This window comes from Magnolia sinica, chromosome 11 (genome assembly GCF_029962835.1).
Source record: "Magnolia sinica isolate HGM2019 chromosome 11, MsV1, whole genome shotgun sequence".
Taxonomy (NCBI): Eukaryota; Viridiplantae; Streptophyta; class Magnoliopsida; order Magnoliales; family Magnoliaceae; genus Magnolia; species Magnolia sinica.
The window spans coordinates 75,421,533-75,493,621 of record NC_080583.1 but is presented as its reverse complement, the minus strand read 5'-3'; the positions used below and the strand labels follow the sequence as shown (position 1 = coordinate 75,493,621).

At 39.9% G+C, this 72,089-nt stretch overlaps 1 protein-coding gene across 4 annotated transcripts; it reads left to right on the top strand.

Annotated features, from left to right (window-relative positions):
* The first annotated feature begins 12,107 nt into the window (after nt 1-12,107).
* Nucleotides 12,108-71,063, top strand: LOC131219391 (RHOMBOID-like protein 12, mitochondrial). 4 transcript variants are annotated; one of them, XM_058214498.1, is made up of 9 exons: nt 12,108-12,546; nt 41,242-41,356; nt 41,996-42,115; nt 51,309-51,413; nt 55,975-55,998; nt 56,246-56,269; nt 69,001-69,105; nt 69,204-69,245; nt 70,651-71,063. In XM_058214498.1, the coding sequence occupies exons 1-9, from the start codon at nt 12,158-12,160 to the stop codon at nt 70,738-70,740; spliced, it is 1,014 nt and encodes a 337-aa protein (XP_058070481.1). In that variant the 5' UTR covers nt 12,108-12,157; the 3' UTR covers nt 70,741-71,063. The 4 variants fall into 4 exon arrangements, with proteins under 4 accessions (XP_058070481.1, XP_058070480.1, XP_058070483.1 ...); XM_058214497.1 differs by having other exon boundaries at nt 51,309-51,431; XM_058214500.1 differs by lacking the exon at nt 56,246-56,269.
* The last annotated feature ends 1,026 nt before the right edge of the window (nt 71,064-72,089 follow it).

Genomic DNA, 72,089 nt, shown 5'->3' with positions numbered 1-72,089 from the left:
TTTTGAAACAAACGGATTAACGCTTCATTATTACCTGCCACAGTATTAAGCTCTCCATAGAATACTCTTAAGTGATCTATAGGACACCTCATACCATCATATCTTTTGAATTTTGGTATCTCAAAGTCTTGAGGTACCTTTGCATCGGAAAAGGGACAAAGATCCCTAAACTTGGTGGGTGGGAGATCCACCCCTTGCTACTTCCGTAACTTCCTCCGCATCCCTTGCAATTGCTCACGGAGTTCTTCGATTTCGGAGGGATCAGATGAGGGGGGTTTTGCTCATTGGAATTGACTGGATCTCCTACTAGGAAGAGGATGTTGGAATTTGATGGGATTCCTAGTTGTGGGAAGTTGATTTTGATAGTAGTTCTCATTAACGAGATGCTGCTAGAAAGGATTCTCGATCGAGGAAAATTAGCCTTGAAGGTAACTCCCGTTACAGGGAGGATGCTGGAAAGTTAAGATGACTGGGGTATTAGGTGATGATACTTGTATAGTTTGAGCAGCCTCTCTTTCAATACATTGGGCAAGAAAGTCCTTCAAAGCCTTGAAATTTTGGGCCACATCGGCTATGGATTTTGTAACGCCCGACTTTTCAGGACTGAGTATATGACTCGTTTCCCAAAACCCAAGTGTTAATCTTAAAGGATGGTCAAATTCGAAATATATATATATATATATATATATATATATATATATATATATATATATATATATCATCGAGTAAGTAGATGAGCGTAGAATGGACAAGTAAGCATAAAGGAAAAATTGCATTATCATTTAAATGTACAAGAAGTCGCCCATAATGACTTATACAAACCAATGTCTAAGAATTAACAAATACATGGATTTCACAATTTATATAAGAGAGATAACAAAATGTATATAAAATCGAGTCACAAAATCACGCGGCGCCTCATGGCAATCTGACCATACACCCTTGGCATTTATACTCGACTCCTCACTAGCACGACGAATATCACTTAGGCCACTTGTTCTACCTATACGGTTATATATTTGATGGATGAGTGGCCAACTCGGTGTGAATTTTCCGCAAGATTACACACCGCCGCATTAGGTAAGCATAGTTATAAATCAAAGCATACAAAATAATACATGATGCAAGTCTTATTAGATGCATGTATACATGAAATATGCAATCATCGCCCTGGAGATGCTCATCCGTGTGGACAGCGGGCTCGTCACCCATGCAATCATCGAACCTGAGAAAAATCATCCAGTCGAAACAATACGCATATCACGTACGATAGCAATAGATGCTGGTTTGTGCCATATATGCTGATTAGCCAAACCATTATTAATCCATTTACAACTAGCAGGTTTAATAAGCTCAAAGGTAACTATGGGGAGCTTAGAGCCCAACGTAGGCCGACAGCTCCATACCACCATCCCCGGTTCATGAGACTACCACCTTAGGATGTTTAATGGAACCCCGTCGAATAGTAGCCAATCATATTACAATATATGGGGCTTACCATCGCATGGTTGCACGGTGTAAAACATCGAACCTATATAGAAAAAATACCCAAAACAAAGCCACATAAGGTGATATCAAAACAAGCCACATAGGGTGAATATCAAAACAAGCCACATAGGGCGACCATTAAAACCATGCGATAAAAAACTATCCTTGAAAACCACTTAGACACAGCAACCCTAGGTGGTAGGCCCACATCAATGATCCATCTAGACCACCACCCAATAACCACTAGATCGAAGGTCCATTGCAATCACCATCAATCGAGTTACATCCTAAGTATAGGTGTACATTTAGAAGTGGGGGTTTCCCACTAATGTACCAATTTAAGTTCCATAAGCAATCCACAAATAATCCACAGAATGAATAAATATGCAGGATAAACATTAAGCATGTAATATAGCAATTTAATTCCAACAATTAACACATGTGACCATGAAATGGATATATTAATTTGAATTAAAATAAAACTATAACTTAAGCTAATGAGAAAATGGAAAGCTCAAGGGGAAGAAATCATCACCTTATTTGTCGACTCGCCTTCTAATGTCACAAAGTGCTTGCGCCTTTAGAATTGAGACCTAACACAAATCATGAACTTGTACCCTTAGATCCAAGTTGTACATACTACCTAGGGTTTTGATCATTTATTTTTAGGGTTTTAATATATGATTAGGGCTTCGTCCTAGGGTTAGTTCTTGGTTTAGATTTTTGGATTTCAATTTCTAACAGATACAATAACAATATTAATAAGGTTACTAATTAAAAATAGTAATCCAATAATAGCTAATGATGTATAGTCGATCGTAAGATCATTAATATTAACAATATGCCTAATATTAGTTAACGAGACACTAATAATTATTGTAATGAAAATAGCCAATATCTTCTAATCATCAATGATAATATTTAAAGATGACAAACTAAAACACTAATATTTAATAATGATAATTATTTTATTTTTGTCTACCATAACTTGACATTAGTATAGATAATCTACTAATAACTATTCATATCTAATATTCATAGTAGAAATAATAGAATATGCCAACATTATCTAATATTCTTACAATGACTAATAATCTCTTAAATAATACAAGTAATAATAATAGAATATTTATTAATGATAATATAATAAAGATTAATGCTAATAATTATACTAATCCCATAAGGAAAATGATAAGTATTGTCCAATGCTAATAGTCATAGTTTGTATTAGTCACTTATATCCAAGGCCTTACATAATTGACATTGTGTGGGGTTTGTAAGGGCTCAATAATATGGGAAATTGGGCCTGCTCCAAGGCGATCAGGCCCACCAGATTTTTGGTCCAATAAGCAGCCCAAATTGGGCCCAGAGTTTGGCCTTGGCTAAGGCCCAAACTGGACTTAATCTTGGACCAGATTTGGCCCGGCTTAATGGCTCCAAAGGTGGCCCAGAAACTGGGCCTGGTTCCCATCCATAAACCAACATGAACTGGGCCTAACTGGCCTAGTTTGTTAAGCCTAAAGCAGGTGTCCCAGCTAGCCCTAGGCCCATACCATTCTCTGTGGGTGGCCCACCTGCTAGCAGGGTGCGGCCCACTTGGTTTGACAGTGTGCAACCCACCTGTTTGTGAGGTGCAGCCCACCTGGTTATGGGACGTGGCCCACCTGTAGTGTGCAAGGCCTGGGTTTATGCAAGCCTATAGCACTTGTAGACCGGGCCATCCGCTGGCCCAGCGACACTAAAAACTTGGCCCATCTGAGAGGTGTTTCATCTTAGATTTTGGCCTAGTTGAAGGCTTGTTTCACTTCACATTGAAGGCCCTGATGAGGCCGGTTTTCCAGCCCGATTCTAGGCCTAGCTGAGGGGCGTTTTCAGCTCCATGTATGGCCTGATGGAGGCCTGCATCTCAGCCCTACTCTTGGCCTGATCTCGGCCCTGTTAGCATGGTGTGGCCTACTGCGAAACAGTTACCTGACCAGCGCCTGGGCCCGGGTGAATGGACGGCTATCAGGAGGCCCACGTGGTGTGTGTGGTGTGGCCCATCATGTATGTGGTGTGGCCCACTGATGATTCCTCTCCTACTCTCTCTCTCTCTCTCTCTCTCTCTCTCTCTCTCTCTCTCTCTCCTTTCTTTCCTGAAACATTGGTGAGAATCCAGTTACTCAGTACGCGCAGATCGTACTGAGTAAACTCCGTTGGGCCCACCTCGAACGTATATGGTCTATCCACGCCGTCCATCCGTTTTTCCATCTTATTTTAGGGGTTGAGGCCAAAATTTAAGCATACTCAAACAGTTGGAATAATGATTTCCACCGTTGAAACCTTTATAAGGCCCACAGTGATATTTATTTTTCATCCAACCTTTTCATAAGATCAAAAACCATGGATGAAGGGAAAAAAATAAATACATGCTTGATCCGAAACTTCTGTGGCCCCCAAGAAATTTTCAATGGTAGATGTTCAATTCACACATTTCCTGTGGTGTGGTCTACTTTAGGTTTTGATGTAGTTAATTTTTAGACTCAAGCCCTAAAATTATCCGTTAAAATGTATTGACAGAGTGGATAAAATACATAAACCACGGTGGAGCCCACAGAGTTTACTCAGTACGCTTAGCGTACTGAGTTACTCAGTAGGCAATCCGCTTCCCGTCCTACTTTCTCTATCTCTCTCTCCTTTCTTTCCTGAAACATTGGTGAGAATCCCGAGGGAATAGGATCCCTTATATAGACGCAAGGTTGCCCTAGCCGTTTTAGGGAACAGCCGAGATAACGGTTGCTCTCATGCTCTCCCTCCCGATTTCTGCTTTGCATGGGGCAATCTGATAATGGGATGGTTTTCTTAATGCCATGGCCAACCGAATGAGAACTCCTAATCAATAGATGGGGCCCACATCACTACAGTGGGTTCTTCCGGAGGGGAAGATGATGTGGCCGCTAATGGCCAATCTCCATTCATGGCCTATCAGGGTGATCTGGACCATTTGGATGGGTCAGATGGGACCATTGATCAGTGTGGGGTCCACTTTCCTTGTCCCATTTTGCCCGAGTGTAGTAACTCGTGAGATATTCTGCCAAATCTTCTCTTCTCGCGTGGAGGGAGATTTTCTTGGGGAGGAAGGCTAGGGTCGTTGATGCCCTAGCGTGGATGGCTGAGATCATCTATGGAGCTCGGGTGGAGGGCTTGGATCGTGCCAGCACAGTTTTCCTGAAAAGGAAGGCTCCCGACCACCTTTTGCCATCAACAGGGTGTCTTCACTTCCTTGGTGCTGGACGAAGGGTGAGGATTCGTTCCTGGAATGATGGCTGGGATTGCGAGATGAGGCAATGGGCGTGGATTGCCAGGGTGGCAGGGAAAATGGCGAGGTTCCGTTCTCGGAACGAGCCGCACTCAACTCTGCTTGGGCTCACACTTGTGCGTATGCACATGTGCGTGAACTCGCACGAGGGACGTGGTTTTGGTCAGACCCACGTTGTGCACGCGATGGACGGCTTGGATCGTCTCAAGGTGGCCCACCTTGATCATAATGGATCATTTTCGGAGAGGCTGGAAGCACACCCCTATTCGCACGTCGGCTTGATTTAGCTAAGACTGCGCGCATGCTCGTGATTTTCAACGTGCCAAAATGCTGTATTTCGGTAGAATTTGAGGCCACACCTGATGGACGGTCTGGATTATCAGATCAGTGAATGGTGGGCCACAAACTAAATACATGGACGACGTCTATTTTGAAAGTCCCGTAGGCGGGAACATCGGAAGAAAGAGAGAGAAATCTCTCTTTTTTTGGAAAGTTTCGGGTCAAGCGAATTTGACCGGGCTGGCAGGTTTGGTGTACAACGGGTGCACACCCACTGCAATGCACATACATCAGATGTGAGGTCCACAATGGTGTTTATGGGAAATCCACTCCGTTCATTAGCCTTGGAGGTCCCATCCAGGGCCCCTTACTAGAAAATCAGGCAAATCTAAAGTTTAGGTGGGCCATACTTTAAAATCTCATGCCTTAATTGTTGGTCTTCGTTGACCTGATGATGGTATGTGGTCCAATCATGAAATCAGCACCATTCATATAACTAGTGGGCCACCTAGGGCCACTATCTATTTTAAATTGGTGTTATATTAATCAGATGGGTCACACAACATTTATTCTTGGGGTTTAAACTATGGTTTCCATCCATCCGACAGCTTGATCGAATCCAAACCTGACCATTAGTGATCTTTGGAGTTTGATATTGACAGTGGACGGTTTAATCTATCTATTAAGGTGATTTATAGGGATGGATCGCCCAGATATTGGTTGTAAGCCTAAGGAATGGTGAACCCAGTGACTTAAGTCTTGAAAGTGATTTTTCACTGCTTAATCAATCTAACAGGACGTCGTTTGATGGTTTAACCCAATTAGGTTCCTAGGATTAAGCTCCATGAGGTTCGATGCGGTTCTCTATGTAATGTGATGGTCCAACTTGAATTTCTTTGGTAGGATGGTCCATCTTGAAAGATGACAGCTAAATGGCTCAATCTGCGGGTGAAGATTACACACGACGATTAGGTCTAAGTTAGAGTGTGTAAATGTTCCCAAAATTTGGGTTTGCTTTCGTCTTAAATCAGGTCCTCACGGTAACGCCCGAGTACTGAAAGTATGGGGTGTTACATGAAGGGATTGGTTTCACAGCATTCAAAAGAGGGATGCCTTTTAGGCGCAATGATTTCTTCTACTTGGTTTGTTGTGGCATCTCTGGATTGATAAGCATGGGGTGAGCGGAAGCTTTGAATCGGTGCAAGTCAAAGATCGATGCTCATCTTTATATATATATATATATATATATATATATATATATATATATATAGGAAAATGCTCACATGCGAACTGGTTCGTACGTACTACATACGAACTTTTTTGAGAACCCATCATACGTGACATGGATCCAAAATCTGAACCGTTCTTGTGAAGCAGCACCTCGTGAAACCCCCCAGGATAAGTTTTAGTTTGATCTAAAAGTTTGATGGGCCATGAAAAATGAAAACAGTATCCTCCCTTAATTTGCATTTCTCTTTGCTATGGCCCACCGAATTTTAGATCGGGGTGAAAATTTATCACAAGGGGTTTCATGGGATTCCGCATCACATGGACCGTTGATTAGACACCCATGACACGTGTGCAAAGGTGTGCACGTGCGTAGGTGCACGGGGAGCATGACTTTATATATATATATATATATATATATATATATATATATAAGGAAAAGGTACTATACGCTCGACCGTATTAGTGCTCGGGAAGATTTTATAGGAAATCGGAGAAATATGGCGTAGATTAGATACAGTAAGATTTCACAGGATGAGTGAAGAAACAAAATCAAAGAAATCGATTATTAAAATCCGACTCCCTGTATTTCCTGGGAAAGCTTTAGCACGAAGGTAATGCTCTAAAAATCTAGGTAGGCCCTATTGTGGGATTTTTTAAGAAATTCATCCCTTTCATCCGTGTTTCCATATCGTGTAAGGGGTTGAGGCTAAAATTCAACTAAATCCAAGTCTCAAGTTGATCATAGCACAGAAAACATTGGGAATAATGATTTCAACCATTAAAATCTTGTTAGGCCTAGTGATCTTTATTTGTCATCCAACGTATTCATAAGATCATACAGAAATGGATGAAGACAAACGACAAATATAAGCTTGATCCAAAACTTTCGTGGCCCCCAAGAATTTTTCAACAGTAGACGTTCAATTCAATTGTTTCACGTGGTGTGGTCCATTTGAACATTCTATATGATTAATTTTTGTGCTCAGGCACTAAAATTATATGGTAAAATGGATGGATGGAGCGAATCAGATACATAAATCATGGTGGACCTCACAGAGTTTACTCAGTATGCTAGGCGTAGTGAGTTACTCGCCCGCAATTTGCTTCCCGGCAAACAAGCCGTTCTGGAAACGGATTGGCTACTCCCCTTCCACCAACTAATGGCGGGTGGTAGGTGCTCTATGGGCCCCACAATGATGCATGTGTTTCATCCATGCTGTCCATCTATTTTTTAGATCATTTTTGGTTATGAGACCAAAACTAAGGTATATCCCAATCTCAAGTGGACCACGTTGCAGGAAACAATGTTGAATGAACGTCGACCATTAAAAATGTTTTGGGAGCCAAAAAAGTTTTAGATCAAGATGATATTTGTTTTTTCCCTTCATCTATGTCTGTATGACCTAATGAACTTGGGATTTTTAAGCCTTAGGCACACCATGATGTATGTCAAACATCAACACCGTGCATTTGATGGGTCCCCTAGAAATTATAGGATATCCCAAAAATCAGTCGTATACGGAACTCGGGTGGGCCATACCATCTAAAATCATGTGAAGACACGTCAAAACATATAAAAGCACTTGGTGGGGCCCACGAGTTTTGGATGCGGTTGAAACTTGGTCCGAACCCTCATCCAAGTGGGACACACATAATGGATGGGCTGAATTTGCTAACCACATCTCGGTGGGCCCAAAAATGATTATGAATGTTTTAATAGTGCACGGCCCCTCTCCATACGTATGTGGTGTGGCCCACACAAGTCACGAATTGACTTGATTTTGAGACCTAGGCCCACAATGGAATGGTGCATCCGGTGATGGGGTAGTTGTGCGAAACGCAGCTTTGTGGGGCCCACACCGCTCGACCTCATGGGACGGACTCGTGAGGTCGAGCGCATAGTACCTTTTCCCATATATATATATATATATATATATATAGAAGTCAGGTTTCAAATGTTTCTGTGAATTATATCCCTTAAGATTGGATTACCACACTCTTTCAAGTCGAGTCTCAGCTAGCATTAACTAGCAAATCCCCAGTGGAGTTATCATTCTGTGAACACTTAGAAATTGGCGCCCACGCTGATTTATTATTTTATGATGGGGGTGACTAGGCTAATTTGGATTGATGATGCAATAGATTTGGATTCGCCACTAGCCACTTAATCTCAAAATTCCGCAGTCGGCTAAAACCTATAGAATATATAAAAGCTAGAGAATCCGGAGACTCCCTCGCTTTAAGTTGACTCCTGATCTGCGACCTGGGATTCCAAGTAAGGGACCTCGATTACAAAAAGGGAAGGTGTTAAGCACCCCCTTTGCCCGTATAGGTGTACGGTCTCTACTTTATGTGGTAAGCTAATCTTGGGGGATAAAATAATAAGATGCAAAGTATTAAAATGAGATTAGGCAGACTCAGATTTCTGATGAGGCAGAGTCTGAAATTTCGGCAAATCACAGAGCATACATCCAGAGAATGTCAAAAATGAGATTTACGAAGAGATATGATGATGCTAGAATGATATGTAAGAGGATTAAACTACCATGAGTTTCTTATGTGACAAGATTCAAAGTTCTGGCAAGTCATAGAGCATACATTCAATGGCAACTTAGAGAAACAAGGAGGTTGAGAAGGGAAGTAATATGTGATTGATAAAAGATGAATGCTAGTGATAATTGCATGATCTTTGGCTCGCACTTGAAATGACTTGGATGTTTAGGTGCATCATGGTTGGAAGGATTGACCTAAGTGTGGTTGAGAGGCTAAGAGATGGTTAGATGAGGCTAGAGGGGGGATGGAAAATATGAGAGCTTGAGAACTCAAGCACTCCCTCTCACTCTCACTCACTTTCTCTCTCTCTCTCTCTCTCTCTCTCTCTCTCTCTCTCTCCTTATCTTTGTTAGTTGGTAGTTGTTGGTGTGAAATGATGAGAGGAGGGGGGTATCTATAACCCCTTGGAATGGCTTTTGTGTAATTTGAGGGTTTGTGAAGGGCAAATGATGAGGTGGCGGCTTGTGATTAGTTAAGAAGAGGTTAATGCCACGTGGCGTTCTCTTATAAGTCCTTGGGTTTGGTAGGATGGTAAATAAGATAGGTATTAGGGGCAAATTGGTGAAAGAGTTGACTTTAGGGAGGGAGCAACAGATGTAGCTCAGAGGGGCACATCTGTTGAGGTGGAGCGGTAATCGGATTACTGCTTCTGACTGTTTTGGTCCAAAACTCAGCTCGCTGGCTCCACGCACATTTTTTTAGAGCAGGCGGTAATCAAATTACTGCTCGGATACGGTTGCTCCCGCAATTTGACTGGTGTGCCTTTTTTTGGGCCCTGAGAGCGGTCCAAAGCCCGTTTTTGATATTTGGATCGAAAATGGTTCAAAATCGATAATGACCTTAAAGTAGCTCAGAAAATGGATTAATTGTGGGTGAAAGTTTGGGTATGCTTTAGCTTGAGTGATAGCTTGAGTTAAGTTAGGGTTTGGGGTAATGGAATAGATTAGATTGGGCTAGGGTTTGGATCAGGTTTAGAAAATGGCTGCGGTTTTGGGTGGGGTGTGGGATTCAGGTTCAGTTCCTAAGAATCACCCATGCCTTATCAAGTTGCTAGCCTGGGTGGGGTGTCTACAGATAGTTGTTTACAAGTGATGTCTTATAGAAAACTTTCATCCATGTAGGGGACTGAGGATGCGCACGTGACAAATGGCGAACCCATGATGAACCATTGATACACATGACACTGTGTGAAGGGCCATAATTGCTTACGGGCCTAAGAAGTTATTTCCACACAAACAAACATGAGTAGCTATGGAATTCTTTTTCCACCAACTACTTATAAATTTTATAAATAAGAAGAAGAACGAAAAGCTTTGGGCTTTTGCCCACCCAACTCAATACAACTCTACAGTGCAACGCTACTTATCTTAGTTTAGTTTTTAGCTTAGCTTAGCTTTTAGTGTAATTTAGTTCTTCTATGCTGCTACATTGAACAAACTTTAGCTTAAGAGTAATATGATCTAATTCATTTATGCTGTTACATTACACCGACTTTACCTCGGTTTGTAGTGTAATTCCCTTCGTTTAAACCTAAGATGTTGGATCAAGGAAAACTTTAGGTCTAGAACCTCACCATCTTTAATTTATAAATGTTTATCTTTGATAGCATTTATATATTTAATTTCTTTTATATTGATCATTATTGTGCTCAATTATTAATCTAATGACTATTGTCTTTATTAGAAGTAGCTGAATAAATGGCTAAACTACTAAGTTTTAGATTTCTCAGTCTATCTAAATACCTGGGGTCAAAGGTGTTTAGCCTGGATCAAGCCATATTAGGCTTTGGCCCTTAAGACTGCACTATATGAATGGATATATAGAAATCCAAATCTCCCAAATCACTCATGTTATGATCTTATACATTTTAAGTTTTTCCATTTTGCCATCTAACTTATGTTCTTTATATACCATTCAAACTGAATAAATCTATGAAATTAGGTCAAAACTTTCACATATTACAAGTAACATAGGAGACATCTTTATTCTTCCCCAGCTAATTTTGAGTCAAACAGATGGAACTCAGATGAACATAAGACTTTCGGGTGGTTGTTAATTATTTTATGCGACAGTGGCCGTTTGATAGTGGGATCCATTTGAATTTTTGGCAACCCATTTCCATTGATTTTTTAGAGCATCCCATTTCCATGGCGGCACTGCCTCCCAAAGGGGGCGTTCGGCGCAGCGTATTAGATGGGATTAGGTGGGATAGAATTGCATTTGGTAATGCGCAATTCCATCCAGCATTTGGAGAGGCTGTGATTAAGTGGAATGAAGTTTCATTTAGTCCCGTGGAATTGCATTTGGTCCTATGTAGGATTTCCATGGATTAAACGGGTTTCATACAAACACAATGATAGGCTAGTACATGGCCAATTTTATTTTTTTTTTGGGTCATGTGTTCTAAAAATCCAACGGCCAGATTCAACAGGAAGAAACCCCCTTAATCATATCGCTATGACTCTACATCCCACATAATCCCACGTAATTTACCGTAATCCACTCAGGGCGTGTTTGGGGCATGGCATTGGGGAGGATTAGGTGGGATGGGATTCAAAAAACATAATTATTGCCCCAGGGATTGTCCCTTGGTATATGGGATAAGCTTAATTCCATGCTTTGTTTGTAATTCGGTGGTACAGTGAACCATGCTTTGTTTGTAATTCGGTGGTATAGTGAACGGATATACCCACTATCATTTGAAATTATTGAGAATAACGCACAGGTTTAAAATCTAAACTGTTCATTTGTTTTGTAACTTCATTTTATGACATTAGCCTAAAAATGAGGCAAATCCAATACCTATGTTTTTTCAAAGAAGTTTTCAACGGTAAGTATTCAAACCCCATTGCTTTCTATGGTAGGGTCCACTTGAGCTTTGGATCTACCTGATTTTTTGGCCCATGCTCTAAAATGATCACAAAAAATGGGTGGACGGTGTGGATATAGCCCACACATCATGGTGGGACCTACACAACTTGCTAACATCGAGTGAAATTGGCACGGGACCTAATGCAATTCCATCTCATCTAATTCCAAGCTTTTACATTCTTCCCAAACATGAAGTGGAATTGGCACAGGACCAGATGCAATTCCATCGCACCTAAGCCCATCTAATACCATGCGCCAAACACGCCATATGCACGCTCTGGATTAGCCAACCGTCTAAGCACGCGGCATACATTCGACCCGCCACGAACCAAATCGGGTTGATTGCCGCGAACCGTAGACATCGGCAAATCAAAACAAAATCAAAACAAGAAACCAACAGAGAAGCATAGAACGAAAGACCTCTCTTTCGTCGCGAAAATGCAGAAACTCTTCTCTTTCAAATCCCTCTCAAAACCATCCAAACGCCTCCCAATCGCTCCATTTCTCCATTCCAACCTCGCCCAAAACTCCATCTCCTTCACTTCGAGAAACTCAAATCAGCTCAACGTCTCCCCCTTCCTCCAATCCCATTCAGTCTCCCACCTCTGCTGCAACTCCTTCCGTTCATGGCGGACTACAAACGGCTATTCCCAGCAGCTTTCTGGGATTTTCAAGAAACCCATCTTTGCAAACCACATAATCTCGAATACCCATATGTCGCTTCCCCGCGGGAGCTTCTTCGATTGTGGGATTCGATTCATGAGAGATAGATTTCAGCGTTCGCAGTTTGAATTCGGTCGGTCATTCCAAGTCCAGAGGAATTACTGGTAATTTATTTTTCTTCTTATTTTGGGGGATTTTTCTTCTTCTTTCTGAGAAATTGGAATTCTGAGTATGGATTTTTCTTCTAGAAATTGAGCAAATAGTCATTTATTTTGAGTTTTCGATTGGATTTTTCTTCTTTTTATCAACTTTCAAATCATAAAAAAACCTGTTGAAATGTCGTGGCTGTTTGAATTCCTCTTGAAGCAATTCGTCGGAAATTACTCGGGAATTCCTCGGCTCTGGAGTACAATGTCTCTCTCTCTCTCTCTCTCTCTCTCTCTCTCTCTCTCTATGCGTCGCAGTAACGATTGGTGGCACTGGACACGTGGCATATGCTGATTTGCAGTACGTACGGATTCTCCGTACAGCTACTGAAAAGCAGCTGGCCCCCTATCCACGGAAAATGGATTATGCGGTTTATTCTGATATCTACACCCACTCCGATTGAATTTTTACACCCCTCTCCCACACTTTGTGAATTAGAATAGTACACTTTCACCACTACTTTCCATTTTGGGAATGAGATAGTACATTTTAGTATTGTGTTTTTTTAAAGCAGATTGGGTGGGACACTCAACTCGACCCGGGTAGGTGGTGTTGGGCGCTGTGGGGCCCACTGTGATGCATGTCTTTTATCCACACCGTCCATCCGTTTTGCTAGCTCATTTTAGGGGATGGGCCAAAAAATGGAGCAGATCAAAAGGTCAAATGGACCACACCAGAGGAAACAGTGGTGATTGAACGCCTACCATTGAAAACTTCTTGGGGGCCACAAAGTTTTGGATCAAGCTGATACTTGTGTTTTCCCTTCATCCAGGTGTGTGTGACCCTATCAACAGGTTGGATGGCAAATAAACATTACGGTGGACCTGGAAGTTTCAACGGTGGGTGTAATTATCCTCACTGTTTCCTTTGGTGTGGTCCGTTTGAGCTCCAGATCTGTTTCATTTTTGGGCTCATGCCCTAAATTGAGCTGGTAAAATGGTTGGACAGCATGGATATAAAACACATGCATCACAGTGGGCCCACAGCGCCCCAACACCACCTAGGGTCACCACTGTACTGTAGTTTGGTCATCCAGACTGTTGATACGATGGGCCCCACTGTTGATTTGGTGATTCTATTGACCCCATCTAGGGTGTTTATTCAGACCTTTAAAAAAAAAAATTTATTTTTTATGTTCTTAACTACCTATCCAAGGGTTATCTTCTAACTGGGGAGGTTTTTGCATGATCACCCATCCACTGTGGGTCCCACTAGATCATTGATCTGGATCACTTGAAATGCTAAAATGGGGCTGCAGATGCTATCAGTCAAATGGATTGCATTCAGTTCTAAAAAAGGTAATTTAATAAATACCCCCATGTGCTTTCTGATATTTACAAATACCCCCATGTAGTTTCTGATGTTTATGAATACACTCCTAAAATTCGGTGATACTACTGCATACCTCCCTACACTATATTTGTAACAAACTAGCTTTCCGTTGCTAGATGAGTTGGGAAATGGCCAAAATGCCCTCCTTATTAAAGGAAAGACTAAATGTCGTACACTTTCACCATGTACTCTACTTGCTGAATGGTTGGGATCCTTGAGGCATGGTGGACAACGCATCTTTGACACGTGTCTCAACATTTCATACAAGGAATATGGAGACTGATTTTAGTGGGTTGCTTGTGCAAAAGTGGAGGTACTTTAGTCTCTTCTTTTATAGTGAGGGCATTTTAGTCATTTCCCATATTAATACAACAACATCTTGTGGAAAGGCATCAGTTGTTACTAGCAAGTAGAGTTGTACACGAGTCAAGTTAGCTTGCTCGACTCGACTCAGAAAAGCTCAACTCACCTCGGCTCGAAACTGGATTCAGACTAAGTTGAGCTGGTTTTTGGAGCTTGAAAAAATTTCAAGCTTGCCCGAGCTCGACTCGAACCGCGACTCGAATTGACTCGGATCGATGACTCAAGTATTTTAATCTTGATGCTACTCGCGGAGTGTTTGATAAAATGACTCAACGAAGTGTTGTTTCTTGGAGTGGCCTCATATCAGGGTATTTTTGAAATGGGCATTTGAGGGAAGATTGAAGAAACAAATCACCACAAAAAAAAACTTTACATTGTAGGACTACCTTCATATCTTAATCTTAATGTTGGTCGCTGAATGTTTGATGAAATACCTGCAAAGCGCTGTTACTATTTTGCATTTAAAGTATGGGAGATTGAAGATGCATTCTACGTGTTTGAGAAAATGTTGCGCAGGCTCGAACTTTGATGGGGACATCCCGTGCACGCCGTCCACACGTGCACGCACACCGCCCCCCTATGCTCGTACGCCAGAAGAAGGAGGGCCCCACCGTCGATCTGGATCGATAACGACGTCCAGAAAGGGCCTCCTAGCTAGAAGACGAAGTTTTGATTCAAAAGAGTAGGTCTGTTAGTCAAGAAAAGCCCATCATGGGATCTCGTGATCGTGGCTCACTAGTCAGATTGATTTCATATTTTAGGTTTTACTTATTGTTATTATTTACAACATCATGAACGCTTTAAATTTCTTTGTTTAGTTTTTATTTTAGTTTACTTCATCGCCAAGTAATAGGTTGTGCACATAACGCGAGTTTTGGGGTATAGGGTTTTCCTATAAATAGGCACCCCTTGTAGCTCTTTTGATTCATTGAAGATTAATAAAAATTTTGCGTTTTCCTACTCTCTGAGTTGTGAAGCCTAATTGGGTGCGAAGCCCTCCCTTCATCAAATGGTTAATTACCGTGATGTGAAGCCACACCTATCCCGATTAGCTCCCATCCATCGCCATCTCTACTAACCATCTTCTACCATCCCTTCTTCTCATCTCACCCCATCATCTACACTTTGAATCAATCATCAATTGCAGCAATTCTCCTCTCCACAGTAGAATTTCAGAATCTGACCCTACAGGAGGGCTGAAACTTTAGCGGAGCACCACGCACAAACCGTACATCGGATCGAGCTAAGATTTTGGAGTTTTGGAGTCCATCCCTGGCCGATCAGGGCCAAGGTGGCCCTTTTCTGAATAGTGGGCCCCACACACGTGTGGCTGGGATCACACGCACGTGCGTCTGGGCCATTGTTGTTGTCTACGTGTGCGGTACTTCATTAGTTCGTCTTTCTCCTCTCTTTCACTCAACTTTCACTCAAAATCCCTAAACCTAACCCTAAATTACTCAAATCTTCAATTTTATGCCCCTTTTCTTACCCTAAGGTTCCCCGAATTGGAATTTCTGAATCCCTTGGATTAGGGACTGATTACTATGCATGTGTGGATGATTATTTCTTATCTTTGAGTATCGTTTGGTTTATAATTTTTATTGATCCAGCCCTATCATGTGTAGGCTTGGACCCGCATAGATTCTCCTTAATTGAATGTTTGGACTTTCATATAGGATATGAAATTTGTGTAATTGTTTTTGAACTAACGTGATCTTAAGCCTGAAATCTCGCATATCATATTTAATTTTCATGTCCTACATCAAACTTGGCTTGAGTTGTCACGAGCTGCTGATCGAACCAAGCCGAGCTAGCTAGTCAAGCTCGAGGATCGAGCCAAGCCGAGTTTGAGTTGGGGTTGTCTGCTAGCTGAGCCAAGTCGACCTGTGCCAAGCTCGACTCGGTTTGACTCGTGTACAGCTCTAATAGCAAGTCAGTGTGGAGAGGTATTTAAAAATATCACCAAATGTAGGAGGGTATCTATAAATATTAAAAACTACAAGGTGCATTTATAAATGTCAGAAACCATAGGGGTATTCATAAAAATCCTTAAAAAAAATTATTACCTCTACATTTTAAAGAATAATAATTATTACCTCTCATCAGATTGCTAACATTTCTTCCATCATGAATCTGAATAGCATGACATTCAAAATTCATGTTGAGGCATTAGACTTGATGACCTATGGTCTAACTAAAGTTATGGTCCTAGATAGAGTGGAATGGCTGAACATGGTTTCATGTAGTTGATCCCAATCAATTGTGGTAAGGCTTATATGATGGTGATTAGATTACTAACATTTAACCTTGCATGAGAAATTGTTTCATGTTGCATAGTATTCCTGATTTCTTTTTGTACAAGTGAGGCCCATGGTTTTGTGATTTAGACCTTTTATCCGATGGGCCTCATCTTTAGTTGGCTGTGCCCAAAAAACCTCTTAGGTGGGGCAATCCAATCTTTGGCCTTTCCTTTAGTTGAATTTGGACAGTTGCTGAATCGCATTACTTAACCATCTATTTTAGTGCACAATTAGAAGAATTAGGATTGTCCCATCTAGAAGATTTTTGGGTCACGATCCATCAACTGTTGGTCCCATCTGAACAACAAAATTGATGTGGGTCCACTTGTCCTTACTAATGACCTAAGTATACTATATGTATCCTCTGGTTGAGATAATTTAATTACTTGTTTTAAAGAAGTTATCTATTAGAGCTTATTGTGGGGCCCACATAAGTTGTATGCATCACAAAAGTCCCTAATGGGGACATCACATCACGCACATATCAAAGGAGGCGGGCCTCAGTCTCCTTGTGGCTAGGTGAGTACTAGTTTGAGTTTAGAGGTGGAGTTGAAGACCCCACATAGTATGTACACGTTGGGAAGATGCTTGTGGGTTGCATGGAGGACGAGCTTGGACGAGTTTTGATCGTTGGATCGTGAGGACGGCATGATCAAACCATTGGATGTGACTTACTTGATCATTGTGGCCCGTCTTGATCATGGACATCGGGACCCATTGGGCACTGAGGATGGTTTAGATTATTTTATGTTAGTACTTTTGTTTTCATTTATTGGATTATATTTTCATTTCTCTTTTAGTAGGGGGTATTTTGAAATAAGTGATTATTAGGGAGTATAAAGCAAACTATGTTTTGCTTAAGCTGTTTTTTGTAAAATTCCAAATGCTATACAAAGCCTTGGATGTCCAACCCTATGGCCCATTGTATTTTGAATGAAAATTTGAGATTTTTTTCCTGATGCTCTTGTGAGTGGAGTCCTTTTAATGGTATGAAGCCATTCCCTTAGTGTGAATCCAAGAGGAAACTACATTGGACGAAAACAAGACTTTCCCTTCTCTTCTCTCTCAAAGGTATCTTCTTAACTTCATCTCTTTTCTCATTTTATTTTTATTTCGTTTTTGTTTTTTCTTTCTCCAATCTCAAACCCTAACGTCCTAAACCCCAAATCCATCAACCTCAAACCTTTCTAATCCCAAACCCCTCCCGAGAGTGTGTGGTTTCAACCATCTGTATAACCGTATGAACAACCGTATAGACAACCGTACGGCTACACATGTGTGGCCCATCTAGCTCGTGGATTTGTTCCCTCTTGCTCTCTCTCTCTCTCTCTCTCATCCCATCAAAGCTTTCTCCATAACCCTAATCCATAGTTTTCCCCTCCTTTCACAACCCTAAGGGCCCGTTTGGCTGGGCGGATTGGAAGGGATTATGGTATTGGAAGGGATTGGAAGTTAAATCCCGGGATTGGCCGGGCGTGCCAAACAGACTGGGTGATCTGATCCCAATCCCATGGATCTTCAGACAATCCACTGACAACACCATCATTACCTTTAAATCCCATCCAATCTACCCTAATCCGTTCAAATTTGCCTGGGACGTGTTTGGTTCGAGGGATTGGAAGGGATGGGGGTTTAATCCTGAGATTGGTCGCGCGTGCCAAACAGACTCGATATAGCAATCCCGGGATATAGCAATCCCATGGATCTTAAGACAATCCACTGACAACACCATCATTAACTAGAAATCCATGCTTTCCACCCTAATACCATTCAATCCCTTCCAATCCACCCGGCCAAACGGGCCCTAAATCCCCTTTCTTCCTTAAACCCTAATCCCTCTCAAAACCAAAATTTCCCTCAATTCCTTTTGAATGCAAGTGATTTCATCTGATTGATAGCCTATCCGTATGTTAATTTGGGGGTTTCTTAATCCCATTGGGACTGATTGCTAGTATGTTAATAGTTTCTATTTTGAGCATGTATTAACCTAGGATCCAATATATTGTTTACTTGTTTACTGTTTTGGATTGATATGAGATTGCTGAAATTTATGGTTTATTGCTCAAATAATCTGGAATTCTGATTTTCTCATCTCCTTAGGATAAAAAAACTTCATCCTGCATCAGTTCCCATGATCCTAATCCTTCATTTGGTTGGACCCTTTGTTGATTGACCACAATATAAAAATCTCACTATTTGGATGATCTAGGACTTGAACATTAGGGTAGTGATCTAGAAATGGATGGTAAAACGAGTATCGGCAAAGTGCAATAGTTAGCATTGGATGGGCGTAGGTCTGCCAATCAGATTGGTGGGATCGTTCAATCCCTGTGATTTGTGTACCGTGTTACATCCATGGTGATACCCATCCGATGAACCATCTTGATTATGGACCATTGTGACGTGTCTAAATTAGTGCAACAAAACCAAGGAAGCTGTTGCACTGCACTTAGTGGTAGTTTTCTTTCAAATATCGTCTTTTCTTATCATATCCATTACATTAATCTTGTTTAAGCAATTTCTCAATGCTCTCAATCTTCTTTATCTAATTTCTAGCTTTTAAATTAGGAGGATTTAATGCACCAACAGCAAATTGATTCTTCAATGGGTTATGTGCCAAACATTAATTTTCTTTTCTCATCAAATTCATTAATATGATTTATGCTAGCAATTTTCAATGCTATCAAATTTGAAACTATTATGGGTGCCTCGTTTTTTGAAGGGTGTATTTGAAACTGATTATTCTTCTTCTTTTCTCATCAAACCCACTAAAATTAAGGTTTTGCATGCAATTTTTGGTGCTACAGATTTCAATCTAGTTGTAGTGCTTTTAAATTAAGGGAGGATTTCAGCAGTCAGATAATGAATGAAAAAGACAGATTTATAATTATGTTTTTCAAAAATGATTCTCATAAAATTCATACATTTAAGCTTGTGCAAGCAATCGGTCACAGAAACTTGGAGAGGATTGTTTGGCTTCGTTTTGTACTTCACACATATAGTTCCTATTCATCAAGCAAAGTGAAATGAAATTCTGAAGAAATGCATGATGATGTTTCACAATTAGCAAATATGGGGGATCCAATGTATTGGATCAAGACTTCGGAATTCCTTGCCTAACACTGGTGTCTTCGCCTTTGAAGCCCTAGGGTGAGCAGCACCATGGATTGCAGTGGACCCACAAATAGTCTTGATCCAGTGATCACAGCTGTCTGATCAAGTGATGCAAATTTGGTCTATCCTTTTTCCAACTCCTAATAAAATCATCTAGTCAAGATGATTTTGGGCCTTTTGAAATTTGTCGTGAGCCTTCCTGCAACGTCTCTCTCCTGCTTTGAATCATGGTTTGGAATTTTCTGCTCCCACTTAGTTCATGCTTGTCAATATCTTGAAGCAGATGCTTCCCTACTCCGGCATGCAAATTCATTGCCACTTCCCCTCACGCTTTGTTAAAGTACATGTGAGCCCCACCCATCTCATGGTCCATAATATTCAAAGCTAGAGAGCCCTGTATCCAATGTAGGCTTTTGCGGTATGTTACAATGTGAAATCTTTGCTCTGAATTGGTTTAGGAAAATAGACTTGTTCACATCCCCTTTTTTGGATATGAATGGTGTAACGATTTTCAGAATTAAAATAGTTTTGTTTGATTTGATGAGCAATTGTATTTTATATGGTTTTGATTATTAGATAATGGTTCTTTTCGTTTGATTTGTGAGTGTGTGTGTGTGTGTGTGAGAGTGAGAGAGAGAGAGAGAGAGAGAGAGAGAGAGAGAGAGAGAGAGCAAAAGTACTTTATCCTTCAAAAAGGAAAAAAAAATAAAATCAAAACTACAAAACTGCCCCTCAATACTTAAGTTATTATAGGGCCTAAACCTCAATCTAACACGTATTTGAGCCCAGAAAGCACAAGTAAGCATATGAGAGACCAAGTTGGCCCATGCCACACATGGGATCATGTGAGATCAAAATGGACCATTAACACTCTCCCTCAAGCTAGAGCATAGATATCATGAATGCCCAGCTTGATAAAGAGACGATCTAAATGAGTATGATGAAGAGCCTTAGTAAACACATCTACCAGTTGATCGTGAGACTTAGCAAACGTCATGCAAATTTCCTTGTTTGCAACTTTCTCCTTGATGAAGTGATAATCCATGGCGATATTCTTGGTTTGCCCATGATAAACAATATTGTTGGCAATGTGAACGGTAACTTGATTATCACAATACAATTTTATGGGAATATCAACCATAAACCTAAGCTCACACATTTTAACATCTTCAATAAAATGAGTTCACATGTCGCATGAGTCATTGCCCTATATTCTGTCTCGGGACTTGAACAAGTTACTGCGCTTTGCTTTATACTCCTCCATGTAACAAGATTACCATCTATGAAGGTACATTAGCCAGTAGTAGATTGCATGTTAGAAGAAGAACCAACCCATTCTGCATCAGAAAAACCTTCCACTTGTCAAATGATAAGTCCACTTATTAGGAATACCACGACTAGGAGCCCTTTTTAAGTAATTGAGAATACGAAGCATGATTTCCATATGAGGAACTCTCTTCTGTGTTATGTTTCTATGGATGTTAAATAGAAGCTTCATATTTTTCCGTTGGACCGGGGAAGCATAAGTTTATGGTTTTTCTGGTTCTTATTTTTGAGTCTGATCAAATAGTGTCTATCCCTTCTAAACCTAATAATGTTAGAGATAAGGTTGTTTCCGATGTCACTAAATTAAACTTGAAGGTATATGAAAGGAAGAATGTTCATTCTCCAATTCTCCCCTAGATATTGATACTGTTCCTACTAGTTTGCCTCTTTATACTGGTCCATGTTTAGACTCTTACTTGGATTTGCCTATTGTTATCAGAAAAGCGAAAAGGCAATGTACACTCTTCCTATCCCATTCAATGTTTTATTTCCTGTCATTATTTGTCTCCAACATACAGACCATTTCTTTATTCTCTTTAAGTGTTCTTCCTTCATTATTCCTAAAAACCTTAAGGAGGCTCTTAATTCTCATTTGTAGCGACAAGCTATGGAGGAGGAGATGGTTTCCTTGAAAAGAATTACATATGGGAGATGACTAAGTTATGCGTTGGGAAGAATCTAGTGGGTTGTCGCTAGGTGTATATTCTCAAGTACCGCTACAAGTTTTGCTGGCCGGAAATAAAGATATAATATCGTTATCGCCGATAATATCGCCGATAACTAGAAATGCAGGGAAAAAGGGGGAAACATGGAGAAAATGGTGGAATTTTTCAGTGAAACTTCATGACATGTCTAAATACACATATTTACATATTTAGGAATGAAAAAATTACAAAAAGAATGCATTAAATAAGAAGTTTCCATTTAATGGGGGCCAAAAGGCACACGTTGTCGTAAAAAATCACTCAAATAATAACCAAAATGAGTTTATGTAATACAAATGTAAGCTTATAATAATTAAGACATGCAAAAGTAAATGCATTTAAAAAAAATACACATTTATGACCACATTTCATCCCTACATAGAATGACGAGGTGACTCGTAATCATTGTTCAGATCTCGTGGCCGTTGAGAGTAGTACTGTGGCCCACTATGAATGTGCGTGGGTTATCCATGCTAGCCATCCATTTTTTCAGCTCATTTTAATAGTTGTTTCGAAATTTGAAGCATGTCCAAAGCTCAAGTGGACCACACCACATGAAACATTGGTAATAATGATTTTCAGAGTTGAAACCTTGGTAGGGCCTACAGTGATGTTTATTTGTCATCTAACCTGTCCATAAGGTCACAAAGACATGGATGAAGGAAAAACACAAATAATATATTGATCCAGATTTTCTTAGGCCTCATGGAATTTTAGACGTTATAATTTCAATTCACACTGTTTCCGTGGTGAGGTCCACTTGAGATTTGGATATAATTAGTTTTTGGGCTAAAGCCCTCAAATTATTTGTTAAAATGGATGGACGGAGTGGATAAAATATGTAAATCATGGTGGACCCCACATAATTTACTCAGTACGCAAACACATATGTACTCGAGTCGGTAGGGACGCGGCTCAGGTACGACAGGTTGAGCGGCAAGACTTGCCACCGTAGTGACGTGTAGCTGTTATCTGGCCCACCATGGTTTATGTTTCGTATCCACACCGTCCAACCATTGGAAGATATCATTTTAACGTAATAGATAAAGAATGAGTCAGATCCAAATCTCTAATGAACCATACCACATGAAAACAATAATGATTGGATATCCACCGTTAAAATCCTCCTATGGCCCACTGTACTATTTATTTGATATTCAATCTGTATGATTACGTCATACAGACCTAGATGAGGGCAAAAATCAAATATTAGCTTGATCCAATACTTTTATAGGTCCCAAAAGGTTTTTAATGGTCTACATTATTCCTGTAATGTGGTCCACTTGAGATTGGGATATACCTCATTTTTGATCTCATACTCTAAAATTGTCTCGAAAAATAGATGGACGGTAAGGATACAATACATACATCATGGTGGGGCCTACAGAACGTTATGGTGGCCCAACGAATTGTTTAATGGTGAAAATCATTATCTCCGCTGCTATTTGTGGTGTGGTCCACATGATCTTTGGATATGATTCATTTTCTGGATAATGCCCTAAAATAATCTCTAAAAATAGATGAACGGTGTAGATATAATAAATACATCACTGTGGGGCCCACGTAACTTTAATCTCCTTTGAACCGTTCGTACAACTCGGAGCTCGAGGACATTAGTGCTCGTCTGCGCACGCCACGTACCTACAGCAACTATACAGCTACTGTGTGTACACCACCCATTCCACTTCCCTTTTTTTGATAAACCGACCCCGACCATAGCAATTTTAAAGCTCCCAAAAATCTCTCCCCAAATTTTGATTTTTTTTTTCAAATCCCAAATCAAATCCCCGTAAGCCTAGGTAGAATCCAGTTTCCTTTCAAAGCTATTCCATTCGAAGGAAAAAGGGGATTTTAGGTTTTTCGTTCTTGTGAAAGATCCGGCGCTGTTGACCACGATTGGACAAGCTTCTTCTTCTTCTTCTTCTTCTTTTTCTATATTTTTTTCCGAATAAGAGGGTCGTCGCCTAATGTCGCCGAAAACACGGCATTTGTTTTGCCTATTTTATCGAAATCTATAGGGGAGTTGGCTGATTTGGCCAGTGATCCGAAAATATCGCCGATAATATCGAAAATATCGGCGACATCTAGAAGAGAAACGAAATATTGGGGTTTCGGTATCGCAAGTCTGGCGACACCGATAATATCGGCGATATTATCGATTTCTCGCTGATAACTCAAACACTGGGTTGTCGCTAGGTGTATATTCTCAAGTACAACCCTGATAGTAGTATAGCTCGACATAAAGCCCATCTTGTAACTAAAGGATTTACACAGACCTTTGGTGAGGATTACTTTGAGACTTTTGCTCATGTTGCTAGATGAATTCTGTACGGGTGATCATCTTTCTTACTGCCAATTTGCATTGGCCTCTGCACCAGTTAGATGCTAAGAAATCTTTTTGAATGGTGACTTGACTGAGGAAATCTATATGCTTCCTCCTAGATTTGCTAGAAAGGGGGAGAAAAGGAAGGGAACTTGTCTTAAGAAGGCTATATATGGATTGAAACAAGCTCCTCACGCTTGGTTTGCGAAGTTTAGTGGGGCTTTGATTCATATCGGATTTCCTCGTGTTCACTAAGATGATTCTGTGTTTGTGAAGAGACATGTATAGGGTTTCATTATTATGAGTATCTATGTGGATGTATACTCATTACAGGTGATGATGTTAATGGTATTTCTGATTTGAAATTATATCTGAATAAGGCGTTTGACATCAAAGACTTGTGGCTGTTAAAATATTTTCTTAGAATTGAAGAGTGTCTATGTGGATGTATATTCATTACAGGTGATGATGTTAGTGGTATTTCTAAGTCAAAATTATATCTGAATAAGGTGTTTGACATTAAAGACTTGTTGCTGCGAAAATATTTTCTTGGAATTGAAGTCTCTCATTCTAAGAAGGGCATAATTTTGTTGTAACAAAAATATGTTGTTTATTTGTTCACTTTAATGGGTAAACTTGGTGTTAAACTTATTGATTCTTCATTGGAAGTTAATAAGAAGCTTTGGGCATATGATGGGAAACTCCTTGATGATCCTTGTATGTACTAGTGCTTGGTTGATTTGACTATAACTCGCCCAAATGTATCTCATGCAGTGAGTTTGGTTGGTTAGTTTATGCATACTCCCCGTTTTGGTCGCCATGAAGCAATTCATCACATCTTACATTGCGTTAAGTCTTCTTCGAGACATGCCGTCCTATTTAGTTGTCATAATCAGTGTTCGAAATATCGGTATCACGGTATGTATCGCACCCTTGGGATACAGATACGTATCGGTTATCGCACGGGATATATCGTTTGTATCGCATAATTTATCGCACTTTTTGGGAAACATGGGGAAACATTGGAAAAATGGTTGAATTTTTTAATGAAACTTTAAGGATGGTTAAAAAAGACCTTAATACACACTTTTAAATAATAACATCTAAAAAAAAAAAGTGCATATAATAAGTTTCCTTTGTATAGGGTCCTAAGTTATGCGATGTTTAACTCAACTAATGCAAATATATTTAAATTAAATGCATGACATTTATAAATGTATCAAAGACATGTATAAAAACACAACCAATTCATTGAGATCATATCCTGAAATGATCTTTCAAAATTGTTGGACGGTGTAGAATTAAGACAAATACATCATCCTGAGTCCTCACCTGGATTTCATGCAGAAGCCTTGGTAGAAGTTCGTGTGTTGGGAACCTAGGTGGGCTCACCGTGATGTTTGTGAGAAGTCCACTCCGTCCATACGTTTTATGAGCTCATTTCAGGACATTAAACAAAAAAAGAGCCAGATTCAATACTCAAGTGGCTGAAAAATGAAGGATTGAACGTTCACAGTTGAAATATTCGTGGGGCCACGAAAGTTTTGAATCTGGTTAGTATGTGTTTTCAGTTCATCCCAGCAGGAATGATATTATGAACAGTATGGATGGCATGTAAACATCGCTATCAACCCTAAGAAGGTTTTAATGGTAGAAATTTCCCTACCCACCTTTTCCTTTAGTGCGGCCCACTTGAGTCTTGGATCCCGTTCACTTTTTGTTTGAAGTCATAAAATGAGCTAACAAAATGGATGGACAGAGTGGGTTTCTCACAAACATCACGGTGGGCCCCACCTATGTTTCTTGCTAAAGGCTTTGCTAGGAAAGCCGCGTGGGAGTCTCACCTAATCCCTCCCGTGCAGATGAAAGCGGTTGGCTGGTGCGTTGACGTCACCAAGTTATGTGGGTCCCATCATGAGGTATGTGTTATATCCAAACCGTCTGTCCATTTGGCAAGCCAATCGTATGGCTTGAGCTGAAAAATAAGGTAGATCAAATTATCAAGTGGACCACATTGCAAAACGTAATAGGGGATTTAACGTCTACCATTGAAACCATTTTGGGGTCACAAAAGTTTTGGATCAATATGGTATTTTTTTTTTTTCTCTTCATCCAGATATGTGTGATCTTATGAATAGATTGGATGGAAAATAAACATTATGGTGGGCCCTACAAACGTTTTAATGGTGAGAATCATTGTCCCACAACTAGTTATGGTGTGGTCCACTTGAGCTTTGGATATGACTCATTTTTTGAGTTCATGATCTAAAATGATCTCTCCAAATAGATGAACGGGGTTGATATAATAAATACATTATTGTGTGGCCCATGTAACATTGATCTCCTTCGAACCATTGGTACAACTTGGAATGTCAGCGCTCGTCTTTACACCACACGTAACCACACATTGAGAAAACTCTGTGGGGTCCACCGTGATTTATATATTTTATCCACTTCTTTCATCCATTTTATCGGATAATTTTAGGGCTTGAGCCCAAAATTGAGGTATATCCAAATCTCAAATGGACCACACCACAGAAAATAGTATGAATTGAACGTATACCATTGAAAAGTTCTCGAGGACCATAGAAGTTTTGGATCAAGAATATATTTATTTTTTACAATCATCCATGTTTTTTTGATCTTATGAACAACTTGGATGACAAATAAACATCACTGTGGGGCCCAGAAAGGTTTCAACGGTGGAAATCATTATTCCCATTGTTTCCCAGGTATGGTCCACTTAAGCTTGGGATATGCTTCAATTTTAGGCTCAGCCCCTTAAATGAGATGGAAAAAAGATTGGACGGCATGGATAAACCACATACATTCGTAGTGGCCCCACTGAGTTTTCTCAGTACAATAAGAGCGTACCGGACTCGGTACGAAATCCAATTTCGACATAGGCGGAAGCCATTTTCGAAAAAAGGGAGGGTTCTGAACCTTCCGGAACCCTAAAATCCCCAAATCCATCTCAATTAAACCCAACTTTTAAAAATTTTTATAGATTTTTCGCCGGAATCTCCGTTAATGTATCTTCGATTACGTGATCTTCATTTCCAAGTACCGAAATCCCCTTTTTCCTTTTTTTTTTTAAAAAAATCTTGATAATATCGAAGAAAATCATGCGATATCGTATGATATATCGTGTGATACAAATATTTTTTCTTTTTTAAAAACTTCCTGTTGTTTTCGTGTGGGTTTCGTGTCACTGGCCAGCGATACCGATAATATCGGCCGATATATTGGCCAATAGTGTTGATATTGCGAACACTAGTCAAATAATCTTGATATTGAAGGATACTTTGATGCAAATTGGGTAGGATCGCCAGATCTCCAAATCAACACTTTACAACATGCTATTGTACTTTTTTCGAATGTAATTTAGTTACTTGGAAGATTAAAAAACAAACAGTTGTTGCTCGATCCAATGCTGAGGCAAAGTATTGTCCTATGGCAAATACTGTATGCGAAATTATGTGGTCGAAAAGTTTGGTTATTGAATTGGGAAATCTTGTGAAGACTCGTGTGCATATGTATTGTGACAATCAAACTGCCATTCATATAGTTTTTATTCCTGTTTGTCATGAGCGGACAAAATATATTGAAGTTGAATGTCACTTTTTTCATGCGAAGGTTGTTGTTGGCATTATTTCCACTCCATTTGTTTCGTCTTCTGCTCAATTGGCAGATATCTTCACTAAGGCTCTTACCGTGGAAATTGGACGAAATATTCTTGGCAAGCTGGGTATGTTTGATATTGATATCCGTGCCTTCACTTGAGAGAGAGTGTAGACATCTACATATGGGCCTGTTGGACCTTTGTGTTGTATCTCTTTAAGTGATTTATGTTTTCCTCTTTCGTCCTCTTTTTTCTTTTTGTAATTGAACATCTCCACGTATTATAAATAAAGGGTTGGATGTCCAGCCCTATGGTGCTTTTTCTTCTTTCTCAAATTCTTTTCTTCTCTGACCATTAATTAGGCTACACATGTTATCTGGTTCATTCATATATCCTCTAGCACTCTTAGAATCCTATGGATGAGTTCAATGATGGAGGAAGTCGTTAGCAAGTCAAATACCATTTGCTATAACTTATTATTATTGGTTTTTTCTTTTTCTTTTTTTTTTTCTTTTTTTTTAAAATTTTTTTAAAGTAGAACTTACTAAAGTTTTCTGATTACTAACGGTTTTAAATTGAGTTATATCTATGGATAGAAAGGAGATCCAATAAAATTGCAGGTAGAGAAGTATCATAATCAGACCATCTAGGTTAAAAATGTTACAATAAGATTCTCAAATCCTAGGGGAAGTGATTAACAAATGCCATTTGCTAGAGACCAAACATGCATAATACAATTTTCTCAGAAGTGGACCCGCTTTGAAAGGAGATCCAATGGAATTGTTGTTAGAAGTGGGATTCAAACATTCTATATCAAATTAACAGCAATTTGATATGGAATGTTGGAAGAGAAATTATGTGAACCTTGACAGGCGGATGATAATATCCTCGAATTTTCACTTTGAACTAGTGGAGCCCATAGTTCACCGATCTAGACTATTGATCCAATGGGCACCTATGGATGGACCACGTGCCAAAACGCCTTCCAAATTGAGAGAAAGTGACCATGTAATTTTTGGCCTTTTCTTTTTTCCAGTTGAATATGGACCATTACTATGTTTCTATCCATCCTAGTCTATTGTAGGCCACTAGTTGAGTAGTAAGATTGTCCAAGGAAACTTTTGGGCTGTGTGGGGCCCATCAAACCAATGGTCTGGATCACTGAACCATGGGCTTCCCTTGTGCAAACTGAAAACCCAAGGATATGGAGTGAGGTTCATATAATTCCTCAAGTTTGAAAGGTTGCTTGAGCCGTATATTGTTTTTGCATTTTTTAATTACTTTTCTAAAGAAGCTAAGGGTCCAGTTGGGTAGGGAGTAGGCCCTTGTACACTCCACATTGGATTCGTACATGTGAAAGAGGCGTTTCCCCCATTGATTTAGAAATATGTAAAGTTTTTTTTTTTTTTAAGAACTGAAGAGATCAAATATTTTGATTAAGCAACAAAAAGCAGCACTTCTTGAGTAAAAATCTGATTTCGAAGGCATCAAACCCACCAAACCCAGTTTTTTTGCATCACTACCAATGTTGTCATATCGCATATGCGATCGTGTGCCATCGCATATGCCTGTGCGCATATGCGATCGCACAATTGCATATGCGGTCGCATATATATATTTTTTAATTTTTTTTGAAAAATTTTAAAAAATTAGAAAAATGGGGAGAAAATAAGCAAAAAATGAAAAAATATAAGAAAGTAGGGGGAACTTTCCTAAGTTAATAGATAAATAATTTTATATGCCCTTGCAATACATTTGAGTAAAATAAAACCAATTAAACAATGAATTAAATATTAAGTCATCAACATTCGACAATATAGTTAACAAATATCAATCAACAGTACAGTCAACAATCAAACATCAACACACTTAGTAAGTAAACAAGATGAAGAAGCTATTTATTTATTATTGATCTATTATAGTTTATAACAAAATAATAGTAAATGGTAAATGGCTATGCTACTGTATACACTGATCTATTTGTCATTGTAACATTTGATCACCACCACCATTGTCATCATCACCATCATCATCCGAGTCATCTTCTTCTTCCACATACACTTATTCTTCTTATGTTTCTTCATCATTTGTATGTACTAATACTTCATCAACATCCAATGGTGGATCTTCAACTTGATCATTATCATCTCTTCCTTTTATCTCCTCAATCTCTTCAACAGGTTGACTGCTACTACTCGCTCCCCGGCTCCCCCCTATCATTTGCCTTCGAGTTGTACCTTTTCCAGGTGTCGATTCGTATGCGGCATCTTCAACTTAGGCCCATGTCAAGTCCTCTTCTAAAAATACCGGGTCCTCCGTCTCTACGAGTCACTCGTTATTTGCATCCACCTCATCTAAGCATATGAGGTCATTGAAACCATGCTTTTCTTTCCTAGTCTGGAATCGTTCTCGCAATTTTTTATTGTATTGGACGAAGATCAAATCGTTGAGCTTCTTTTGCTCAAGGCGATTCCTTTTCTTAGTGGGAATCTGCATGAAAGAAAGCGCATTTGGTATTAGCTATTTAGTTAATTAATTTAGCTTACACTTATAAATTGAAGTTTACAATTACTAAACTTACCGCCTCGAACGTGCTCCAATTGCTCTCACAACCGCTGGCAGAACATGTGAGTCCAAAAATCCTCATAGCCAGCTTCTTTAGAAATGAATCCTTCCTGTTCGGGTCCACTCCATAGGCAACCTACCAGTCAGCTGAGAAAAACAATTTAAGTAAGTTAAACTTTGTAGATTACATTATAAAAAAAGTATTTGTAATTTAGCTGAGACATTCATAGTACTTACTAGGCAATTTCATTGTCTGATGCCTGATAAAGATCTCCCCTGAGAATATGCCATCACTCTTTATATAAAAGTCCAGTAAAGCGGAGATATTGTCCTGTTCTTCTTTATCTGGAATCATTCTTTCCAACACATTAATAAATCCAATCATATGCATAGTAAGTGCTTCTGCTGGATCAGGATAAGTGAATAAATAAGCTAGGTTAAGGATGTAAGAAGCCGAATACAATGGAGATGACATTTGGTTGCCCCACCTTCTATTTATAATATCTATAATTGGCTTGTAATCACACTCTCTATAGTTAAAATGGTCCATGATCTTATTACTCGCCCTCTCCATCGCATTATATATGTAACCTTTTAGTGTAAGTGCATGTGCACACTTCCCTATTCCCCTGCAGTGTACTATATGCTTTTTCATAATAAAATATTATGTGTTAGGGCATGCAAGCCTAACACACATAATCTCTCCCAAACTCTCCTCCTCTTTCTCTCTCAATATTCTCATCTCTTCTTCACATTATCCTCATCAAATCTTTTTCTACTTGGTATCAGAGCAAGTTCAAGGCATTCCGCATCCAACAGGTTGAGAGGCGACACGTCACCTTGCTGACGTTAGCAGCCGTACGGCTGACGTCAGCGTTGTACGGACGCATGGGCTCTGTTTGAGCTAAAAGTTTAGGGGTTTGATAGATCTTGATTTTAGAAGATTTGTCATGATTTTTTCAGAATTTATTGGACCTCATTTCATGGTATTTTGGGCGAAATAGAGAAATTCGAAAATCGGTTCCAGATTCCGTTTTTCTTCGATCTACCTCAAATCGGTAAGCTTTTCTTCGGTTTCTTTGCTCAAGATGGACCGAAATCTTCCTCCCAAGCTATCCATGGTGGATTTTTTACTTAAGATCAATGTTTGAGATGTTTTTATGCTTAAATGGGCGTGCGGCTAGGCCGTTTTTCACTCGGTCAGGCCCTATTTGACTGCGTTTCATGGTATTTTGGATGATTGATATTTGTTTGAGGTTTATCTCTTGTTATGTTGAAGGATTGAGTGAGATAGAGTTGTTTGAATCAATCTTTCTTGGCATAGGGGGTCTCTTGGCATAGGTTTATTTCTCTTGGACTCTATTATGGCTGACAAAGGGCCCTCATCTCTTGACATAGGGGTCTCTTGAATCTAACCCCTTGCAGATTACCTCCATTAAGTTGAATGGTGACAACTATCTTCAATGGGCACAATCTGTAAAAGTATTTTTAGGAGCCCGTGACAAGTTGTCGTATATTTTGGATGATTCCCCAAGCTCTACAGATATTACCTACAAGTCTTGGACAAAGGAGAATTATCAAGTTATTGCATGGTTGTTGAATAGCATAGATTCCTCGATTAGCCACTCAGTGATGTTTTTATCCTCGGCTAAAGGCATTTGGGATACGCTTCATGATATGTTCTCGGAATCTCAGAATTTTTCACGGGTATTCCAGCTTATTCAAGAAATTGGTCGGTTTCAACAAAACTCCAGATCCTTAAAAGACTACTATTCGACGCTTCGGGTATGTGGGATGAGTTGGATATGTATCAGCCTCTTCCTTCCAAATGTAAAGAGGATCATGAACATGCTCATAAGCAACGGGATGATACTCGTATCATGCAGTTCCTCGCTGGGTTGAGTTCTGATTATCTTCACGTTCGCGATCAGGTTGTTATGCAGGATCCTCTTCCCCCATTGATGACAGTCTATGCCATGTGTCAGCGTGTTATGATCTCTACTCTTCCTTCTCATTCATTTGTGCAACCCGAGCGTTCGGCACATCTTGTTGGCGATCAGTCCTCCCTTGGTCTTAGGGTACCATCCTTGAGCTCAGGGCGCAAGGAAGGCTTTTAGTGGTCGTGGTAGGCGTTTGAATCGCAGTCGCGGTGGCCGTAGTCTTCGTGGTCGTGGTGGACGTGGACGAGGGCGTAATGGTTTCCGCATTTGTTCACATTGCGGTGGAACTAATCACACTATTGAATATTCTTGGCGGTACATGATCGTCCTACATATCGCATTGCTTCATTGCTTCACTGTTGATTACGAGACACAGTCTTCTACCCCGACAGCTGAGCATTACTTCAGGAGTCTCTTATTATTTCTTGGGCGGCATATGATGCCCTTATGCGGCTTCACATTCGTGATATTCCCGAGCCTTCTCACGCAGCTTCGGCCCGGTCAGGTACCGCCCTTCTTGCGTCATCCTCTCCTACCTCCTGGGTCATTGACTCTGGAGCTTCCTCCCATATGACTGGTAAGTTGCAATTCTTTTCTTCTTATTCTTCTTCTTCTTCTCCCACTCAGTATGTCACAGTCGCAGATGGAACCCAATCTCCCATCTCTGGGATTGGTTCCATCCCTCTCTTCTTCCTTGTCTTTGTCCTCCGTATTGCATGTGCCTCGTTTTCCATTAAACTTATTGTCTGTTAGCTCTCTTACTAAATCACTCAATTGTTCCATCACCTTCTTTCCTTCTTATTGTTTGTTTCAGGACCTACAGACGAAGAGAGTGATTGGTGGGGGGCATGAGCGAGGAGGCATTTATCTTCTCGATGATGCCGCTTCTAGTACCCTTTCTCTAGATCAAGAGTCCATGACTCGGTGGCATTGCCGCTTAGGCCACCCATCCATTGCTAGATTGAGACTTTTATTTCCCTCCTTACCTGTCACTAAACCATTATGCTGTGATATTTGTGAATTATCTAAACATTATCGTGCTACGTTTCCTCCTAGTTCTTCTGGGAGGAAATCTCAACCTTTTCTTCTGGTTCACTCGAATGTTTGGGGACCAGCTTCGGTTACCTCGACTTTTGGATTTAGATATTTTGTTACCTTTATTGATGATTATTCCCGCATGACTTGGATTTATCTTTTGAAATCTAAAAGTGAAGTGTTTGATACGTTTAAAGTGTTTTATCATGAAGTGTACACTCAATTTCATTGTTCCATCAAATCCCTCCATTCTGATAATGAGGTAGAATACATGTCTACTGCCTTTCTGTCCTTCTTGCAAGAACGTGGTATTTTATCTAGGACGTCATGTGCTCGCACTCCTCAACAAAATGGTATTGCAGAACGAAAGAATCGTCATCTTCTTGACGTTGCTCGCACCCTTCTACTTGGTATGCATCTACCCAAACATTTTTGGGGTGATGCTCTTTTAACTGCTACTTTTCTTATTAATCGTATACCCTCACGTATTCTGTCTTATAAATCTTCATTTACTATTTTGTATCCTCATGATAACCCATTTCCTCTACCACCTAAAGTTTTTGGTTGTACATGCTTTGTTCAAATTTTGGATGGGAGTAATGATAAACTTAGTCCCAGGGCGATTAAATGTGTCTTTATAGGGTATACTCGGAGTCAGAAATGTTATAAATGCTTTGACCCATTGACTCGCAAGAAATATGTCTCTGCCGATGTCACCTTCTTTGAGGATCTTTCTTTTTTTTCCTCTCCAGGTAGATCCCTCTGTGATCCTCTTGCGCATCAGGGGGGAGTATAACTGTTATCCTCTTTCCACTAATGATCATGGGAAAACTCCTCTCCCTTCTATTCAGCATCCTGTTGGTGATATGGTTGAGCCTAAGCCTCTGCGGGTGTATCAGCGTCGAGATAAATCTTCACAAGCTTAGTCATCTACCCTTCCGCTCACTTTGGATGTTGGCTCAGGTGACTCTCCTTCCTCAAGTTTAGATCTTCCCATTGCCTTGCGCAAAGGGTCACAATCTTGTACTCAACACCCCATTAGTAATTTCGTTTCATATGATCATCTTTCACCGTCTTTTCAGTCGTTTGCAGCTTCCCTTTCATCACAGATTATTCCTAGATCTCTCTCACATGCTCTTCAGAGTCCTGATTGGATGAAGGCGATGATAGAAGAAATGTCTGCTCTTGAGAAGAATCATACTTGGGACTTTATGCCACTTCCTGTAGGCCATAAGCTTGTTGGCTGTCGATGGGTTTATACAATCAAGTTTCTTCCAGATGGCTCAATTGATCGCTATAAAGCCCATCTTGTTGCTAAAAGGTTACACACAGACTCATGGTGTGGATTACTTCGAGACATTCTCTCCGGTGGCTAAGCTTAATTCAATTCGTGTTGTGCTCTCCTTGGCCGTTAATTTATCATGGCCCTTGTTTCAGCTTGATGTTAAGAATGCATTTCTCCATGGGGATCTTACAGAGGAAGTTTACATGCATCAACCTTCTGACTTTGTTGCTTCTCACAACCCTGCACTTGTATGTCGGTTGAAGAAGGCTCTTTATGAACTCAAACAATCTCCATGTGCATGGTTCGAAAAATTTAGTCAGGCTCTCTTGGAGTTTGGCTTTGTTCATAGTCATGCTGATCATTCTCTCTTTATATGTCGTCGATCGACGGGCATCATGGTTCTCATTGTCTATGTGGATGATATTGTTTTGTCCGGTAGTGATTCTGCTGGAATGAGGGAGGTCAAAGATTTTTTGAAGACCAAGTTTGAAATCAAGGATCTTGGTCCTCTTCGTTACTTCCTCGGAATTGAAGTTGCTCGCTCATCATCCAAATTGGTCTTGTCACAACGAAAATATGCGCTCGATCTTCTCATGGAGACCGGCATGTTAGGGTGCAAGCCTGCTACCACTCCCATGGATACTTCACAGAAGCTTCGACCAGATGATGGTCCTCTCCTTATTGATCCCGAGATGTATCGACGACTTGTAGGCCGGCTTATTTACCTGACTATTACTCGCCCAGATCTCTCATTTGCAGTGGGGGTTGTTAGCCAATTCATGCAAGCTCCCTGTACTTCTCATCTCACGGCTGTCTACCGCATACTTCAGTATTTAAAATTAGCCCCGGGTCTTGACCTCTACTTTCAGTTGCATGGTCATCTTCATCTTTCTGGCTATTCCGATGCTGATTGTGCAGGTAATACTTTTGATCGCCGCTCTACATCCGGCTTCTGTACCTTCCTAGGTGGCAATCTTATAACCTGGAAGAGCAAAAAGCAGCCAGTTGTTGCCCGGTCCTCAGCTGAAGCTGAATATCGTGCTATGGCTCATGCGACATGTGAACTTGTGTGGCTTCGCAATCTTCTTGAAGAACTTGGCTATCCTCCTTCGGGTCCTATTCCTCTTCACTGTGACAATCAAGCAGCTATCCATATTGCTCGTAACCCAGTTTTCCACGAGCGAACCAAGCATATTGAGGTTGACTGTCACTTTATTCGGGAGAAAGTTGCTTCTAAGGAAATTGTCACTCCTTTTGTTCGATCTGGGGATCAACTTGCTGATGTTCTTACAAAATCCTTGAGTCGAGATGCTCTTCATCGTGTTCGTGACAAGTTGGGCATGATCAACATCTATGCTCCAACTTGAGGGGGAGTATAGAGAATGCTAGTGTATTATATTTATAGTGTGTCCTTTTAGTGTAAGTGCATGTGCACACTTTCCTATTCCCCTGCAGTGTACTATATGCTTTTTCATAATAAAATATTATGTGTTAGGGCATACAAGCCTAACACACATCATCTCTCCCAAACTCTCCTCCTCCTTCTCTCTCAATATTCTCATCTCTTCTTCACATTATCCTCTTCAAATCTTTTTCTACTCCTTGCAGTGAGTGGTCATGATCAATCAAGGCAGACCCCACCATATGATCTTAATCCAATTAGTTAGTTTGAGAATAAATTTTAGCGCATTTACCACTTGTGTCCAAATACTTTGCGAAATAATTTTTTGTTGAACCTATTTCCCTTCAGCTTTCTTTAACCAATGCCCACTTGTAAAATCGGCCGACACTACAAAGCTTCAAAGTTCTGATTTTTTTTTGTTTATAATCTTTATAGTGTTAAAAAGGCTATAGCGAAATGGGTGATGGCTGGATGTAGCAAATTACCCCCAATGTGTTTTATCATTCGATTGAAAAGGACATGTTTGTACATAAAGACTGATTCTTCTAGCCCTTGCGATCACATTTAAAAATAACTTACTTATATCTTCCAACATCATATCAACACAATGGGCTGTACAGGGGGTCCAAAATAAACGATGCCTCTTCTTAATAAGAAAATGGCCGGCCAATACATACAAGGTTGCATTATCTGTAATTACCTGTATAACATATTCCTCACCAATTTCCTCAACTACATTATCCAGTAAGTTAAACAAGTATTCTTCAATATGTGAATGACCCGATGCGTCCACGGACTTCAAGAACATTGTCTTAGCTGGACAATTTACCAAAAAGTTAATGAGAAACCGACCGGATCTATCGGTCCATCCATCGGCCATGAGTGAACACCTATACGTTTTCCACGATTCCTTATATTCAGCTATAAAGGATCATGTATAATCAACTTCGGTTTTGAGGTATGTCTCCCTCATTTCATGATATGATGGAGATTTAAGCACATGTTCAAATTGACTTATAGCCTCAACCATAACTTTGAAGCTTCTCGATTTAACTGCGTTGAAAGCAATGTCGGTTTGGTAAAACCACTTAGCAATATATTGAATAGTGGTTTTCCTATCTTTTTGTTTATACCGGCTTTTTAAAGTTATTTGAGCCGGCCCTTTGCCCCGACCCCTTTGGTCGACCACATCCTCGGGGTGTGGTCTACACCATCTATCCATGGGCCTATGCTCTCATGCTTTTTTCGAAGCTGTTGGTTGTGGTCTAGACTGGTCTATCGAATTAGAGGGAGTGAGACTAACTTCATTTACATCAACTACGTTTATATCTTCATACGCGTCTTGTTTCATATATTCCTCGTGACATAGGACACTATCACATCTCTTTCTTGATTGTTTATCCATATACTCCATGATCTCCCTTCGGATTTGTGGAGTAATTTTGTCACATGCTTTTCCATTTGATCCCAGTAAATGTGTAAGGTGTTGCTTCTGCCGCGCAATGCCATCGGAACCCACATAACTCACATACTATGTGAGTTTTATCCATATCACTATGATAGTGCCCATACTTCCAACCCGGGTCATTCGACTTGGGTTTCAAAGAGGAAGATTGAGAAGAAGATGTGATGTTGGTGTGTGTATTGATTCTTCTTGTTATAACTTGTAGGTTGTAAACTAGTAAAAACTAAAGAGTCAAGAGACTAAAGAGATGAGAGAGAGAGAGTTACACTTAAGAGAGAGAGAGAGAGAGAGAGAGAGAGAGAGAGAGAGAGAGAGAGTTACACAACACAATCACAAAAACACAAATTACACAATCTAAAATTCAGAAATCGGAAGTATATTTTTCACTTGACTTCTTATCTTCACTCGTCTTGACTTGAGTCTTGAGTCTTGAGAATGTTATAGACTTGTACTCTTGTAACTTGTAAGTAACAAACTAAAAAAAATTGTTTTGAGTCTCGACTCTTGAATGTAAAGCAAGAGAGAGTGGTGGGTATATGAATATGATTATGATATTTAGAACTTAGAAGAAACTAGAAAGAGATAGGATAGAAGTAGAATTAGAAAATGTAATGTGAGACTTGAGTTGACTTGAATTCAATTTCGATGTATTATTGAATCTTGCTTACTTTACTTTCTTGATTCTTGAATCCTTGATTGATACTTTAAACTTGAAAGTTGAAAGAAATATGGAGCTTGGGCCTTGGAATTATGTAAGAGAGAATGAGAGATTTGAAAGTGTGTGTGTGTGTGTGTGTGTGTGAGAGAGAGAGAGAGAGAGAGAGAGAGAGAGAGAGAGAGCAAATATGAGTGTTTTGAATGCCTTTTTATAAAGAAAAAAGGAAGATTTTTTATTTTTATTTTTTAATTTCCAATGGTCAGATTTCTAACCATCGGCGAATATGCGATCACATATTCGCACACATGTGGCATATGCAATCACATATGTGCAGAAATCGCATATGCCATTGTCGCATATGAGATTTCTGTTGCACTGTGCGCATATGCGAATGTGCGATCGCACATGACAACATTGATCACTACCCAAACAAACCCCAAGGAAAGCTTCCAATTACAAGCTGATCTAACAATTTTGATCCAACCCTTTCATGATTTTGTTGTTTGATTCAGTTTTTAGAGCTTCACGTCCTTTTTTGAACTTTGATGTCATAGTTGTTAGAAAGAAGGAAAGTTACAAAGGCGAACACTAAGAGAGAGGTGTCAAGACAGGCATTGCATCCATAGGGATCTCTAACTTGAAGTTCTCTACGTGAAGTGGTGCAGTAATTGAAATGCTTGCTCCATTAAGGCAAAAGATGCCAATGCACACTGAAGATGCATTTAACAAGATGTTTGATGCACTTCTTTTCTTTTCTTTTTTAGAAAGGTGGGAGCACACTACCTGAATTTTATTTATAAAACAATGGATTAAAATAACTTGTTAACTTGCATTTTGGACTTGGACCTGAACCTTGACCCGACCCCAAGACCTGATAGGTGCCTAAACCCGATCATATTTGTGTGCAATGCCTTGAATATGGTATCCTGAACCCAACCCAACAAGACCCTTACCCCCTAGTGAGTTCAGATCAGGGTTTGGTACAAGCACGCACACACACGTCCCTTACCCATTTATGGAGCCAGGACATGGGTGAAATAGTACTTGACCTTTGACCACCCTAGCCTTGGGGCCTGGGCCCTTTTAAGAAAAGAGGTTGTCGGCGCCTTGTTATCCAAGATTGTGAGTTGGGGGTGTGCATTTCTAGTGAATCGGGAGCGGATAAGCCTAAGGTGAAGCGGTTTGACCCTGGATTACGATTTTGGAAACTTAATTTTGACATCTTCTCTTTTAGTAATCTGGGTCATCTTGGGGTGGGAGGTCTTATCCTTCATAATAAGGGATAGTTTGCAACACTTTTAGTGGTCCAATGAGCATTGGATATTCAAATTGGGCAGGAGCTTTAGGGTTAAAATAAGGCCTCAATTCTATCATCATTGGAATTTTGTTGTGGAAGGTGGCTCAATTGCCATTTGATGGGATGTTGGTGTTAATTCTAAATTTCTAACACTTGAAGACTCACTTTTATCTTTAATGGCATTCGCAATGTCTCTTGTGGATTAAATAATCACCACACCATATAAGCAAAGATGTCAAGGGCTTGGAGGATTTGCTTATTGTAGGAATGTCAAAGTCAGTTTTTTAGTGAAGACTCTAGAGCAATGTTGTCCATATCGTTATCGCATAATGTATCACACCCTTGGAATATGAATACATATCGGTTATCGCATGGGATATATCGGTTGTAACACATAACGTAACGTTGTTGTTGGGAAACATGGGGAAACATTGGGAAATTGGCGAAGTTTTCAATAAAACTTCAAGGATTGTTAAAAAAGACATCAATACACACTTAGAAATCAAAATATCACAAAAAACAAGAGCATATAATAGGTTTCTTTTGTATAGGGTCCTAATCTATGTGCTATCTAACTGAACTGATGCAAGTATATTCAAAGTCAATTCGTATAATTTACAAATGTAGGAAGACATGTATGGAAACACAAGCAATACATTCAAAAGCAAAAGAAAAAGTAGAAAACTAGAAATATAACTGTAAATGATGTGTGTGGTTGTTGGCTTAGACCCACATAGAATTGTGCATACATTAGGAGTGAAATTTTGAATTAAAAAAAAAAAAAAAAACTCTAAAATGAGAGCTAATTGACTGTTGATAGAAGTGGAATTTTGAAAAAAAAAATTATAATTTTCATCATCCCTAAATTACCAAGATTCACTAGATCAGGTTACATACATGTTTGATTTCATGTTTGTACAATAATATTGCAAATGATTTGGGAAATTTTGAAATTTTTTTGAAATTTCCCCAATTTTCTGCAAAATGGCCAATATTCCTTAAAATCCCAAAATTAGAGTGTATGTGATGATGATTTCATCAAACACTCCTAAATACTCTAAGATGGGGGCCAAATGACCGCTGATCGAAGTGGAATTTTGAAAAAAAAAAAAATTTTGAAAAATTCCAAATTACCAATAATCACTAGATCAGGTCACATATATGTTTGATTTCATGTTTGGACAGTAAGATTGCAACCAATTTGGAAAAAAAGGGAAATTTTGATTTTTCCTTTTTCCCTAAATCAGCCCATCTCCCCCAAATCTCAAAATTGAAGCTCCAAATCTATGATTTTTCATACATAACATGAAAATCATGGATTTCTAACTATTTGACACTAATTTCACATGATTTTACAGTTAAAAAAATGGATCAAAACTTGAAAATGTTCACCAGATAAAAAAGGGCCTCCAATCAACTTGAATCTTGATTTTGACTTGAAATTTGTTTTTTTTTTAAGGGATTCAAGATGAAGGGTTGAAATCCACAAAATCTAGTTAAAAGCGGAGAGGAATCAAGAAAAGGAGATTTAGAATGAGTTTTTTTTTTTTTTTTCAAATTTTCTGAAGAAAGCCCAGAACTTCACATGTTCTGTGCGATATCGGTTGACCAATATCATCAATGTCAAGAATTTTATAAAAAAGACTAGTGATATCTCACAATATCTGCGATATTATGCAAGTCATTGCAATATCATGCGATATCTTTTGCGATACGAAGAATTTAGATACTACCTTGGGGTTTTGTATCGCCCAGGTGGGATGCACGATATAATGTGGGATATATCGGCCAATATTGTCAATATTGAAAACACTGCTCTGGAGTTTAGACCTAGAGTGTTGTATCTTTGTTTGCTTCTTTTGTAATATTATGTTGTTATTCAAAACAAGAAGCCATAATTCTTCTCACTTCTTATTTGCAGGAGGTCAAGGATACCAACAGGAGAAGTTGTTGTTTGGGGCTTGATTGCAGCCAATGTAGCTGTTTTCATATTATGGAGGATTGCAGATCCTATATTTATGATGAAGAACTTCATGGTCAGTCGTACCTAGTTTTTATTGAATCAACTGTAGCAAAAGAATGCCACTTGTTTGCGCTTTCTTTGGATTCTTCCATGGTCAGTAACCTAGTTATTATTGAATCAACTGTAGCAAAAGAATGGCACTTGTTTGTGCTTTCTTTGGATTCCACCATATGAGCTTTTGCTTAGAAAGTAAACCTTAACAGCATTAGCATTTCATGCTCCTCAAACTTACTTTTCATCTTATTATCTGATAAGAGTACATGTATGCACTCAATGAGCTTTTCTAACCTGCTATGCACCTGTCAACCTTTACACAGCCATATGTGGTACAAGCTGTGGGTTTGACCTGACCCAAAAAATAAGGCTGGTCAACTCATCAGGCTGACCAAACATGTACAGGAAGTCAGGAACAATGGGTGGTTTAAATGAAATTGCCAACTGTCCACATTCAATGTAGACTTATGGCGTGCCCAATGATTGGATCTGCCTGCTTTTTAGGGCCAGATCATCGACATGGTGGCAACCCACCTGCTGCATGGCTTGGATTTCCCATACACCTGGGAGGTTGGCTAATGTGACCACTTTTAGTGGCGTTTGGGCTTAAGAAAGCTCTACATCCATCACATGCTAAGTTCTTGATGTTTTGATGCAGATTTCTTTAGACAACTTTACAAGCGGGCGTATTCACACACTGATCACTTCCGCATTCAGTCATGTTGAGGCTTGGCATCTCTTCTCCAACATGTTTGGTCTATACTTATTTGGTACTAGTGTATGTTAATATACCTTTACATTCCTCTTCTCTATTAGCATCTATGTTTTCCGATAGTTATGACTCACAAACAGATGCATGTTCAGTTCTTTCTAGTGCAGTGTGCAGTTGCTGATAATTTAGAGGAAAAAAAAAACTTTGATACTCTGTGTAACGCCCTGAAAATCGGGGGTCGAGTAGAAGTCCAACTCCCGAGTTCCAACGCATCACTTATGCAACATATTTAATGATGATTAAATGTTGTCTGTATTAGTGCATAAGACATGAATAAGATTAAGCCAAATCAGCAAGACATAATCCAGGGACAGTTGTAATATGCAAGCGGAAGACTGACTCAAATATGTATAACTTTACAAATCAGTATAAGTTCCCAAACTATGTATGCATTGCCAGGTCAATAATTACATATATTGTTTCAAAATACAAAATGTCAAAAATGTAATAGTCATCTACAAGTGTAACCCTGAAGCCCCGTCGATCAGAACGGTCTATATGACCAACGCATCTTTGAATCATATTAATGAGATAACATCTTCCTCGTCTTGAAACGCTCGCCTCAGAGGTCTAAGCCAAATTGCAACTAAGACATAAGTCCAGGTTGGTATTATAAGCAACATCATCCACGTCAACATGGGAGTGAGTGATCAACTTTACAAATCAATATAAGTCCAAAGTATGTATGCATTGCATCAATAATTACATATATTGTTTCAAAATACAAAATGTCAAGAATGATAATAGTCATCTACAAGTGTAACCCTGAAGCCCCATAAGTACTCTGATTAATGTAAGAATATTATGTATAAATGATGCATGCTTCTCGTCTTCGAAATCGCTCTGCCTGCGATCTCTTGCAATCTAAGACAGGTCTGTGGTTTAAAACATCATCCCGTAACTGGGAGTGAGTGATCAACTCGTGAACAATAAAGCAAAGGTTACACATCGTTCTCAATTCAATAGCACATGATAAAGCAATGCGGTCAACATCCCTAAGTACTGATTAACTAGAATGTCATGTATAAATGATGCATGCCTTCGCCTACTACCTTAGCGATCTTCATCTAACGGTCGCAGTCACTTCCTCGTGCTCTTTACACATTCGCCAAATGGCACATGCAATGCGTGCATGAGTATGATTACTAAATTCTTATTAGATCCTTTTCATACGAGATTAGGAAGCTAAGGTACCTCTCGTCAATTCCCAAATGGTGATCCATTCTAGGTCGCCTAGTAAATCTGTCATACGATTGTTACGTTCGTCACCGAAAGGGCTCGTCGCCTTATCAGTGCAGGCCTAGGTATCGCGGTATGCTTCGAGGTCACTACAAAGGGCTCGTCACCTTATCAGTGTAGGCCGACAGCTCGAATACAGTGTCCCATACCACCGTATTCGGCTCACGAGGTTGTGTTGCTCACTGGACACTACGGAGAGGCTCGTCACCCCAGCGTAGGATGTCAGCTCGACCACGGTGTCCCATACCACCATGCCCGGCTCATGAGTCTTGGCAGATCGAGGTACCAAGGTTAAAGGGGTTTTCACTGGTGAGTTTGGTGCCTTAGATTCAAGCAGTAGCGTCTATACATGGTGAACATACATCGGGTCAATCGGGTTACTTGACGAGCTCGACTAGTACGAGCGCACGTTGAGTTGATTGACATGAAGTGCGTAAGCACTCTGTGTGGCCTAACCACTGCCGACATCCCAAGTACAGCTCGGATTCATCGAACATGTCCTCTGTGGCGAAACAACCTTAGCCACCTATTTAGTGCCTGTTACCGATTGCCTGGACTATACCGTAGTCCCAAGCACATTCAATTATAACAGATAATCTTATAAGATAATCAGAGCAGTAATGAATGCCTAATTCCAATCATACAAGCATGTGAGCATTTGATGGATTTCAACTTAAACATAAATTCACACATATGCAGTCCCTAAGTAAAACAGACAAAGAATATAAGTTACATGGAGGAAATCATACACATTATTAAGGTAGTTGAGAATCTCATCTCAACACCCATGTAAAATACAATTTACTACATGCCTGTTCATTCAGACATTTCTACAAACATTTAGACTACATATTCCAACATACATGACGTATGTTGGTGATAACACGTATTAGGGCAAATCCTTTCACTAAGGAGTTGTTACACATACAACTAGTATAAACACACGACAATTAATCATGGCAAACACACATTCAAATTCCATACGTATATGATCCTTTCTACAAATATATGGAATACACTAAACTCCATATAGTTCATATATATGTGTAAAGTGCGAGAAACATCGTGTCTAAGCATGTGATAGCAATTCAAGTCATAAATCATTAATTGACATTGAAAGCTTTGAAAACCATAACCTATACGTTTATAGTCCGCACCTTTCGCCGGTAGACTCGTAACGAACTCAGTTTAAAAGCTAAGTCTTGGTCTACAGCACCACAATAACCTATAACAGGGAATAGGTTAACTAATTCATCTAATACGTTAGTCGGAAACCCTAAGACAAGTTAGGGTTAGGTTTTCTTATCTAAGTACGGAGTCAGAATCGCCTGTATAGCGATACAGGAATGGCGGTTGAGTGCATAGAGTAGCAGGATCGAATCCCAGGAAGAATCTCCAACTCACTCTCTCACTTTCTTTCTTTTCCCCTTCTCTTTTCTCTATTCTCTTTCTTAGGGTTTTTATAATTCGTATGGAATATGAGAGAGAGTGTTTAAGGTCCTTATATAGGCTCAGGACTGATGGAAATGGCCCCAGGGCCAAGGTATACTTAGGTTATATCCAAAGGGTGTCTGTTTCAGCCCAACGGAGCACTTCTGGTGGCCCCTTTTCCACGTGCGGTCGGACTTAAGCTCCCTGACATTAGATCTAGGTCAGGCTGAGTTTTCGTTCCGATCGGGTTTGTAGATCGACCGTGGCGGACCAGTTTCAGTTCAACGGTCACGGTCACTCGATCAAGGTCACAAGTACACCGACATGTGTGGGACATTTCTCCTGATCCGATGGTGTATTTGAGTCAGATTCTGACGATCTGAATCCTTATATTTGACGCGTAAGCGACACGACTCAGATTACTTAAATTCGGATTTTATTTGTAAGGATGTTCACATTTCTCACACACTTTGTTCCGGGCTCAAGTTGTGCATTTTTAGACACAATTAAGACTTGATTTCCGAGGGGGTTGTCAAGTCTAGTAATGTGGTCATAACTATATAGTTTTGCGGTTATCGGACTTTCGACGTCCAGTCCAGGTCCGATACGGAGTTTCGGTGTGCTCCCGAGAGCAACTAGGTTTTGAGATAGATTCTAGATTTCAGGGTAATGTAGCGTCAATGATACTACACGGTTTGGGTCTTGCAGATCATATTTAAAGTGATTAGTGTTAATTTCACAAGTACTCTAGTTTAGCGCTTGCTAATACTAGCCTAATTTCTAAAGGATTTGGTCCTGGGTGATTTCTGCATGAGGTGGTACTCGGGTCCTTGTACGGATTTTTCCGAGACGTTACACTCTGGTAGACTATGATGGATGATACACATAAGTAGAAATTACTTAGAAATTGCACACGTGGTGTACAAATAGTCAAATTATTCTACTCAGTTCAGATGTATCATCGTCATCATCTAAGCCCTGTCCCAATTAATTGGGATCGGCTCAACGAATCTTGTTCCACCATTCCACTCTATCAAGGGATAGACCTTCAGTTAGACCATTGTCATCAAGTCTTTTCTTACTACATCCACGTCCCTTTAGAGGTTGCAACTCATACCAACTTACTCCTAACCATTGCAGTTCTTGGTCTCCGTTGCACATGACCAAACCATCTAAGTCTACTTTCCCTCATCTTATTACCTATTGGTGCTAGTCCTAAGCTCCCTCAAATGCATTCATTTCTAATTCTATCCTTCCCCGTCTTCCTACTCATCCATCTCAACATCCTCATTTCAACTACATTCATCCTATAAACATGTTGTTCTTCAATTGTCCAACAATCTTTCCCTAAAGCATGGCTGGTCTTATTGCTATCATATAAAATTTCCGTTTTAGTTTGAGTGGTACATGACGTTCACATAAAACTCTAGAGGCAGATATCTCCATTTCTTTCACTCAACTTGAATTCTATGGGCAACATCCTTCTCAATCTCTTTATTCTCATGAGTTATTGACCCAAGGTATCAAAAGTGGTCATTTTGGGAAACTTCTTGGTCAACAATTTTAATTAATTCCTTGTTTTCACTCCTATTGTTACTAAAATTGCACTCTATATACTTTGTTTTAGTCCAACCAATTTTAAATCCTTTAAATACTAAAGCATATATATATATATATATATATATATATATATCACTTTGTGTTTATGCCCTCCATTGTCTTGTTTATAAAAAGTATGCCAGCTGTAAACAACATGCACAATGGGATATCTTCTTTCAAATGACTAGTCAATTCGTCCATAACATGCTAAAACGTACGGGCTCAATGATGACCCTAGTGCAAGCCTACAATAATTGGGAAATCATGTCTCTCCACTAGTGGTCCTCACATTTGTTACTGCTCCCTCATACATATCCTTAATTACGCCAATATATCCTCTTGAAACTCCTTTCTTTTCCAAAAACCACTAGATTAACTCTCTAGGGACCCTATCATGTGCTTTCTCTAAGTTAATAAAGACCATGTGGAGATCCTTTGTCCTCCCCCTATATTTCTCCATCAATTGTCTTAGGAAAATAGCTTAAGTGGTAGACCTCCCAGGCATGAAAAAAGTCTGATTTTTTGATACGTGCATCTCATGCCTTGGTCTTTGCTCAATCACTCTCTCCCAAAGCATCATAGTATGGTTCATAGGTTTAATCCCTTATTAATTAGTGCATCTCTGCATGTCTCCTTTATTCTTATAAACAGGTGTCACAATACTTTTTCTCCATTCATTTGGCATGTTCTTCAATCTTACAATATTGTTGAACAACATTGTCAACCAAAATAACTCAATATACCCCATACACTTCCAAAACTCTATTACCATCTGGTCCGAGGTCCTCTCCTGTTTTCATTTTTCCCAAAGCTTCTTTCACTTCAGTTATCCTAATTCTACAAAAATATCTATGGGCTCTAACGTTATTTGAGTTTGTGCTTGCTTTTACCCCTATGCTCTTAAAGTGATTGTCATTCAGCATGTTCTAAAAATAACTTCTCCACCTTTCATTTATATCATTTTCGTTTTCTAGTATCCTCTGGTTATCACATCTGACATGATCTAGTCTCATTTTTGTAAGTTTGAAGACATCTTTCTCAACCTTTTGCCCCCCAATATGTTGTAAAAATCATTACAAGTAGAGCTAGGCAGAATCCGATCCGATCCGAACCGAACCGAAGGCCTGGATCGGTGCGGATCGAGAAGGACCACTCAACATCAGATCGAGTTCGGATTGTGGTCAATCTGGACCGATCCGATCCGAAATCCAAACGAACCCTAACCCCTCTTTCTCTACCCGAAGGAGGCGCCGCACCCACCCATCTCTCCCCCTTTCTCTCCCGATTTCCCTCCTCTCCTTCTCTCCTCCTCTCTCCTTCTCTCTCTCAATTTCCCACATCTCCTTCTTTCTCTCCTCCTTTCTCTCCCTCTCTCTCCCTAGACTCAACTCGATCCGACTCGATTCGGTTTCCTAGACCGAGTCGGACTTAGTTCGGGTCAGGCCAACAAGGATTCGGATCGGATCGAGTCAGCCCTGCTGGACTCGGTCCCGGATCGGAAAGTTCGGGCCAGGTTCTTGAAAAATCGGATCGAGTCGAGTTGGACCCAATCCGATCCGACTCAACTTGATGCCCACCTCTAATTACAAGCCTTACGTTTAGCCCCACATACTTCTTAGCAATCTTTTTGGTGTTTTTATTATGTTTAAAACTTTCTTCATATGTAGTCCCCTTCGAGGCTTTGAAACATGAGCATTTCTTGTGAATAGCTTTGCCCTCTAGATTCTCCTAATACATGCATCTTTTGTCACTTTTGTAATGCACACAACCATCTCATTCTACATAACATATACTTCTTCCTTGACATTCTACTTCTTCCATCAATTTATTTCTAAATAACATCTCCCCCCCTTTAAATCCCACCACTTAGTGCGAACATCCATAACCAATTAATTCCACTCCCTCCCATCTCTTAATGTGAATATCCATAACCTAACCTATGTTGTGCAGTCAGACTCTTGGTGTAACCTTGGAACCTTACATATCAATCTATCTGTTTTCCTATGTTCAAAAAGATCTATTTGGCTTGTATATGATCCACTTTTGAAAGTTATTTAGTGTCCATCCCTTAGATTAAAGCATGTGTTTGCTAGAGCTGGATTGTATGCCACGGCAAAATCAAGGATAGCATCCCCCATCTCATTTCTTCTCCCAAAACGATATCCTCTACTTTCTTTTCCTACATGAGCATTTAAGTCTCCTCCTACAAATATCCTCTCTGTTTGGAATTCCTTGCATTAATCCATCCATATCCTCCCAAAATTGTCTCTTGATTCTATCCTTTTAACTGTACCTTTGGTGCATATGCACTAATAACATTGATTATCTCCTCTCTTAGTAGAAGTTTTATTAATAAAATCCTATCACTTAACAAATACAATACGTCAATACCCCATTTCTATTACTGCCCTTTCCTATATAACAAAGTTTATATCTATCAATTTCTCTAGTTTTGGCCCCTTTCCACTTGGTCTCTTGTATGTAAGTATGTTAACTCTCTGTTGTTTCATCATATCTACTAACTCCGTACATTTACATGCCAATTTTCCTATATGTGCCAAGACGAATCCTACTCTCCTGGGCTAGCTTCTTTACCCGTGCATGTCTAGAATGGTGTGGGAACCTTCCTTACTTCTCATAGTAACAGAATGTCGTTGTGGTGTGTTGCTTCTGGGGGACACCCTAGCCAACGCTTGCCCATTCCTCACAACCAGGGCTACGATGCTAGTTGCAATGCATCGCTTATAGGGAATGCCTTAGCATGAGTCTGGAATGTCATATTGTTCAGATTCATGATGAAAGATATGACATACGTTTGACACCAGTTACCAACCTAACTCAACCCTCCTTTATCTAGGCTTGGGACCAACAATAAGAGCACAAAATTCCCACAGGTGCAATGTTAGATTATTACATTGGTTGATTATCCCAGTTCAGATGTATCATGATCGCAAAATTAAGCTTATTCCATTATCTGATACTAGGTTCATGGACATTTATTGGATGGCTGAAAATGAAAAATACCCATTGGTCTTGTTTGCACAAACAGGCATCCACGAATAAGTTAGGAGTGTTCAACCAATCTGATCTTTGGATTGTGAATTGACGATAGTGGCCTTCACAATCTAGTTGGTTTTATTTTATTTAATATATGCCACGTCTACAATTTATGAGTGCCGACGTATCAAGTGTCACACGCAGCATGAGTATCATATAACTCAGTAATTTTTGGTTTGTAACAGATGGTTAAATTGTCATATTCACATGTTGTGAAATCTTTTAGTCAATATTCTTTGAATGTGAGACCACTCTTTTATTTTTTATTGTACATATGGCTGTCAATGGGCGGTGATTTGGTTGGTTAGGGCCTGGACTTTAAACTCGGCGTGCCAAGTCTGTTGGACAGGCCTATTCAAAGTTTTTGTTTTTGCTCTCATTAGGCCTGGCCTATTCAAAATTTGTTTTTGCTCTCATTAGGCCTGGCCCATGACAACCCAAGCTGTAGAGCTTTAGAAGTGTGCTTTCTTGATGAAGAAATCTAGATGTTAAGTTCCATATTTCTAGTATATGGTCTTCGATACGGTTTTATTTCTCTCAATTGAAGCAACGTTCTGAACAGGATTCTAAAATTGTCAGAACCATTACCTTTCCATATATATATATATATATATATCTAAAATTGTCAGAAGGGTAACTAAGCCAGATTTCAAATCATTACAATCACAAAAACCCTGTGTGATTTGGTCTTTTATTGAAATCGTTTGTTCATAACTTCATGTAAATCTTTTGTGAAATCAAATTCCATTCGAACCACAATTGTTTTCTATTAAAATCATGCGGAATGGTATTTTTTGGAATCATAGATCGTAGAAGGTTAACAACAGTGAGGTCCAATGTGATTTGAGCATGATCGAGGACTTGAGCTGAAAGTCTATCTATACCATGCAATTCATTGACTTGCAATTATTTAACCTTGTATATGTAGAAAAAAAGAGGTGGTCTCAAGTCCAACTGGTTGGGCTACAAGCTACGGTCCACCCAACGGATAACTTCGAACCTATTAATAGCATGTGAATATCCAACCCTTCCAATAGGTTGGCTCTAGCATGAGGATCACCTGATGCAAAAATCAGTCATTTCTACCCATCAAGTGGACCACACCATGGAAAACAATGTCCGGCCATTGATTAATAGCAAAAGACAAGTTTGATTGAATCAATGAGTGGATAATGCGGATTTTACACAAGGTGATCCTCATGGTAGGGCCAAGCTATTGGGTGGCTTGATTGTTGTTCACATGCATGAAAGTTCAGGAGCAAGGTATTTAAAAATGGTTACATAACATGGCTGTTACGGGCATTACGTAAAGGTAATGGTGGCCACCATTGCACGTTATGGGATCGTAACGTTATGGAAAGAAACAGCCCATAGCGCCCTGTTACGGCCCTGTAACAGAACATTGCGGGGCCAATGTAGGATTTTTATTTTTTATTTTTTTTCAAAAGAAGAAGAAGAAGCCATAACAGCTGTTACAGCCCATATCATAACGTAACAGTGGTGGCTGTTATAGCCACCGTTACTGTTAAAAAATACCATGGTCAATAGTTATCCACTGGGTGGACTGTAACTTAAAGTCTAACCAGTTGGACTTGAGATCTTCTCTTAAAATATTGACATTTTATGTACTATAAACATTTCTATGAAGCTGCCTTTTGTCCTTTCTTAATGGAGAAGAATGCTTTTGTATTCTATCCACATGAACTGTATATAGACTCACTGTGTCAATAACCAAAGCTGTTCTTGATTAGCCAAAACCCTCTGATCATGTTTTTTTACTAATGTCAAAAATCTGTTTTCATCAGTGGATTTTTGGATTTTGTGATATCATGAGTAATTCGTAATGGTTTTCTTGGTTTGTTACATTGATCAGATTAGCCAGCTATTTGGACCCGGATTTCTACTGAAGCTCTACCTGGCTGGGGCGATTGGTGGATCAGTTTTCTTCTTGGTTCACAAGGCCATCTCATCTTCAAATGTATTGAGCAGCACAATGGTTTAGTTGATATTTGAATTCAAATCTCTACTATTTAGTTAGATGCCATCTGAATATGATGATCAAATTAGTATTTTTGACTTCATTTCTCTGTGAAACCAAACCATTTGATATTCAGTACCCTTATGTCCGTATATTTATACAGATGTTTTCTAGCTCCATACACACCTCCGCACGAAGCCACAAGTGTAGCCTGGAATGTGGGTGCGGCATCCAAGCCCAGGTGGGACCAACCATGTAAATCATTTGCAAACCCAGGTTTTCAACTATCAGGTGGGCCTTATAGGCACGAAAGCAATGGACAATTAAACTGAAGCGTTCATGCAACAGATGGATCAAACATGTGATGTTTTTTGTGGAACAAATTGTAGATCTATCTACACGTAGTGGATAGATTGTGAACATCTTCATAGATCTAATACACATGTGAGAATGATCAGACTTGATGGTTTCTGTGGCACACCCAAAGGTCATGCAATTGTGTGATACTATGTGCACCCGTGTGAGACCACACATGAGATGAGACTCATGAAAGATTGTGAATCATGATCACTCTTAGCAAAGGAAGAAAAGGAAGAGGAAAAGACACAAGAGAGAAAATAAACTCTTTATTAGGGCACGTCCTCTCACTCAAGGCGTGTTTGATTTTGAGGATTCCATGGGAAAAGAAAATAGTTTCCCTTGATTTGACATATTTCTGCCATTTGATTTGCATACAAAAGTGAATTCCGCAAGTCATCATTGAGCTTTTCCACATTTCCTTTTTTCTGACACAAGAAACGAGGTAACAATTTCCAATGAAAATGGGATTTCACATGAGTTTTCCTTGTGAATCAAACACAACTTAGTTTTTGGAATTCACTATTTTCCTCTAGTAGTGGAAATCGTCATTCCTTTTTCGTTTCTTTTCTCAAGGAATCCTCGATTCAAACACACCCAAAATGTATGCTTTACTAAACAAGACTCCCTTTAGATAATAAGAGCTTTCCTGAAAACATCCATTGTAGAACTAAAAATTATAAGACAAAATACTAAATTAAATCCTAATGACCCGCCAAGATGTTAATAATCTTTAACACTTTTCCATATTATTGATCTTGTATGCCCCCCCGTTCATGATAAATGTTCCTTCTTGAGATTCTGAGAGATAAGCACAACACCCATCTTTGCGGGATTGTTGTGTTTCTTTTGAAGAAGATTTCATCGCTATGGCACTCACCACATTCATGGCAACCATCACCACATGCTGGTCCAACCCCTTCAGTGTCAAGTCTAAGATGACTCTAGCACTCCCCCCTTTATCACTGATTCTCTACTTATCACACCAAGCCAACCTCAAAAGATAACCTATTAATAAATACATTTGCAGTCTGCTCTTCTTTATTCACATATAGCACTTCAATACCATCACGTAACAGCTTTTCCCGAAGAAAATGATGGCGCACCTCAATGGGTTTCTTTCTTGCACTTGTTATCACAGTAAACTCCTTCATTGACGCAGGACATGAAATTTAAGTATGAGATGCAAGAATTCAGGATTAGATCATACCAATTTAGAAACAGTTACACAAATTCCACATCCCGCATGACAGTCCAAATCATTCAATTAAAAGGGGAATCTATGCGGGTCCAGGCCGACACAGGATAGGACTGGACCAATAAAAATTATAAACCAAACGATGTCAAAGGGAAATAGAAATCAACCACACATGCATAAAAATCAGTCCCTAATCCAAGGGATTCCCCAATTTCAATTCAAGGAACCCTAGGGTGATGAAAACGGCAAACAAATTAAGGAAAACGCAATATAGGTTTAGAGTTTATGAAGAAAATATGTATGAGGAGGCAAAGAGGAATGAAACCTGAACCAAAGTCGATTCCCGCATGTGGACAGCGGGCCTGGGGCGCTCGCACGTGCGCAGCCTGGCTGCATGTGCGAGGGGGCGTCGATTGTAAAAAAAAACTCTCTTTAGCCCTGGTCGGCCAGGGGTGTGCTCCAAAATCCCGAAGTTTCGGGTCGATCCGAGCTACGGCTTGTGCGTGGTGCTCCGCCGAAGTTTCAGCCCTCTTGTAGGGCCAAAATCTGGAATTCTGCTATAAAGAAGAAAACTATTACACCAAAGGACGAATTTGAAGCACGAATGGTGGTAGAAGATGAAAAAGAGAGATGATGGAGGATGGGGGTGAATCGGGATCGATGTGGCTTTGCACCACGGTAGTTAGCCCTTTGAAAAGGGAGGGCTTCGCACCCATTTTTGAATTCTTCCACAACTCACTAAGAGAGCAGAAAAATAAAGCAGGAATTTTTATTAAACTTGAATGAAATCAAAAGAACTATAAGGGGTGCCTATTTATAGGAAAAATCCTATACCCCTAAACTCATGCCATGTGCGCAACCTATTACTTGGTGATGAAGTAAACTAAAATAAAAACCAAACAAAGAAATCCAAAGCGTTCATGATATTCTAAAAATAACAATAAGCAAAACCTAAAATATAAAATCAATCCAACTAGTGGGCCATGATCATGAGATCCCATTATAGACTTTTCTTAACTAATGGGTCCACTCTTTTGAATCAAAACTTTATCTTCTAACTAGGAGGCCTTCCCTGGACGTCGTCATCGATCCAGATTGACGGTGGGGCCCTCTTTCTGGCGTACGAGCATGGGGGGGGGGGGGGGGGGGGGGTGCACGTGTGGACGGCGTGCACTGGATTTTGCCATCATTCATAGTCTTCATCCTGCTTGATTTCTTCAATAACTGCATGAGTTGCTCCATGTTGCCATTACTGCAATTGTGTATCAGCTTTGGCCCACGACAAGAACCTTGAAGTGTAGGAATTGTTTTCTCCACTGAATTAATTGAATTAATACAAAGGGACCATTCAAAAAATAAGAATGAATACAATGGTGGAGTATTTTATTTTAATAAAAAGATATACTATACATTTATATGATATTTATAGGCTTCTCAAGTTTTTTAAGGAAGATTCAAGAAATCTTCTCGAGCTTATCTAGAGAATTTACATAGATTACAAGAATACCCTTACAGGCTTATCTAGAGAAACCTAAGGATCTTCTTAAGCTTATCTAAAGAATTTACATAGATTACAAGAATACCCTCAAAAGTACAGAAATTATAAGAACACTCTCGTAGAAATTACACTACTATTTCTTAACAGAATATGCCCATACCCTTTCTTTGTTAAATCATATGGTGCCAACTTTAGCTGTTGTGCTACAGAAGAGGGCTAGCATTCAAATGGTTAGAACTGTCCAGTCATATTGTCAGAATGATTTTTCAAAGTGGTCTATGACATGTTGGTTGGACCAAGTGAATGGTTACAATAGATGGTGTAGAATACCAACATGTTAAAATGCAACTATCTGAAGATACTTTACACACATAAAGAGTGTGTGTCCGCGCGCGCGCGCACGCGGAATACCAACATGGTAAAATGCAACTATCTGAAGGTACTTGACACAATATATATATATGTGCATGTGCATGTGCATGTGTGAAGAGATACAATATATATACGTGCATGTGCATGTGTGAAGAGATCCAATATATGTGTTTATTTATTTATAGGAACATCGTAGTTAAAGTGTGAAGAGATCCAATATGTGTTTATTTATTTATAGGAACATTGTAGTTTAAGCTACAATCATACTTTTACCTACATAATTTTCCAATTTTGCCTTAAAAATGTCACATATTTCCAACACAACACACACATGCACACAAACGTATGTATCCTCGAGAGAGTTGGGCCAAGATCAATGGATTCTTTTCTTTTTTAAACGACTAGACCAATTGATTCTTTGTTATGGAATATGGAATTATGGGCAATTCTTTGTTAGCAGCTTAGGAACGTCTGATTAGAATGCATCAAGTGTGCCCAGCTATAACATGGCATGGATGCACTACATAGGATTATTTCCTCTAAAGTTAAAGGAAGCTAGAGGCGTGAGGAGATACCATGTGACTCAAGTCGACAAAGGCCTTATCCAATTTGTAGCCCCTCGTATCGTTTCTTTAACCATTTAGTAAGGTTTAGTCTCATAGGAAAAAGGTTAGTTGGACATTAATACCCTCGAAGTGAAAACATCTCCTCTCTCAATGACCTATTACTCTCACTATGATGTTTATGCAAATCATTCAAAGAATAAAATAAAATAAGATAAAGAACCCAAGTCAACTGTGTTGCATGTTTCTTCTACTCGTTAGAATCATATTCTTTCTTCCGGCTGATGATTTATAATATTTGTGTATCAGCTCCAAATATCTTTGATAATTTTCAAGCTTTTTGTTAGATATTGGCGTTTTCTTTTGCCATATATTTGATGATCCTCCAAATTCAAATTTCTTAATTTCGCTAGTATTTGCTCTTTAGTTGTTTCTTTTGTCCTCTTCTTCTGTTGGCTTCCCATTCTATGCATGGGTTTTCAACTAGTCTGTACAAAAGAATTATGAAAACATCTCTAACTGTTTGATGTGCTGCACGATTTTGATTTTGTTCTCTAATTGTTGTATTTTCAGGATGCAAAGTACGCACGTGGACTGGTATGTATTCACGAGAGCTTGTTATGTCCTTTTCTTTTGCCATATATTTGATGATTCTCCAAATTCAAATTTCTTAATTTTGCTAGTATTTGCTCTTTAGTTGTTTCTTTTGTCCTCTTCTTCTTTTGGCTTCCCATTCTATGCATGGGTTTTCTACTAGTCTGTACAAAAGAATTATGAAAACATCTCTTAACTGTTTGATGTGCCGCACGGTTTTGATTTTGTTCTCTAATTGTTGTATTTTCAGGATGCAAAGTATGTACGTGGACTGTTATGTATTCATGAGAGCTTGTTATGTTGACTTGGCGAGATGCATGCATGCGTGTCAAACAAATACATATGTATTGCTAAGCATAAGCCTAACATGCATGTATAGTGTTTTTTTTCATCGATACTGAAAAAATTTATGAAAGAAAGATCAAGACACAACAAAAAATTACCCCAAACAATAGCATTCTCACACAATTAACGATAGCCTGCATTCGGAACAGCCTCCCTAAAGATACAACTTCAAAAAATAAAATAAAATCTGGAGATTCCTACTCACCTTGCAAATATCCATGGATAACTTGTAGAGCTACTCACCCATCTTGTCACATCGAAAGTGTCGCCCTCCACCAAGAGTGACCTAGAGAAGCTGGTGTATGAAGGTGTGTTTTCATCTGCCTAGCCTGATGTCTCACCAGCATAAGCACGTACCCCTTCATGAGAATGCATGTTGATTTTATGAGGAAGCCTCTCACCCAGTGTCGTGAATGTTGCGTGTGTGAAGCGACTTGCCCCTATGGCGTGGAGGTGTGCGGAGTTATTGCAATTGCATGTGTCATGCCCCAAATTCGGTTTCCGAAGCTCATTCGTCGTAGACCGAATCCGGTGATGACAACCTCCATAGTACCTCGATTTCAGCTCCTAGCTTATGACAAGATTCGAAAGCGGAATTGATGGGGACATCACGCGCACACGCACGCCCCCCTATGCAGGTACACAAGGAGGAGGAGAGCTCCACCATCGATTTGGATCGATGATGACGTCCAAGGAGGGCCTCCTAGTTAGAGGACTGCGTTTTGGTTCATTAGAGTGGACTCGATAGTCATTTGAATCCCACCATAGGTTCTCATGATCGTGGCTCACTATTCTAATTAATCTAGTACTTTGGGTTTTGCTTATTATTGTTATTAGGAGTATCATGGACGGTTTAGATTGCTTTGATTAATTGTTATTTTTTATTATTTCATCACCAAGTAATAAGATACGCACATGGCACGAGTTTTGGGGTATAGGGTTTTATCATAAATAGGCACCCCTTGTAGTCTTTTTTATTCATAGAAGATTGAATAAAATTTCTGCGTTTTCCTGCTCCTTTCTGACTTGTGAAAGCCTAATTAGGTGCGAAGCCCTCCCTTCTTTGAAGGTCTAACTATCGTGGTGCAAAGCCATACCTATCTCGATTCGCCCTCACCTTCTACCATACATATTTTTCTTCTCCTACAATCATCTACGCTTCAAATCCATCCTCTATTGCAGCCGTTTTTCTCTTACAGCAGATTTCCAGAATTTAACCCTGCAGGAGAGCTGAAACTTCGGCGGAGCACCACGTATAGACCATGCATCGGATCAAGCTGAAATTTGGAAGTTTTGTGGCCCACCCCTGGCTAACCAGGGCCAAGCTAGCCGTTTTTCGATTTGTGGGCCCCACACACGTGTGAGACACCTCCATCACACGTGCGTCTGGGCCTTTACCACTGTCCACGCGTGTGACGCTTCTCTGGTTCGTCTCTCTCTTCTCTTTCACCTCTCTTTCACCGCAAATCCCTATCCCTAACCCTAAATTACTTAAATCCTCAATTTTATGCCCTTTCTTCAACCTTAAGGTTCCCTGAATTAAAATCTATGAACCCCTTGGATTAGGGAACTATTTCTATGCATGTGTGGATGAATTTACCCTCCTTTGATTATTGTTTGGTCTATGATTTTGATTGATCCAACCCTAGTTTGTGTAGGTTTGGGCCTGTATAGATTATCCATGATTGAATGCTTGACCTTTTGTGCGGGATATGGAATTTTGTGTAACTGTTTTTGAACTAACGTGATCTAAAGCCTGAAAATCTTGCACATCGTATTTGAATTTCATGTCCTGCATTAGGAATCCCACAAGGAGGATTTAGGGGAAACTTATGAATCCAAGCACAATTCAAGGAACTCCATGAGCAACATACATATCCATTAATCCGTGAGCTCCTAAGCAGTGGGAGGAGAAATCTCTGACCGCGTGCCCGTTGAAGAATGAGTCAACGACTCATAGGCAATGGCTTGGTTAAAGGAGCCACCTATAAACGCTTTACGCCCAATTATTCCGGATAACGCTTGCATCCTGTCTTATTGCGACTGTCAGCACAAAGTTAGCCGATGCTACAAGTTATGCCTTGGAATGAAAGACTATTCCAAATCCACTTTGTCTATGAACAATCATTCAAGGTACAATACTGATACAGAATATCTCAAAACATAAACAAGGAGTGTGCTCCGGCATCGCCAACAACTGCCTTCTACAGTAACTTGCATGTTAAACAACGTGTTAAGCTTTTTATGAAGCTTAGTAAAGCACGTGTATGAGTGCGCAATGCGTGTGACAGATATATTGCATCAATATATCAATATCAGAGTAAGAGGAAATGATGGAGATCAATCATACAACTAGGCGTACCAAGGCTATACAATACATGCTATGAAATAACACAAGCGATGCATGTTATCATAGTAGACATGTTACAAGGATACAAGAGCGCATACCGAATGATTGAGTCATGGTGCGTAGTATCATGCACCTGTAGGGGTCTTGCACCTAGGGCTACAACGCATGTTAGTCCCATATCTAACATGTAAAGTAATTTCAGGATGATAGACTCCTAATCTTGCATGGTCTCATACTTATTGGGGATCGTGGTTGACGATTGTATCTCACTTAGATTGTATTTACTCATCCACAATCCTGCAATGCATGAATGCCATATATGATGCAACATGCCAATCCTAATGTCTAATTCACATCTCAGTACGGTTCTCATTTAAAACATTACTGGGGTCTCGTAGACTTCCGACATTGGTCGTTGCCGCATCGCGCACATAACCAAGCAATTGGAAGAGACCTCACTATCCGCCTCATTAGTGGTACGTCAAAATCTACTTAGCCAGTTGATGGCAAACTCATTTCGAAGCTAGTCAGACTCAACCTAGCATATAGCCCTATGCATCCAGGCAGGTAAGGTCACACTCCCTTCCAACCTTCCCCGATACAGTAGGAGACGCGGCCTACTAGTATTCGACCCTCGTGCGCTCATGACTTCCACTTGGTCTAGACATTGGAGCATCCCGTGATCTCGAGGTTTATGACCTTTCACCCATGGACATCCTTAGTGTGCAATATGTTGTAACAGAATTTTCAGTGTCCATTCTCATAACCGCCAAGTGCCAACCATAATAATCTCATGGTGGCCACAACCCTGATGTCTCTAAGGTGTGCATGCACATGTGTGAATGCAAGAGTCCATAATCCGAGTCATGCAATTCATGCATACATGTAGTGCGGCCCTATCTCATACGGGTCCCCTAAAAAGTCCCAAATCGTAGGGTTACCAATACAGCTTTGCTGCACATGGGCAAGCCAACACCCATGACCTGAGTACCAACCACAATCTCGTGGCGTACATTTTGATACATTCACATCCATGGTTAGGCATACATATGATACATAGGAGCATATGAATAGGCATGGTATGCATTATACTAAGCATAATATCAGTGTGTCGACCTTATCAAGCCAGGTATACTAGCATGTTACCGATCATGGCGCACATATACATATTTTCATTCATATATACAATGTCGGTACACAACACATGTGATAATTATTAGCCTTAAATAGCTTAACACAGAGAGTGAACCTGAATGGCGGTCATACTAAAAATTTAAATATCCATGTGGCTTGGCCCACTTAAGACTTGTATCAGCCCCACACTTGGGCCCGTGCACATAAAATAGGCCGGTAAAACAAATGTACAATACAACTAAAACATATACATCAAGGTGGGCCCCATGGTCTAAAATGATCTATTAAAACAGATGGATGGCATGAATAAAACACGTACATCCAAATGGAGTTCCAAGTGGGCCCCACAATTGGATGGGATGGATTGCACACAAACATTCACAATGGGTCCCACAGCTAGATGGATAGCGTAGATGTATAATACATTCAACGAGGTGGGCACTTAAAGGGGGGTTTCTAATTGTAGACATTCAGTCGTTTCTATTTCCTATGATATGGTCCACCTAGATCTGAATACACTTCATTTCTAGACTTTGCCTAGGGTGTGGGTTGCACCACATCCACGACAAGGTGGGCCTAGGTGTTATCAATGGCAGACGTTCAATCCACCCTAGTTCCTGCAGTATATGGTCCATCTGAGATATGGACCTACTTCATTATCTGAGATGCGACCCACTAATTTGTGCAAGAGGAATGGAGGGAAGGATAGCAGCGTGGATCCAACCCACAAGCATCACAATGGGCTTGCACTTATACTGTGGGCATCATTGTCCACGGCCCACTATGATGGGGCCCACAAAGCCTCAGGTAAAACTCTTCAGCACATCCTAGGTTATGTGGCATTATAAACAAGTTGGAGGTCTTATAAGCATTATAGTGGGCCCTGACGGTTCAACGGTGATCGTTCCATCACCATTGTTGTTGTTGTAGTGCAGTCCACTTGTTTGGATCTGTCAGATCAAGTGGGGCCCACAAAGGTTCCAAATCAAGTAGATAATTCTATGGGCCCTGCACACAGGTCACGCATGACCTTGTGGCCAGTTAGATGGAAAATAAACACCATGGTGGGACTAGGAAGGTTCAATAGTGGATGTTATTATCCCCACTGCTTTCTATGATGTGGTCCACTTGAGACCTGGATTTGTCTGAATTTGCACTTCGGCCTTAAAATGATCTTGCAAAATAGATGGACGGTATGGATTAAACTCATACATCAAGGTGGGTCCCATGAGTGGGGGGCTCTGTTGGTCAGTGTGCTCAGACATGCTGTCATACAGCGTCGTCCTCTCGAGGACCCCAGAAGCATTGGATCAAGTTGATATTTGTGTTCTCCCCTCACCCAGGTCCACGTGGCCTAGGGCGACATGTTGGATAGCAATTAAACATCAAGGCGGGCCGGAGGATGGTTTCAATGGTAAGCATCGTTATCACCGTTGCTCACTGTGGTGTGGCTCACCTGAGATCTGAATCCGCTTCGGTTTTGAACTCATGGTGTAACACGGGCTGACAAAATGAATAGACGGTGCAGATGAAGCATATACATCAAGGTGGGTTCCACGAATGGGAGCCCTATTCACGTGCATTGCCCTTAAGGCTGAGACAATGGTGCTACCACTGTCTTTTTGCTCAAAGGCTCAAAGATGATGGAGCCACCACTGTCTTCACTAAAAAATGGCTTAAATGCAGCCTACATCATTCTGGCCCTCTCCATCATCATTTTGGGACACCTTTGGGTCATCTCAGGTGCTTTCCATCATCTAGGTTTGAGTAATATCTCGTAAAAAGAAACACATAAAAAGGAATAATTAACATCGTGGTGGGCCATACAGCTACTCGTGCAAGGCACCTTTTCATAGCGTCCAAGGATACAGAGAAGACCGTCCCATTCTCGTGAGTGGGCCACCATATGAAGGGAAGATGCTCATTAATTGTACAACGGCTGGATGGCCTTGATCATCAAACCAAACCTCTCTGATAACCCTCTACTCAACTTTTCTCTGCCTCCGAATCCGATTGTAGAACCCCTTTAAATAGGTAGATTTGGGGTGACACGCAATGGAAAAAGGGATCAGACCATATGAACCTCTGCCTGGGATGCATTTTTACCCAGCTTGGGTGAGCCGAAGTAGAAGATAATTTGTGAAAATTAGGGATTATTCCATGTTGCACATCCTAACTTAATCCGACTCAATCTAACCTAGCAGTGGTATGACTGATATTATTTTACATGTGAAAATGTTATGATTAGGGTTTATCTGAACCTTGATGTATCTATAATAGACAAGAGGGTATTTTTAAAGGTTTAGGTGCAACTGTAATTCAAAGTAACATGTGTGCACGTCCCATATACAAAATGACCGGTGGTTTTCAATTGTACCTCATGTGCTTTGTAATGATCGATTTAGTTTGATGTTTGGGTGGCCCGTTTGGATACAAGTATGATCGACGGTGAGATAATGGGCAAAAATTAAAGTAATCGGATGGTTAGAACCCTGATCAATTAAACAGATGATTGTTTGATCACTTTTGTAAATGGACAGGCATAGAGTGGGTTTTTTTTTTTTTTTTTTTTTGTGATCTACCTATACTGATAGGTTCAAGTGACCGTTCGCGGGTATAGGTTACTTAGATCATTGTTCTGATGGCAGGTTAAGTATATTCATAGGTGACAAACAAGATGAACGGATTCAAATCTTAATTTGATGGTGTGACTGGTATTATTTAGAACACTAATTTCAACAAACAAGTATCCCTGAATCAAAGGTTAGGATTGCTCAACCAATCTGATTTTGTACTGTGATTGAGAAACAGTGGGCCCCACAATTTAGCTGGTTTAATTTGAGTGAATGTAGCATGTAAAATTTTTAGGCACACACTTATCAGGTGTCATAATCTGCTAGACTACCAAATAAATCCCTCTCAAAGGTTCAAAATTCAATTGGGTGGTTACTTGATACTGGACTGTGTTTAACACTTGATACAGAGGCTCATGGAAATGGTACATATGGCATCTATCAACTCAATTAAACCAACTAAATTGTGGAACCCACAGTCACCAAACCTACGTTCCACAGATCAAATTGGTTGAACAATTGTAACCTCTAATTCATGGATACTTCACTGAAATAATTTAGTCGGATGTTTTCCATTTTAACCATCCGATGAATGTCCACCAATCTAATAGCCAGATTATCAACTAATCATAAATTTTGGTTCATGAAACTTTTGTAGTGGTATCCAATATTTGGATGATTTGACTTGAGTAACTTGTATACCAAGTATGCAATTTCTAAGTAATTTTCAAGTGTTTGCTTATGATCCATCATACTCTTCCAAAGCGTAAAATATATATATATATATATATATATATATATATCAGTGTTTTAAATAGCGGTAGCGTGATGTGTAGCACAGCGTGTAGCGTAAGCTACACGATACTTCTATTTTTTAATTTAAAAATTGGACAAATATAATAAATAGTGCAAAAAAAAAGGAAACAAAATATAAAAATGCCTAAAAGATTATTCATTTTATCAATTATAAGCATGTTCAAAAAAATTATTAGTTATCATTTATCAAAAGCCAATCCACATGTATAAGCCAAATCAAATAATTATCACATCAACAACCTTCTAAGCAAACTACTTTAATTAATAATGTCTAATTGAAACCACAAGTCACAATTATGAAAAGCAATAAAAATCCCATAGGTTAAAAGTATCGAGTACAATACAAGTGTCACATTCCTCAACATTAGAAACAAAGAAAACGTGAAAAAATAATAAAAAACTAAAATAGTAAAAAAATACATTGTAGCTTACGCTGCGGACTCTACGTAGCTGTAGTGTACAGATTTACGTTATTTGGGACGCTACATAGCATTATGGTTGCGCTACGCTACGGGCGCTATTTGAAACACTGATATATGTGCGCGTGCATGCGTGCGTGTGCGTGTAAATTCAAATCCATGTATAGTTGTTGCATACACCTGACAACTGTTGCAAGCAACCAAACAACAGCTTATGCACCACCATGTCGTAGGGTTGCCCCCATAGGGAGTGATTTGTGGGGCCATCTGAATGTATGAGTACATCTAAACCGTGAATCTTGTTTGACCCGCCATGATGACACCAAAAAAAATCAAGATAATCCAAAACTTAAGCGGACAACACCATGGAGATTTTATGGGTCTAGACTTGTGATATTGGGATTCAGTTAATGGATTGCATGCAATTGCATTTATGTCTAATGCAAACGGTGACAAAAATGCAAACGATCACCGTTTGGCAAGGGCATGAACAAGGTGGAGTAAATGATGCTAGTGAAGTAAAGGTGAAAGACTCATCTTACCCATAGGCATTGAGTGTCTTAGATTTACATAATTGGCATCGCCTAGCTTTATGTTTAGGAGAGTCACTTGCATGTTATGACTGCCTTCCACAGGAGGAGTGATGATGATATGACTGATTCTCACTAGGATTAATGTTTCGGCCCATCTTCATCCTGGGGAGTTCAATTGAAGGCCCCAATCAATTGAACTTGTAATAAATTTTGCATGATATTCAGTTTTATTTATGAATTGTTTTATGTGAACAATCAACTAATGTGAGTATATTTGTAATCAGTTACAATTCCAACTCAAACGTTTCAAGTTCCTACCTTAACCGAGTCCAATTATGTTCAACAGACAAAGTCCATAGAGATAGTCCTGGGATGCTTGCAGTTGGACCTTGCTTTGGAAAAATCTAAACCTCCAAAATCATCTGAAAACGCTCAGAATATTAATCTTGTAACCTCAGGACATGGACGTGGACATAATGGAAAGGGAAAAAGGAAACATGGTTCTAATAAGGGATCCTCAGGTCCTCAAGGTTCTCCGACTGGTAATTAACTTGAGAACGAATCAAAACATAAGCGGGCTAAAAGGAATAATTACTTCTTTTGCATGAAGTTGGGCCATTAGAAGAAAGACTACATGAAGTACAAGCAGTGGCTTGTACGGAAGGGTAATAATAAAATTCTGGTCTGTTTTTAATCCAATCTAACTGATGTGTCGGTAGATTCTTGGTGGATTGATTCGGGAACAACTATTCACATATGTAATTCTGTGCAGGACTTACTGCAGAGCAGGCCACCAACTGATGCGAAACGCTCAGTATACGTAGGCAATGACGTCAAAGTTGACGTGGAGGCAGTCGGAGTCTATATGCTTAGGTTAGGGCCAGGTCATTTATTGGATCTAGTAGATACATTTTTGTGCCTTGTATAAGGCATAATTTGATATGTATTTCTCATTTGGATAAATTAGGTTATTCTTTTCAATTTGAGAATAACAGATTGAGTATTTACTTTAATTCAATTATATTTGGTACTGACTTTATGATGAATCACCTAGACCAACTAGACTTGAATGGCTCACATGTTTATAATGTAAATTGTATGCATGGAAATAAAGTAGGATCTAAGTGAAGACTAGACTATGAAAATTCCTCCATATTGTGGCATGGGCGATTATGCCATATATCACGTGAGAGATTGGATAAGCTTGTACGAAAAGGGATTCTTCATTCTCTAAACTTCTTCGACTATAAAATGTGTGTCGATTGTATTAAGGGTAAACAGACCAGAACTAGAAAGAATGGTGCAATAATGAGTTTAGAACTCTTGGAGGTGATACACACGGACATTTGTGGCTATTCCCTATAACATCATAGAGTGGGCACTGGGCACAAATATTTTATCACATTTATAGATTACTACTCTTGTATTGGGTACATTTATCTTATCAGTGAAAAATTAAATGCCCTGGATGCTTTTAAAATCTATAAGCCTGAAGTTAAAAATCAACTTGATATGAAGATTAAGGTCGTCAGGTCTGACCATGATGGTGAATACTATGGCAGATATGACGAATTAGGTCACGATCCAGGACCCTTTGCTAGATACCTACAAGATTATGGCATTGTCGCCCAATACACCATGCCTAGGACACCAGAGCAAAAACGTGTCGCTGAAAGATGCAATCGCACCCTTATAGATATGGTGTGTAGCATGATAAGCAATTCGACATTGCCAAAATCTTTGTGGGGTGATGCGATCAAAACTGCAGTTCATATCCTTAACAGGGTTCCCAACAATGTTGTAAGTAAAACCTTTTTTGAGTTGCAGAATGGGAGAAAGCCAAGACTCCAATATCTGCATGTTTGGGGATGTCTTGCCGAGGCCAAAATTTATAACCCGCATAAAAGAAAGCTCGATCCCATAACCGTAAGTTGTTTCTTTATAAGATACCTGAAAAGGTCTAAAGGCCATCGATTCTACTATCATTCCCACTCTATCAGGATTATTGAGACTGGGAATGCTAGATCATTGAGGACACTGAAAATAGTGGGAGCACGAACATTAGGGATTTTGTGTTCGAGGAAGAAAGGATTGTGACTTCCGTCGCAGTCATTCTGGACCACGTTGGTATGAATCTTGCAATTGAGCCTATAGTTATTGCAAATCACCATGATGAACCTCTCACATAACCCACTGATGAAGGAAATCAAAATCACACTCAAAAGGGTGGGCCATTGAGGAGATCTGAAAGAGAAAGGAGTCATGTGATTCCAGACAATTACATCATATATCTGTAAGCACGAGTTTGACATAAGGGCGGAAAAGGATCCTGAATTCTTTACACAAGACAAACAGAGTGTTGATCATTATCGTTGGATTGATGCTATAAAGGATGAGTTGAAATCCATGAAAGACAATGGATCTTGTTGAGTTACCTTAAGGAATAAAACCGATTGGTTGTAAATGGGTGTTCAAAATCAAACGAGACTCCAAAGGTAATGTCGAAAGATATGAAGCCAGACTTGTTGCCAAAGATTTTAACCAATGTGAAGACGGTGATTTGAAGGAGACTTTCTTATCAGTATCTAAGAAAGACTCATTCAAGATCATAATAGCTCTTGTTGCTCATATGGATTTGGAGGTACATCGGATGGATGTAAAGACTGCGTTTCTCAATGGGGATCTAAACGAGAACATATATATGTTGTAACCTGAAGGTTTTGTAGCTGATGACTCAGGACATATGGTTTGTAAACTAAAAAAAATCCATCTATGGGTTGAAACATGCATCACGACAGTGGTACATGAAGTTTCATAAAGTGATTTCCTCATGTAGTTTTGTAGAAAACATTGTATATACGTTAAATCAGTGGGAGTATGTTTGTCATATTGGTTTTGTATGTTGATGACATTTTATTGGCTAACAGTGACACAAGAATGTTGAGCGATACCAAGAAATTCCTATCTCAAAGGTTTGAGATGAAGGATCTTGGTAACGCCTCTTATGTGATCGGCATTGGGATACGCCGTGACAGATTACACAAATTTCTTAGCCTATCACAGAGGGCCTATATTGTTAGGGTACTCGAAAGGTATGACATGCAAAATTGTACTCCTGGACAATCGCCCATTGTAAAAAGCGATAAATTCGGCCAGTTCCAGTGTCCTAAGAATGATTTGGAAAATAATCGAATGAAGGATTTTCCGTACGCATCAGTAGTAGGGAACGTCATGTATGCTCAAGTCTGCACGCGACCGAATATTGCCTTTGCAGTTGGAATATTGAGTAAGTATTTATCCAATTCAGGGATGCAACATTAGATAGCTGCAAAGAACAAAGGACTTCCGATTCACGTACAAAAGGTGTGATCATTTGGAGTTAGTTGGATACTCAGACACAGATTATGCTAGCTGCATTGATACAAAGAAGTCCACATGAGGCTACATCTTCAAATTAATAAAGTTTTGATGATTCTTATATAAAGTTAATTTATGTTTCTCTTTATATATGTGCAATTTGTTCTGAGTAAGTAGAACTAAAGTCATGTCTCATTAGAGACATTTGAAAGCTCCAGGGCCTTTTTAAGGATAGGCATATATCATCACAATATGTCTGTAATCCTTATACTACACTTCCTAGTTTCTGATCTATGTCATTAAGATTAGTAGTATTTATGACCGCGCTTATTCTTACTTCGCTTGGATTAAATGTTGTGATGACTACCGCGATCCGATATTAGTGGTCTTGATGGACCAAATTATAATAGTATTGTCCGTATTATCCAACAATTGCATTAGTTAACCATTTGGATGTTTCCTCAAAATTAAAACATGTTTTCAAAGATTAATCATTGACATTGACCAATGTGGCCCAAGTGGGAGAATGTAAGAATTCTATAAGGTGGGCTTTATTGATCAATGGTCTGGATTGCCGTAGGGGTTGGATAGTGTGATCGAGAATACCAGTGGACCCCACTCAGTTGTGATTCATCTAAAATCGTGTAAGGGGTGGTGCACTACAACTGTGTCACACAGTGTTCTAGTTGGACTAGGATTACCAAATTCGCGTGGAGCCTTAGGGAGAGGAGTTTCGATGGGTTCCAAACTCCTCAACCCTCTAAACTATATAAACATGGCTGGGTCCCCAAGCCTACATACGACTGAGGCTATTCCCATCCCGGTGCTTCTCTAAGGGTGTAAGGTGTGGAAGACTACAGCATCAAGCCTACAATAATGGTGTCCCAACGAGGTTCACTATTTAGTTTATTTGATTTCCATATTTGATGCATAGCACGGTCCGATTCACTTTGGCATATAGTTTATAGTTGGTAATCTAATAATCTGGGTATCCATTTATCTTGATAGTATGAACAGTTTGGATGGGTATATAGACACACAGCTGACCCAAGTATTGAATCGGGAACCACAACACCGGTTTCGGATGATACTTTAAGCCCCGACTTGCATGCAGATGAATATATTGCCTATAGTCATTTTGAATGGAAGGCATTTTGTTAGTTAAAAAAAGGATGAAAGAATTAAGAACTGCACAATACATCCCTAACTCGAATTAGAGTTAAACATTTAATCCAAAACCTATGAGTTTATCTTCTTTGGTGTTTGCTTCATTGCGAATTTGTGAAATCCTCCACATCGACAATGAAGGGAGAATAGAATATATTTAGTTGTAAAAAGGGTGCATATACCAAAAAAGGTGGGTGTAAATAGTGGTACCTAGGACACCTTCACTAAAACATTTGAGGTGCCAAGGGTTTCTTCTCCCTTATCATCCAACATGTAACATGCACCTACGAATTTCTCTTCATTCCATTCAGGGGGCAAGCGGTGCTGTGAACGCGATTGTACTACTTCATATTTTTCTTTTTCCAAAGGCCATACACTACTTCAATTTCTTCATACCGGTTCCAGCGATATTGTTGGTAAGCTGCCCTCTATGTTCTAAGTAGGGAGGAAAGTAATGAGTAAGGTTAGTCATTGTGCTTGCTTGTGATGATTTTTGGACTGCATCTCATTTCAGGGAGCAATTTTCATTGGAAAAGATGTATTGGCTATGATGGAGGTATGTCCTTATTTACCCATCATCCTTGCCATCTTCGTGTCGATGAATTGAAACTTTCTAAACTGGTATTTTTAAGCTCATGTACATGCCACACATGTTAGCATGGAACATTGATGTGAGATCCAATCAATTCATTAGGTTGGTCTGACCTTGTACATCCTTTCCCAAAAATCAATCTACTCCATTCAGCATGTGGGCCCCAATATTGGAAACAGGTGGATGGATTAGAAACTTTGACCAAGTTTTCAGAGCCATCCGTTTGTTATGCTAACTGCAGCCCACCTGACAAGTGGATCGACCTGATTCTTGGGCTAGGGCGTCAATATAGTGGTGCCTTTCTGATGGATGGATTTGATCTCAGATCTATGTGCCATTCTGGCACATGTGTGGTGTGTGCATGAGCATTATTGCACATGTGTATGAGCTTAGCAAAGCTCCTATTACAGAGCAAATGTACCCATAGACATATCCTGTATCCTCTGCTTTTCAGTTTGTACAACTGGGACACCATGGTTGGGTGTGAACCAGATCATTGATCCAATGCACCCCATAGTGCATGGATGATGACTGAAATCTCCTCGTCACAGCAGTCCCTTGGAAGTGGTGGCCTGCAAAGAGATGGCTAAAAGAAATGTGGCAACAGTTCACATTTGGCAGAGGAAAGGCCAAATCCAATTTTGGAGGTTTCGGAACATGGTACATCCACATTGGGGCCCAGAATATCAATGATGTAGATTGCTCAATTGTATGAACTGAAAACCTGAGGATGCTGTAGATAGCTCAAATCAAGGATCATTTAATTCCTTTCGGTTCTGATGCATCAGGACATGACTCGCACCTTACTCAGTCTAAACAAGTGGGGCCCATGGTTGTATGCAAACTGTTGATCTGATGGACCCCACAGTGGAGGGGTCTAGGCTTTTTTCTGTTTTTTTTTCTTTCTATTAACATATCTACTTTGGCCAGCTGACCAAAAGGTTAGTATCTTCCTTCCGATGTGAGACACTTTTGGATTATTTCCTATCCATGATAGAGCCCATCAGATCAAAAGTCTGCATCACTAAACCATGGGCCCCAACTGCCCTTAGGTGCACCAGGACTATGGTTTGAAAACTCGGGTCTGATATAAGATTCGGTATTGTCTGATAAGACTAGGTCCTGGTCTGGTATGAAATGAGTCACAACACGATTGGGGACCAAATGGGACTGAGTCGCGGTGAGTTGTACTGTTTTCATTCCCCAGGCACTCCGAAACTGCTCCTTAAATCCATGATCAGGACATTCACATCTCGATGCATCAGCAGACCCTCTTAATCTTATTAGAGTTTTTTAAAAAATAAATAAATAAGATAAAATAAAATAAAACTAGTCTGGATTTCTAACTTATAGTCTGATTGTTTGCCAGCCAAGCAGTCATATCTCAGGAGAAGCTCACTTGGGGGGTGCTGTGGTTGCTGCCCTTGCATGGGCAAGGATTAGAAGACGACGGTTTTGAATCAGCATCTCCTACCCGTTCTCTTTTCTCCTCCTACTTGAATGGGCCTGCAGATGTTTTTTTGGATGCTGAGATTGTCAGCATTCAGTGAATTGAAGTCATCTGCAGATAAAGGATATAACATCTACAGCACAACGTTTGGTGGTTTTTTTTTTTGTTTTTTTTTTTTTGTCCTCTCCAAATCTCTCTTTCCATTGAATCCATGACACGTGATGGAACCGAAAATGGTAGATCAGGGTAGCATTTGGTTGTAGCAGGAATTAGCAGTTGGCAGGACTTTGTGAACCAAGTAGGTGCCAGTGAATTGTACCGACCTTCCAATACCTCTCTCCCTCTCCCTCCCTCCCTCCCTCAATGCCCATTTAGGTTGGGTCGACCTTCAAGCTCCTCACAAGTGTCATGCTTGCCACTCCTACCAGGCTCAACCTCTCTCCCCCTCTCCATTGCAAGAGTGAGAACTAATCACCTATAGGCAATGGTACCACAGCTTGCAGTACCATATCATCAGTTCTATGAAAACAATAGGCCCCACCATAAAGATCACCCTCCTTGAAAATCAGGCTGGTCCAATCACTAGGTGAGCCATGCTTGTTTTTTTTAGTGAGATTGCCGGTTGTCCATTGCTCCCAACAGTGTGGCCCACTTGATGAGAGAACAGGCCTGGTTTTGGTGCTATGTGATCTTCACGGTGGGTGTATGGTGTTTTCCTGGTATTGATGCAAGTGTCATGTTGGTAGCAAAGATCATTAAGTACCACAAGTTGTGGACTGATCACAGCCTGGGATCCCGATGGACCTAACGATTGAAAGATTTCTTTGATCGAACCGGATCGTGACATTTTCTTCATACCAGAGCATTTGATGGCCACCAATTGGGTGGTTCAGATCGCATTCGATGATTGTGATTTTACAGGCATGCTCTGTTTGAAGTGGGTCCAACGTTTGCACCATCTTGACTAAAACATATTTATGCACTTTGATTTAGTGATCCGGACCGTTGAGCTGATGCCCATTCTGTGGATGGACCATTCCCCAAACATCCCCCCAATCTTTGGCCTTTCTTCAATTGAATGGGAACGGTTTATGTACTTTTATATAATACATTGTCAATTCTCAGGTGTCCAATTGAATGGTCAGGATTGTCATGTTTAGGAGCTTTTTGGGGCAGAGCTCACCATGATGAGGCCCATTGGGCAAACATCCTCGATCACCATGCTCTGCGAACACCCATGGTTTCAATGATCCAGATAATCTGTCAGGTAGGCCACACCATGAATTGGTCATGCCCCCTAAAAGATCCTGCATTGGAGAATAGAAACCGTCCAAATTTTGGTCTTTTCTCGCATGAAC

What these genes read in the sequence shown, in the direction of transcription:
- LOC131219391 (XM_058214497.1), top strand. Translation starts at nt 12,158, where the DNA reads ATGCAGAAACTCTTCTCTTTCAAATCCCTCTCAAAACCATCCAAACGC. An exon ending in ATGTATTGAGCAGCACAATG is followed by an intron (nt 51,432 to 55,974) that starts GTTTAGTTGATA and finishes TTGTATTTTCAG; the next exon opens with GATGCAAAGTACGCACGTGG. An exon ending in ATGTATTGGCTATGATGGAG is followed by an intron (nt 69,246 to 70,650) that starts GTATGTCCTTAT and finishes ATTGTTTGCCAG; the next exon opens with CCAAGCAGTCATATCTCAGG.